The following is a 59,525-nucleotide window of genomic DNA, read 5'->3' as shown; positions in this document are numbered from 1 at the left end:
AGTAAGGTTCTTGTCAAAGGCACCAAAAATCAGCCCGTTGGAATATCAGACATTTGTTTAAGTCGTGGTGGCTGCCAGAAGATAACAGCCTTCTGTGGAAAATTACAAATCATTCTGCGTAATGCCGTGCTGATTACTGTGAAAGCAATGGCAGTGTTTGGATTTTCCTCCTTTTTTGCCTGTCTGTGTTGCTCGGCTGAAGAACGCAACGCGGCCGTCGTGCTAAGGCAGCTTTTTGCATTCTCATCTGTGCAACTGGCCCCGCATTGCTTTCAAATGGCTCTTCTACCCCTTGATGGAAATGTTGAGTAGGTGTCTGCCCATCATCCTCATGGAAAGCCGTTGTGGGCTCCTCCGTGGTTCCCCTCAGTCAGCAGTGTCGCGTGGCTGTGCTGGGATGTGGCAAGCGATTTTTACCTTCCAGTTGAGCCTGAAGGAGCAGAAGCATTAATGCATGAAGCCGTTTGCCCGAGCTCGCGGTGTGAGCAGCAAAACCAGCGTATGCACCTTGAGGTCTGCAGTCGCAGGGAAGGACTCACCCTGCTGCTTGCTCTGGTGCCCAAGTGGCGTTGGCAGTGCCCATCACTGTGGTAGGAGAGAGCACAGCCGAGATGTCCTCTCCCACACCCCGCGTATTTGCCCAGAGCTTCCTGGGCTGGCCTGTTTAAGGTGAGCTCAGATCAAACCCTGGCAGCAGCATCATGATATTATTGCACTAGGCAGGTCCTGGAAATAGCAACCAGAAGGATTAGTAATGAGGGAGGCCTGGGAAGGGACGATTTTATCATGAGCAATTACCCAAAGGGAATTCTCTGCTAACGGAGGAGAACGTTTTGTTGCCATAACGAAGCTGGCACTTAATTCTATCTGATGTGAAAAAAAAAGGTTCATCACCACCACTTTTCCGTGCTATAGGAAGAGAGGCTCCTCGAGGCACGGACCCTGCAATACGCCGCCCGTGTGGCCCCCCACGGCCCGGCAAAACACAAGTGCGGTGTGGCCAGCACGTCCTTTTCTGGTGATTCACCAGCCCGAAAAGGATCCTGGACACTTCAGCGGAGGCATGCACGAAGTCCTCCGTCGCTGTGAGTCATTGCTCTGCCAAACTCCAATTTTGCACGAGAAGCATGTTTTACTCGTATTTTGTGAGCACTTATTTTTCTCGGTTCCCTCATTTGAGGACACACCCTGCCTGGGAGGTGCTGAGCACCCAGAAATCGTGTGAAACTTGTGGCTTCTTCTGTGGTATGTGGGACCAGATCTTACTTGGGTGTAAATTAGTACAGACCTCCTGATTTTAGAGGAGCAACTTAGTCACGTTTGTGACTGGTCCAGTGGGCTACGTAGAACATTCACATAAGATCAGGAAAGTGAAACTTCACTTAGGTCACTGCAAAGAGAGGGGATTTTTTTTAAGGGTTCATTGCAAACAGATCTTTCTTTCCTTCTTTGGTCTCCTTGCAACCATCTATTAATGCACCCAAAAGGTCTTCTTCCCCAGTGGCAGCGAAAAGTCTGGTAGTTTTTATGGAATTTTCCTCTTTGGTGAGCTGTACTTGATATAGATCTTTAGTTGGTATTGCTCTCCCTTTCTCTTCCTTAACGTTATAAAGCTAAACCATGTAATTATTAGCTGACATAGTTAATACATGTAAGTGATCGTGAGCTGAGGAAATGTAGTGGTTGGTGCTGTTGCAGGCTTCCTTTCTCCTTGCATATAAAACTTGATAGGTGCCGTTGGATTCGGGCACGCTGTCCCATTTAAATGATTAATGCTCTAGCAAAGATTGCACACATACTTCGCACGGCTTCCCCAGCAATCTTGAGTAGGCCTCTGGATGCTTTGGACACGAGACAAACCCTCAGGATTTCTTGGTGATCACAACACATATCCGCTGCTCCACTTTTACTACAAAATGCAGCGAAACTGAGACAGTCCTGTCTGTTTGTGCTGTTTGGGCAGACAAACAGATACTCAGCATCCAGCACTACCTTTAATCAAGTATTTCCCTGCTCTTCTCCAAAGGGTTGGTATCATAACCATAATCTTCACCGAGTATCAGCCCCAAGGGAATCTGCTGATCCAACAGGCCCAGGGCTGTGTTATAGCAGCATGGTATTAGCTGGGTCTTCCTCTGTGTGGTCTCGCCTGTGAGTAATATTTTGATAGGGGAAACAATTTGTACCCTGCCATCTCCTGAGCTAGCCGAACGTCCACGCGCCTGTTGTTAATGCGCTTCGTCTAATGAAAGCATCAATTCCTAGCAGTGATAGTTGTCATTAAATCAATAGGACGTGTAGCGCATTATTCTGGTGCTTAACGGGAACACTTGAGCAGCTTGCTAACAAGCCCTGCTAACACTGGCATCCTGCAGCCTGAAAGTTTCCCACCCTGCATCTGCAGAGCATAATGGTATTTGGCTTGCCCCAAAAGGTGGAAAGAGCCCCAAATGCACCCTGACCAACCCAGCCCCAAGTAGCCCTGATTCCTTTGCATTCGGGCTCCTTCCTTTGTTCTTGTCTGCAGAAAGCAAAGCGTATTAAGCAGTTAATTGAAGCAGCTTCATTCCTTCGCATTTGTCTCAGGGTGACATCATGCACTAAGACACAGCATCTTAAGTACAGACAGTTGAAAAACAGAAACCTTAAAAATAAGGTTTATAGTGACCCCACTTGCCACCATTCCTCAACATTTTGGCATGCTGCATTTTAATGTTTGCAAGCCATATCTGAAGCTGCCAAAAATGCTGAGCAGAAAGGAGCAGAGGACACCACTGAGGAAACACTGCTGAAAGAAGAACTTTCCCTTTCCGCTTGGTTCTTACAAATGCTTTAACCGTATTTTTCCCCCTGATTTTTCAGCACTCGAAACCTGTGGAACGCCTTTGCTCCAGTAGAGGCACTTCAGAATTGAATGAATCGCTGACAGCAAATGTCACGTACCGTTTGCTGCAGGTATTCAAGCCCTAGCACAGAGACAATCAGTTTTCAGTTTGCCCAGGAATTTATTTCCCCCCCAAGGAAGCACTAAACCAAATCCTTGTCTTCCCTAAGGGGTTCCTCAATTTCTCACTCACTAGCATCTAAACCTGATACTTTTTGGTCACTTAAAGCCATCTGCTTGAGCAGACCTGAGTCTTTCAGTTTTTCAGTGGGTTGGCATTAAAGGTAAACTTTCTGCCCTGGCTCTTCAGTCTGCTGGGAGGGACCCGAATTCCCGAAACAGCCTCTTCCTTTCTCCCAGGGCATTAATGTGTTCATTGACACAGTGGGATCGAGGCCTGCAGACTGCCTGCTGCAAAAATAAGGATAACAACAACGACCCGCTGACGAGGGGATCATAATTATTTTATGTTTGGAAAGCGCTGCAACTGCTGAACATTTTATGCATGTCTGTTTGTAGAGGTAAATGTGAAGGCAAGGAGGGGCAGAGATGTCAGAGTAGAGAAATAAAAGAGTAAAAGGAGCAAAGAACGCGGCAAAGAGGAAGACCGGAGGTGTTCAAGGACAGACACAAAGAGTCAAGCTGATTATGGAGAAGAAGAGACTGTGCTTCAAAACGCTACATAGGGGAACGGTGTGCAAGGAGCAGTAATGACAGGGAGATGGACAGAATGGGCAAACCACGGACTGACGGCAAAGGCGCAAAAGGGCAAGGACAGATACACGCAGCTCCACAATTAGCGGCTGTGATTTACATTTGCTCCCTTGTTGTTTCATCCTTCCCTGGCAGATGTCCTACAACCAGAGATAGCCAGGTATATATATGTGGGAAAGGGGGGGCGAAGTGGATTTTAAATAATTGGACTAACCCTGAGATACGGAAGAGACTTTTTAGTAGCCTATAAACCCTAGGCAGGGAATTTCTTTCAGAAATAGGTTTTAATTAAGTAATAACTGAGTCCTGCTGCCACTTGCATTCCCTCTCCTGCACTCCCAAACCTGCCTTTGACAGGCGGCAAGGTCACTCCTCCAGCGAGTCATTGCCCCCAGGGTCTGAAGGCAAGCCCTGAAGGCAGGTCCTGCACGCTGCAGTGCGACCAGGACACAAGTAAACCTGCAGCCAGCTAAATGTGAGATGGAGAGAAGCAACATGTGCATTTGTGAGCCTGTCAAAAAGACGAGGCCTGAATCAGCCAAACCCACCCTTTGCTATCTAGATAGCCTGCTTTCCAGAAATTAAGTGCATGAACGTAAGCTGACTTCTGTCATATAGCTTAGGGAGAGAGCTCCCCTCCTTCTTGTGTGATGAAAAGAGATTGACAAATACAGCTCTAAAAAGTATAATATCTTTCAGGAAACGCAAGCACTGGTAAGCAATGCATCTTATTTGAATGCAGCCTTTCACTTGGGCTCCCTGGGGCTTGTTCTCTTTCTTAGAGGTGGCAGCTTGCTTTTTTCCTGGCCTTTCTGCTCCCTGTTACTCTGAAGAATTAAATACTGAATGATGAAGCTTATCCCCTTGTTGTATTACTCCAGCCTGAGACATATTGGGCCAATAATTTAAAAATTTGGCCTTCTGTTCTTGTTATTGCAGTTTTACTGTCAGAGAATGGAGCCTCGGCAGAGGCTGAAGTCCAAGAAGTACCACTTCATTTTGGTTTTACTAGCCCAGAAATGCAGCATTATCTATTCCCTGCCTTCCTGTAGGTATAATACATCCTGTAATGTGAAATTGCCTGCCTCCCGCCACCAGCTGCGGCACCCAGCAGTTTGAGGATAGTGGAGCTTGTAAATGGTAGTGCTCCGAAACGGCAGCCGCTTTACAGGGGTAATGCTCCCAAACAGCAATTGGCCTGCCTTTCAGTGACCATTTTAAGAGACGCTTTCTACCCTTACCCCAGCATTCATGCTTCTCAGGCCAGATTTCTGTGCTCTCGGACAGACCCTCAAAGTTGTTTTGGATTTCAACTTGATTTTTGGTGAGGGGGTGGGAGGAAGAACGCGGGAGCATATGTTTTCTTCACTGGGGCAAATCTGCTTCAGCTCTGTCTTCTCCTAATCCCCTTCCTCTACACACACACACACATGCACACAGAGTTTCTACCCCAACCATTGCACCTAAGCTTGAACCCAAGTGCTTGGGGAGCCGGCAAGGCTGTGCGGCTAGTGGAGATGCTAGAAACCAGGGAGGCGCTTTAGCTCTATAACTTTGATGTGTTTTCGAGGAATTTTTACCACCTCTGCTAATGCAGTGACATTGCCTGAACCTGAGGGGCTTCGTGCCTGCAGCACCTCAAGGCTCGTGGCTGATGTCCGGAGGATCAATAAGAAAAGCTCCTAGGACTTGACAGCATTAATGGTAACGTGATAGACCCATATATAAACACAAGTACCTACATGCATTAACTTTGCGTCACCGATCAACAGCTCGAGGAGTGCTCGTGGCTGGAGTCAGCACACCCCAGGACATCACTCCTGAACAGCTGGTTTCTTGGCCTGGCAGAGCTCACACCGCGACAGCCTGGGAATTGCCCGGCAGGTCAGGATAAGTCTCCTCTCAATCGTAACTGAGGCTGCGAGAGCTGCCCTGCCTCTGGGGTTCCCTGTTCGCCTGAGCGCGGCTCGGGAGGCACCTCGCCTGGGGAGCCCCGGGCCAAGGCAGAGCAGCCACTGGTTGCGGTGCCTTAAATCCCCTCTGGCGTTAGGCGTAAGGGCCGCGACCCCCTGGTTTCCTAGCTGGTCGGGGGAAGCGCTCTGTACTAGCCCTGGGCATCTCTGTGTTTTTTTTTTCTAAGGGAGCGTGAAGGAGAAAAACAAGCCTGAGGTCAGCCAGGTAAAACGCAAAGGTCCCCATCTCCGCTGGAAGGCTTGGCAGGGGTCTGGATGGCACAAAAGGGATGAAAACAGCTGCGTGGGGAAGCCGGTGCCCCCTCGCACTCAGCGCGGGAGCCGGAGCCAGGCAAAGGCGGGCGGCAGCGTCCCAGCTTGCTCCTCACCGGCGGCGCTGATTCAGTGCTGCAGGGCTTGGGAATAGCTCTGGCTCCCAGCTGGCTCCTGCTTCCCCCTGGAGCCAGGAGCCTGCAGCAGGCTCGTGTTAAAGCCGCCTTGCTAAAGGTGGCTCTGTCAACAGAAGGAATCCTCTAATAGGCATGAATCCGTTTTTCTCCTGAAGAGAGAAAATCCCCCAAACCCACGGGGCAGCAAAGCCCCGAAACGCCCATCTGGGGAGCCGCGGGCAAGCCGGAGGCACCAGCAGGTCCCTGGGTAGCTGAAACTCCAAATGTTGCTGTTCCCAGGAGGAAAAGGTCTCCGCTGCTCTCCCAACCCGCCACGGGATGTTCCTACCTTCCTATCCCTGAGCTTTCATGCTGTGTTGGAGAGGCTGTTTCATCCCCCGGAGCCCAGCCTGGGAGCTCTTGCCCTGAAACCCCTCCAGCCTCTGGCATCGCAGTGGGACAGCTCCATGGAGCGCCCTACCTGAGCCCGGAGAGACTTGCGGCAGCTGCCATCCCCCTTTTACGAGATAGAAGAGGTGGGAAGGGAGGGAAATGAAAAAGTAAAGCCAGGTGGGAAGAACTTCCTTGCATAAAACATTCATTGCCCAGTCGCAGAAAGGGAAAAAATGCTTGGACGGACGCTTGTCACCAGTCCAGAAACACATCGAAGTGAAAGTGCGTAATGTGTTGGAAAAAACGGTATGCATTAAATAATATTTTCCTGCCAAAACTCGGGGGGGGGGGGGAAAGAAAAGAAGAAGACATCAATTAAAGGGAGAATGGAAAGTATTTTGATGGAAAAATGTCAACAAGCTCTCCTAAAAGCAACAACAAGCAGCAGTGATTATGCTTGTACAAAACAAGCCTTCTCCTCAGAGGAGAACACTTTTATTTTGCCAGCTTCAGATCCCTGATCACAGATCACCTACGTTTCCCACAAGAAAAACAAACAAAATCCACAGACATCCAACTCCCCCTTGAATTTTCCCCAGAGCTCTGGGTAGCACAGAGGAAAACAGAAATAAGCCAAAGAAATGAAATAAGATGGCAAGGTCCAGATCCTCAAAGACCTAAAAATAGCTCTGCAGACTGGGCTCTGGGTTGCCGATGACGTTTGCACGATTAGATCCAAGAGCAGCTGTCTGCGTTCCCGCACGGCAGGCAGAGTTGCGCCACCCGTCTCCCCGCTGCTGCGAGGAACCCCGGCCCCGGCCCCGGCCCCGCTCCGGCCTCAGCCAGCGGGTCAGTGCTGACTGCGGATCCTGGCTCCTAACTCAAACCCAGGCCCAGGAAGGGATTTTCTAGGTGTTTGGGTTGCTGTAGGTTTAGTGGCTTGCAGATGACTTCTAGGTTTTTTTATGCGCTAATCCTACATGAGTGTTAGAGGCTGACGGAGACATAATCCAGGCTCCTTGAGTGAATCTCATGGAGTTTTGTTCTTAGACAGAAAATGAACCAGGTTAAGCAGGGATTAGAGGGGACGCGCCACATGCTTGCTTTGCCCCATAGAATTGGAATTGTTTACATGTGCATGGAGAAAAAATAAATGGTTTGGGGAAAAAACAGTCGTAAAAATTAATGGGTTTTCCCAAGTGAACAAAAATAATAATAAAAAGGCACCTCAGAGGGTTGGGGAGACTTCAGCAGCCGCTTTCTCAAAATGACAGGCACACAACATCGGAAAGCCCTAGAGCCTGGAGGTCTAAGGGAAAATATATCCAGGATGGAGCCAGGTCCATGGAAAGGTGGAGGCTTTGATGGCAATGGGCAGATCTGACAAAAATCAAAGTTTTGTTGAGCAAAGAAGGAGATGATACTGCCTGATAGCGGGGAAAGCAATATCTTTAGACCGAAAATATTGCAAAAATTTGGGTTCTCTTTTGCTTGTCCCAAGGGATTCTGGGAATTACATTGTCCTGGGAAGGCCCCAGATAAAAACCGCAGTCTCTGGTTGGTGGTGGCGACAGCCCACGGGTTGTCCCCCGTATCCTCGGGGTTTTGCAAGCCCCAGGAGGCCAGGTCCTGCCTCCCCGAGGGCTTTTTGCCCGCAATGCTGGAGCCAGGTTTGCGAACGCCGAGCGAGCTGCGGATTTTCTGCATCTGCTATTTTAAGCTGCTTCCGTCAGAGGTGAGGAGTCGGAAGTTGCCATGCCGACGGAGAATTTCAGGCCCTAAAATAGTCAAAACTTGCTCCCGCCTTCTGCAAGTGCACGTTCGCTTCCTGGGAAGGGGGCGAGCAACAAACCGGTTGGACTCAGCTCCTCACTGGGGGGCTGTGAGGATCCCTCCTTTGCCGGGGAGAAAAATGTCCCCTGGACATCTGCATTTGGGTGAACAAAGTAGCCGCGGGCAACAGAAAGCAGCAGCAATTGCGGGATCCTGACAATCGCTCTAAGTCATTAAAAGACTCTTATGATTCTTGTTTTTACTGTTATCACCACTTCTATAGGTCCTAGCCTACGAACCCTGATCAGGAATCCAAGCCCCAGGGGACTGTGTGTGATACGCAGGAAGCAAAGAAATCAGGTAGTTGAGGAGGAAAAAGAAATGTGCATTTCGCAAGCAAGCCTGGCACTACGTTTGTGGAGCAATATTGGTCCATCACATTGTAAAAGATTTTCAGGTATATGCTGAGACACCGGAGGGCTGAACCAAGCGCCCAGATATGTCCCAGGGCCTTGACACTTCCAGCCATGCCTAAGCGGTTTTTTGCATTTTCCCTTGCTCAGTTTATTGGGGTATTTCACGGTCCGATTTTCCTCTTATCTGAGCCTCGTAACGCTATAATGAGCCCCTTTGAATATTGCAGGAGTACTAAGATTTTGATAAAGTGCCTGAAAGTAGGACCAAACTGTCTAAATGGAAAATGTGCTCATGTGCCAGGTGCTGCACAAATACCTGGGAGGAACGATCCCCACCTGAAAATCTTATACTCGAGCTAGGCAAGACCTAGCAGGGAAGCGAAAGCGCCAAGAGGGGAAGTGCTGGAGCCTGTGGGTTTCGGAGGCCCGAGCTGGAGGCTGCTCACAGGCTTTGCTTAGGAGCGCGTTGCAATGCCAGAGCTGCCAAGGGCTCCAAGCCGCTGTAGGGCAGCAAAATGCAGCTTTGCCTCCACAGCGGCGGAGCTCGGAGGTGCCCTGTGGTCGGTTCCCGAAGCCCTTGCTTGCGGTGGTTTCTGGAAACGGCTTGGTGCTCGCCTGGCTTGCTCTAAAGCAGGACGGGCAGGATTTCAGCCGTTCCTCACAGTGGTGTGTCTAACTGGGTTGGAGAGGTTTCTCCACCCATCCATCCTGGCGCTGCGCTCTCTTTCCCATAGAAAATCCCCTTCCTCCCCACAATTCCTAACCGAAATTGGTGAATTCGGCTTTTTTCTGGAGTGTGCCACCTTGCAGCAGCAACGGTGGCACAGGCCACAGGCTGGCCTGCCCTCCCTTGCCATTCCTTCTTGCTTTTCCCTCCGCCGGCAGCACTGGATCACTAGGAGCCCAGCGCCAGGACGGCTGGCCCTCAAGCACGCCGTGCCCTACCTCGGTTTCCTGCGGCAGTGATGCTCTGGTGAGCTTATTCTCCAGGCTCCCGGCAGCATGAATGCAAATGCCGTTTAGCCATCCCCGAGTGAGGAGAAAATCAATTAGTTTTACATGCCCGGAGCCGGCCGTGCTCCCTGCCCGAGGCAGCGCTGGAGCAGCCCCGCGGACGCTCGACACGAATCCCAGCAGAGCAGGAGGCTCTTGGCCTTCCCCTGCCTGCTGTGAAGGCCAAAGTGCAATTCAGCGGCGGGGAGCTACAGCTCACCTTTCCTTTCCTGCCTTCTGCCTTTTTGTCCCTCTCTCCTGTTGTTTTTCCCTCCTCGCCCCTGTAGCCGATGGTCTCCCTGCAGGCCGCACTCGCAAATGCAATTCTTGGGCTGTGTGAATATTTCACAAGCGTCGAGTCCCCGGGGTCAGCGCTTGCCGAGGAGGCAGGCTCCGCGGGGATGGAAATTGCAGCACAGGACAACCTTGACGAAAGCTCTGTGCGCCGAGGGCGTCTCTGCCCAAGCGGATGCCAGCCTGCAACAACCCGGGGAAGGCCTCTTAGCCTTTTCAGAAAAGACTTCTTGACTTGCCTTTGGTGGCCTGGGTAAATGTGGAGATAAATACAGCTTTGTGTCTCCCCAGGATAAACCATTTTATAGATCTGGAGATCTAAGGCTGGCTGGATCTCTTAGGATTCTCCGCTCTGAGCTCCTCATAAGACAGATGGAAATATCTTCCCTGCCATAGATATATAATGTCAGAGCCTGGAGCGTGGTACGACTCTTCCGGTGAATCTTTGTCCACCCGATGGCTGGACAGAGGACACTCACCACGTAATTCCCTCCATCCCAACGCACATAAGTAACCGATAATCAAGTGCGTACCAAAGCCAAACAGCAGATTAAGTGTCTTCATCGCAGAAGGGTGGGCTGGGCCCTTGCTTTCCGTCCCTATGCGTGTCCGTGACACCCAGGTCTCCATCTCCCACAGGCCCGTCTCCTCACCCTCTTTGGCACTTGCAGGCCACCACGATGGGCTGGCGTCTAAGCGCCTCAACACCCGTAACCATCCCAAGTTTTCTGCACGCTCGCTGAGGCCTCCTCCCTGCCTGATCTCTGCTTCGCTTTGGGTTTCCGTGCCGCCCCGGCACGCAGGCTCAGGCTATTGGGCTGCAGAAGTGTTTGCCTCTCTAGCAGGGCAGCACAGCTGCCTTATCACGGCTGCCCATAGTTTATCTTAGCTACCTGAAAAGCAACCACGGCCCTTTGGAGAAGGAAGCGCCAGCAGCGGCGGGTGCCATCTCTCTCGCCGACAGTGGGTGGCACTCTGCAATCAAAATAGCTTTGCTTCCCCTGCGTGCCGATTTACTCATTTTTCAGCAGGGTATTTTTGCTCCGTGTGGTTTTGGTGGGGCAGGGGAAACGGGTCTATCTCTGATCACATCTCAAACGCAAGGTCACTTAGAGGGGACTTCCTCTGGCAAACTCTGGGCTGTCTTGGTGATGCTACCCCAGGAAAATCAGAAATGGGAGAGTTACTGTAAAGGCTGGGCCTGCTTTGAGTTGTGCTCTTCAGAACTTCTTTTTGTTTCAAGAAACAAGAAGTGTCGATTAGAAAAAGCTGGCATGGCTCCCATTTTAACACCCTTTTTTGTCGTGAAGCAAAGAATAATTGCTGGCCCACTTCTTCAGAATGTGCTAATTTGTGACAGTCCGTCTCCTACAAATAAGTTGAAAATCCTGGTGGATACCTGGAACTCAGTGTTTTGACTCACTCTTGGTAATGAGAGATGTGGAACTTGATTTGCATCTGTCGCAATAATTTTCTTTTGCATTTCTCTTCTCTTGGAGTTGAAACGAAGATACCTGGGTCTGGGTTTCATTTGCTCTAGGACTTTCTTGCAGGCCAAATCTCCGTAAATTGGCTGTTACTGCAAATCTTCTGCTAAATGGAACAGATTGTAAGCGAATGATGAGGAGACGGTGGGTTTCAGGTGTGTGCTATTGCATTTTCATACATGTGCAATGGCAGAATTTAATTCATCGCTAGGAGAAAGGACACAGCAACATTTGCCTGGAATGATATGCTGGGTAGGGATGCAGACCCCTATGAAAACAATGTTCTCAGGGCTATTAACAAAGGTCCTGTGATATTAGCAAACATTTGGCAAATCTTATTTAAAAACTGAATGATATTTTCAACCTTAACCACACTCTGGAGAGGGAAACAGTGGGATGCTAAAGAAACAAAAAGAAAACAACTGCGTATTCATGATAAAAATCGAGATTCTTGTGATCTCTGAAGGTATTGCCATGTTTCAAGGTGGCCCATGCGCCAGAGCAAAACCAGCGTGTGTATAGGTTATACCCAAATCCGAGTTTCCTGAGTGATGGCTGGTGAGCCATTTGCCAGTGATATTATTATTATACCAGGAGGTGTCAGTCTGTCCTGCCTCTGCCCAGATGCGTGCACTTGCAGGAGGTGTAAGGTAGGGGTTGCTTAGTGTTCATAGCTGTGACTAGGCTTAGGTTTGCCCTGGTGCTAAGCTTGACCCATGAGTCGGACCATTGTCCCTGTTTTCAACAGAGCAACGCGACCAGGTTTCAGTGGCAGCAAATTACCCCGATCGCTGGAGTGAAGCGGGAACGCGCAGGAGGTGGGAAGGGGAACCACGGCTTCCTTGTGGGCCTGCAGTAGCGCTCGGCAGTTGTGCTTCACTCGGCCTGTCTAAATCATATAGTGCCCTGCCCCAGCCAGGGGGGTGGCAGGGTTATAAAACAGCAGCACCTCCGTCATCTCTCCCGAGGACGTTTGTCCAAGGTCCTCCATTCTCTGCCACATCTCCGCCACTTCAGCTTCCCCGGCGCAGATACAGACCCCAGTGAGGGAACTGGAACACAAACAAGCTCAGAGACAAAAATACTACTGTCACCCAGGCGCCCCCTATTAAATGATTTCTGCTGGCAGGGGGTTGGATGAGAAGCGTGCCGTTGGTGGCTGGACGTGCAGAAAATCCATATGCAATTCATACCGGACCCCTTTGCGGCTCTCCATGGGGCTGGGGCGCCTCCGGGCTTGCCCTGAAATGTTTCCCCAAATCCGGTAGCGTTTCCTACCAGCCTCTCTGCCTGCCTGGGAGCTGGGGCAGGAACATGTGTGCAAGGATCACCCCGCGGGGCCGGCCGCACAAGGCGACAGCCACCCCGGAGCAGTGAGGCTTCCCCAGCCTGTCGGTTTTCATTTTGGACCCTTGCTTCACACTTGGTGGGCTATAAGCTCCCAGAGAGTTATTTCTGAATAGGCACAAGAATAAAGGGGAATTTTTCTATTCCTGTTGGCTAAAAGGGAACACCAGGAGTAAGGTTACACAGCTGGTTGCAGCCGACGGTTTATCTGGAACCCGGATTGGACTGAATGCATTTAGAAATAAAAGCTGTATTTTCCAGCAAGGCTTCTGAAGTGCATCAGGGAGACTCTCCTAAGACACCTGCAGGCTTTCCACCTGGGGAATTGGTTTTTCTTGTGTTAATTAAAGTCTAAAGTCTAGACATATAGGAATTTCCCTGCTGCCAGTCGGAATCACTTTCCATGGAGTCCAGATCCCGGGGAACGGTTCAGGGTCCTGAACAGGTCGCTGTTGCAAAGCCTGGGTCGTGCTGCCGAAGTGCGGGCGCGCGGGTGCAGGTACCTGCACATTAACTGACGTGTGCCTGCTTGTTTATCCCCTTCAGCCTCTTGTGAAATACTTCTCCCACACGCGGTGTGTTTTCAGTCCAGCAACTGCTCTAAATGTAATTATCCAATTTTGCTGAAATTGTTTAAGTGTCATTAGCCAGTGTAATTATCTAACAATAGAGCCAGGCCAAAAATTAAAAGTAGAATGAAGAAAAAGAGGGGAAGGGAAAAGAAAACTGAGGCATTTGCAACAGATTTTTTTGGAGTATTTTTCCTATTTGCTTTTGACAGTATGGAGAAAAAAAAAACTTCAAAGCTAGGAAAAAAAATGGTTTCACGATGGAAAACAGCCCTTTCCCTTGTCATCAGAATTCAATCTTTGAAAACAATTTTCTGGCTAAAAGTGCTGACACAGGGAAGAGGATCCTTTGCTCTCTTCCCTGCATTCCCCTTTGATGGCCTGGTGGCACAGGAGAGGTGGTGTCTCCTTGCCCCACGTGAGTGGGGTCAGCCATGAGCAATGTCCCAGGAAGAAAAATGTGCCCCAGACCCACTGGAACTGGCCAGTGATGCTCTCTTGCAAAAGACGCTAAGCCTCTGTGCTCGGCCTCGTGTTCCCAAGATAATCATCTGAGGATGAAGCAGGAGCCTTCCCCCAGACCTGCGGTCAGACGCCATGCAATGCACAGCAGCATCTCAGAGGTCTGCATCCTTCTTTACCCAAAATTACCTTTACAAGAGCATGCAGTAGTCACTGCCTCTGTCTTCACTGCAAGACCCTGAGGTCACGGGCGATTTGGCAGCTCAGTTCCTTTCTTTGCACTCAGTTCTTCCCCACTTTCTGTACCACGGGAACAGACACATTAAACATTACAGACATCAGATCAGCACAGCCCTCTCAGCTCAGTAAAGGAGGTTAGATGCCAGCTCGACAAGCCTAGGCTTACTTCTATACATTTACTTTTCATTCTTCGTTTGACTAATTAAGCAAGAAAGCTAAGTCATAAAGGAATATGATTAAATCAAATGAAGCAGTGTAGAGTACACACTTAACTGTGCAGATCATAGGTCGTTGCATTTGTACTTGTTTGCTTAGCCCACTCTGGACAAAGTCCCAGCAGATTTTGAGCATTTAATTGTCAGCTCTTCATTTTTTACAGTTCATTGCTTGCAAGCCTTCAGACTGCATGTGCATCAAGAGGCAAAGGGCCAAATCCTGCCCCATCCCGCCCCACTGCGGATGAACCAAATCAACCGGTGCAGTGTGCACGCTGCTGCGGGTGACTCGCGGCCGTGCCTGGGTGCTCTGGATTGAGCACAAACAGGAGACAGCGGTGTTTGACTGCGGTGATGTTTCCCCGCATGGTGAGACCTGCAGGGCTCTATCCCCATCACTGTGTGCTTTGGGTTTTCCGCTCGGGCTGCAACCCAGGCAGGATTTGGGTGTTTTTACAGCAGGAGCGCCCGCTGCCCTGCTGCCCTTCAGGGATTTCCCAGGTGCCCTGTGGAGGAGAAACAAGTCCCCTCATTTTGGGGAGGAAAACCAGGGAGATGGGAGTGACCTGCAATCCCTTCCCTGTCCCAGTGGCACCTGGGTGCGGGCACCACAGGGCTGAGCTCCAAGCGGCTTCGTTAGCTGGCCCTGGCCCTCGGTCCCCTTTCCTGCCTCATTAGCAGCAGCTGGCTGCAGCGCCCGCACGGGTAAGCCAGGATTCAGGATGGATGATGGAAGGGCAAAAGCCAAAACACCAGCACTTCTAGTGCCCTGAGGGCATACAGGAGGCCATGCATCTACTGGCTTGAAGAAGATATTATTAGTGGAATTTGGGATTCCTTTTGGATTAAGCATCGTGCGGCACTCGCAAGGCTGTATTTAGCTGGCATGTCTGAGCTCTGCCTGAAAATCTGATTTCCCTTCCATTACTTATAAAGCTGTATTTGCCTCCCCTTCTTTCTTTTTAAACTTTTCATCCTGTCCAGTCATAACATGCATCTCCCTGTTATGTTCTTCAGATGTACTTCTCTGTTTTTACTTGAACTAAATATTTCTCTATGCTCTTTTCTCTCCCTTTCCCAGTGTTGGCCCTTTCCCCAAATTCCTGGCGCGAGCAGTTTGTTTTCTATGGTTTTGCTTCAGCTGAGCTTGGTTATTGAATGTTCTTTCTTCCTTCCTGAGAGACTCCTGGTCCAGCCCCCCGGCTGTTTTTCCAACACATTAAGTGTTTCCATGTCTTTCCTCTCCTCCACTTTGAGAAGATTGTTTTATCCTTCCAAAAAGTTGCAGTAACATTTTACATGTCTACTCCTGGCCTGTTTTCCTAAGGAAACAAGGTGCATTCACTAGTGCTGTGTGCGGGTATGTATGTGTCTTTCTATCTACCTGATGGTTCCCTCAGATCTTGAACCCATTGGTCAAATTAAATGAAGATGGGCATAGAGTTAGAGATCAAAGACTTCAAGTTCTTGAAAGTCTCAGGAATACTTGGGAGTGAGCAGACGAGGAAGATGCTCTGTGTTCTCTAATGAAAGGGCAGGCTAAGAGTGGCAACACATTTTTACTTACTATGGTTGTGTGGAAAAAAATGAAAATGTGACCCATGGGTTCCAGATCCAAAGGCAAATGAAGAACATGTGCTTATTTTTTTTTTAAACCCCGTGCTTTTTAAACCATAAAATCTTGTGATTTGGAGGGACCAGACCCATGACTTTTAAACTCTTGGGTATGAAAGCAATGATGTTGGAGTCTCCTCACAGCCAAGAGTAGTCAATAGACCATCACGACCCCACGAAGGTACTGTCTCTCCTCCTCTTTGTGCTGGTTCCCTGCCAAGCTGTTCCCAGAGGCAGGGAAGCAATGTTCCCGCTCCAAAGCTGTGCTCTTGCCTCCGAATACGTGGCACAGACCTGGGGAGTGGGCAGCATGGAGCAAAGCTCCCTTTTGGCATTGAAATTGCTCCTTGTTATGGCTGCTATTTGCAGGGGACCTTCTCCAGGGTGCACATTCGCTTTCCTCCCTGGCTGCATTTGGCCCTGATATGGGTGTTTCGCCTATGGTTCCCACACCAAGAAACACCCTTTGGTGCAACCCAGCTTCTCCCTGCATGCAGACAGCTTTTTACAGGATTTCAATGGGTCGGGCTGAAACAACTCCACATCCAGAAGTGCCACTGCCAAAGGAAGGAGACGGGGCCTTTGCAAAGGCCTTCATAATGTTCCTGTTGCTCTGGCTGGGCAGCTTTCGGCATGCATCCCACATTCTTCAGTAGCCCTTTCCTTAGCAATGAATGGGCTTTTAGTGTGCTCGCATAATGGTTTCTTTTCCTGTGGCACTCAGGGAAAGCTTTTAGCCTGCTCCAGTTGCAATCTCTGCTGCCTCTCCACATCCATCAGCAAGATGCAGTGGCTCTGCTCAGCGTATCTCCTGCTGCTAATAGAGCCACTCTTTCACCTTTGAAAGGAGGTGGCATGCGAGTTAGGGGTGGAGGATGCCTTTGCCTCTGTTTGTTTTTCTTAAAGCTCCTCTGCAAGCTTGGGGTTAGGAGGCTGAGCGAGGACCTCCTCACCCCACCGCAAGGAGAACAGCCTGTGCCCTGCAGGTCGGCAGCCCAGATGGTGGGTCGGGGTCTTCAGTTTGGGGCTGACGCCCTGCTCTGTGGCTGCACCGTGCCAGAGAACAGAGGGCTGAACTTGCTCTCCCCGGTGCCAGAGGTCTTGGCTCTGATTTAAGGCAGGTGGAAAGTGCATGCCCCTTCAGCCTTGTTTTCCTCTGCCTAGTTCCCAGTAGGGCCATAAATTTGAAACCTTCAGTGACAGACTCTAACAGCCACTGTAATGTGTAATCTGCTCTGCAATGGTCTGTGGGTTGTTTTTTTTTTTCTTCTGGATTTGATAATGATGCTACTTAATCAGGCAGCCAAATCTGCTTTAGTTCATTTGGACAGGTTAAGAAAAGGGCCTTTGGAGACTCCCAGGAGCTATCTCAGACATCGGCAGGTACCCTAAATAGCTTTGATAGATCATGTAAGCCTAGATTCCCAAAGACTTTGCAATCAAGGAGAATTAGGAACCCAGATAACCAACACTAACCTAACCAATATTCAGTACCTATGTACTTTTCTAGACCTGGCTTAGAAACGTTTTTGAAACTGTGACTTCAGTAGCAACAGGCCAAGCCTCTGCTGTTATGATGTGTATTGACAGTATTCACCAGTGTGACAGCTGAGAAAGCTCATTTCCTGTGATACAAACTTCATAGGAGGACAGGGAGAGAGCGGCACGGGAGTGCACTGCTGTGACGTCTCAGGTGTTGGAGGTTATTCTGACACTAACCTACAGCCACAGTACAGGGGTTTCTGCTGCTGTTTCTCATTTCTCTTAACTTTGGCTTTTTATTCTGTTGCCTAAGACAAGCAGGATGTGACTTCCATTTCCCTATGTATGTGAATAGATGAAATCATTTCTCTGCCTTTTCTCCCTATTTCTATGTATTTTTTTAGGATAAAAGAGAAAACCTCCATCTCCCCCTTCTCCGATATGAGGACAACTTATCTGTGATTCACAAGGAGACTTGGGACAACAGTTGACCCAAGACAAGTTGATCCTGCTTCCTCAGAAGTGAGGCTTGAGCAGTCCCACTTTGTGCGTGCGCTGGGGGATGTGTCTCTATGCGGCTCCGTCCATCTGTCCCTCACCACAGCTTTTGAGCCCGGCATGCAATTTCAACCAAATCTCAGAGAGGGGTGCGTGAAGGGGTTTGTCAGCCGTACCCAGAGACTCTAATGGGAAGGCAAAAGTTTCATTTTGTTGCAGCAGATTTCTGCTAAAATAGGGCCCGCAAGCCCCTCAGCCTGGCGACAGGGGGTGTAGGAAGTGGCGGTATCGCACTTGGTGCAGGCAGCAGCTCTGCCAGGAGCACGATTGCTCCGTGGTGATACTGGCAGCAGGGACGGATGCATGCAGGGCAACCTCACAGCCTCGTTGGATGTGCTGGTCTTGTGCATCTCCTGGGCCCAAATGCCGAATCCTCACTGCTACAGAGGAAGTACTATGGGACTGAAAGACAGCCTCAGAGGACAGATTCTACAATACTTTCCTAAAAATATATGTATGTTTCACAGATATAGCAAACGGTAGGTTTTTAGTGGCTTGATGGGTGGTTACATGGGTGGTTAATTTTGGGTGATTCACCCAAGAATCTTGGGATTCATTTGGTGAATCAGCCAAGCTGGAGCATGTTGCTGGCCAGATGCCGTCCTCTGCAGGAGGGAAGGAGCAGTCTGCAGAGCTACTTGTCTCTCTTTCTCCTTTAGAAAAGAGATTTATACTTGCATCTTGGCATAAATGGCCAATCACTTTTTTTCTTCAACAGTCTTCTCTTTTTATACTAATCAGGTGTAAATTTGATTTTTTGGGGTGGGGTGGGGTGGGATTCTACACAAATCACTGGCATAAATATTATTTTGGATACCCATGATGAAGAACTATAGTGTCCATAGCAACCCTGCACCCGACAATCTCAGGCAAAGTAGTGCTGTGCTGAAACAGTGATCTGAAAAAATGGAAACACCCGCTTTCTCCTAAGCACTTCTACTCCTGTTACAACATTACAGCAATACGCACTTGCACACACACACACAGCAATTGCTATTTGCTCTGTCTGGTTACTTTTCTGTTTAATTGGCTGAACCAGCGGCCACAGGCCTTGGCAGCACTGTGTTTGTATGCAGCGACGTTGCTGCAGAAGTGCAGCTGTGAGTAGTGAAACAACATTTGTGGCCACAGTGGGCTGCCTTCACTAGCCCCAGCCTGCTGACTGTGCTGGCCTTGGCTACAGCTCGCAGGGGAGAGAGGAGTTTCTGCCTGTCCTTTAAATCCCTGATGTGCCTCCATCCTGGATGTGATGCACAGCACTCGTGCCCTGCTCTCCAGGAGTGTGGTGGGCCAGGAAAGGTTCGGAAGGCAGCAGAGGCAGGTGCTAAGCTCTGCGCAGGAATGACTGCCCGGACCCCGACTCCTTTAGTCTGCAAAATTGATGACTGAGGGGTCAAAAAACAACTGGACAAGTTCACAGCAGAAAAATACATGGAAGGCTTTTAAATACTAAGGAGTCCATCTCCATCACAGGAAACGCCTGAGTGGCAGATTGTTGGATACTTGAACAATTTCCCGAAAATATCACATATCCTTGTCCTGTCCTTATATTCTTTCTCTCCAGTATGACCTTTCTTACGATATTTTGCTGTTCTTTTTGCATAGCCCAAGGGATCTCTGAAGTTGCGATCTCTGGCCTCTTAAGGTGCCAAGATACCTGTTCAATCCCCACCCTCACTCCCACAGCCCCTTGGCATGGTGGCAGCAAGCTGCGTGCATGAAAAGCATCAGGGTTAAAATGTGTAAGGACAGATATTTCCCGTGCTGCTTCTCCTCAATGAATCACAACCAGAGTTCAAAAATTGCTTTTGCTTTTTTCTCTCCATAGTGTAGCTTTTTATAGCATATGCCACACAGCTGATGTAAATCGAGGCATGCTCTGTTGCATATTAATCTTGCATGCCAAGCAAATCCTCAGCTGTCCAATGTACCAGCCTCCTAGCCCCGGCGAGGTACTTTATCAGCCCACAACCACAGGAGAAATCAGCAGGCACTTTTACTTTGGGTGCTCGTAAGTTCTTCATTCAAACACAAATGTTTCCCATAGCTGAAACAACGCCTTGGCTCATTTCCCTTCCCTCTTCGGTAGCACGGCTTCATCGTGCGCAGAGATCACCCAGCTTGTTTTCAGATCAGATCGGTTTGTTTTGAGAAGCCTGACCCTGCATTTCCCCGCGAGCTCAGGACAGTGTCCCTGCTACGACAGAATTGTCACACGTCCAAGCCCTTGCCTGTCTGAGCTTGCTCTTACTCTTGCTTCCTGCTCTTCTCCCCTTTTACCTGCAAAACACAGTCTTAACAGAGACCCTACAAAGGAGGAAGTAGCATTCTGCTTCTTTTTCAGCCCATACTGATTTGTTCTTATACATGTTGTACACTGTTGCATTATGTTTAGGGCTTTACACTATGCTGGTTATGAAAAGGGGGGCAATACACTCGGTTTTATAATTACTCCTAACTCAATTCCACTTGGTTTTCAGAGCCATTCAGAGGAGCCTTATGGTAAATGAGGCTGTGGGGATTATTATTCTATATTTTTCATCTTCTTGTCAGTAAAACTGCATGTGCCTTTGGAGAATGAAGTTAAATATTTACCCCAGATCAACCATCCCTGTCTGCAGAGTTTATATTTTGTTGGAGTTTGGGCAGTCAAGTGACATTTGCAAAAGTCCTTGCCTACCTCTGCTATTAGAAAATGTGCTCACAAAAGCCTTTTTTTTCCCCCTCAGAATGTTTTCTACCAAGCATGAGAACCTCCCCAGCATGGAAAGAAGATGAATCTGCATGTGACACTGCGATAGGATGATGTCTGAGACGGGGCTGTGAGCCAGGAACCTTTATGCAGTGGGACTGGAGGAATATTGGTGGGATCCCACGTTGCTGTGGGTCAGGGAGGGTTGTTTCTGTGATTTCAGATGTCTTGAAATTCAGTGTATTCAAGCAGTCCAGGTCACTGTGCATGGGTGGCTGGTGGCCGCTGTCAGATCGCCCCAGGGTGAGCATGACAGCAGTAAGGGAAGAGCTGAGGAGGGGATCCCTCCCAGCACACGTCGTGCTCCTGCCAGGGACACCCGCAGCACAGACGGTGTCTTTGATGTGGCTGGAGCCCATCCAAATCACTTGGCATCTCAGGCCCAACAAAGCCGTCTTGCCAAGCTGAAGTCTGCACAGCAAAGAAGCGCTCGAGGCTCGCCTGCCTCGGCCGCTGTGCTGCGGCTCCCCCCAGGACTTTGCTTTGCCTTGTGGAAAACAAGTTCTCTCCTCCCCGTGCTTTTCATGTATTCTCCTCCGAAAAAGGCCAGTCTGTAGTGGGGCCCCTTGGGACACTGTGGTCTTCCCAGAACATCTCAGCTGGGATGTTTTGGGGCAGCTTTATTGAAGCTTTTCTTGAAAAAGGAAAACACAAAACCAACCCCTTCCTGTCCTTTAATCTCACTCCCTCCTCCCCATACACATGCACATGAAGTGATTTGTAGGAGTCAGTCTTCAAACTGCTTCAGATTAAAGCAGTCATGGGAGCCAGGCTGATGATACATTTCTAATCCTCTGGAGCCAGGTTGTCTGTGAGATCCCAGAGGAATAAAGAGGCTCAGCAGCACCCTGAACTACACAGCTGAAAATGTCCGCTGCCAAAGGAAGCACCTGAGGGCTGCAAACAACCCTGCTGGTCTTACAAAAAGGGAGATACTGGCACCAAGCGAGAAGGAAGTGGGGGTGGCAGGATTAGCCTTTGCTGCACCTACTGTATGCAGCTGGCATGTGGTTGCATGAGGAACATGGCCCGAAGGCTGCTCTCAGCTGTGCCAACAGGGCACGTGTCTGGTGTGAGACTCAAGATGCTGCAAACAGCTCTTCAAAAGCCCTCCTCTCCCTCCGTTTCATTCTTCCCCTAGCAAAGAAACTCAAGTCTGATTTCTTTCAGACTTTGTATTAACTTTCCTCACGTGTGGAAAAGTTTCTCCTGCAGAAAAACCTTCTGCTCTGCCTCTTATGGGCTTCTCCACCCTCTGAAAGCAATGTTGCTGGAGCACTTTTGTGCCAATGACTTAATAAAACACATTCATGTGATCCTATGAGTGATGAAAAAGGTGCCTGCCAGATCTGCTTTTTATCATTGTGGAATATCAAATCCTAAGGGTGGCGCAATCACTGCTTTGTTTCATATGCTTTGTTTTTTCAAGAACATATGTTACACATGGTGTATTGCATGTGTGCTGTGTGATAGTATACAATAATACCTAAAATAAGCAGTAAAACAGATAGATATAATAAAGCCCTGGAAATGCAGCCTGAATTCCATTTTTTTCCTTCCACAGAAACAAAATCACAGAGTAGATCCTGGCTTTAAGACCTTCCCTTCTGGCTGAGATGAGCAGCCCTGTGAAGTTTGCATTCAAATCCGGCCTTCTCCAGAGGTCACAGCTCTTGCTATCCAGAGGTTTGGTTTTATACAGAGGCAACCATGAAGTCTGGAGCTAGCTCCAGATATGGATGTCCTCAGAGTACATTTATATTGTAGAGGTCAGTGACAGAAAAAAGCAGGATGCTCAAATGCCAGGTTAAATCTGTTCTGAGGAAAAAGAAAATCATCTTGAGCTTGGAAGGTGAGTATGAGATATACAGAAGTCACCAAGGGAGGAAAATAATGATTGCCTACAGTACTGTTGTACAGTCTTTTTTTTGGTGAGATCTGCACTGTAAGTGGGGAGGGGAGATTCATGTGGCCCAAATTTACCTGTCTAAAAGTTGGGTGTCCTAAGCCAACTGTCTGGGTCTTTTCCGTACTCAGTGGAGAGGTAGGTACCCCCATGGACGATTCACGTCTTAAGACACTTCTTTTAGGAGCGGATGACCTTCCATCTGTCTTTACTGACTATGGAGAAAGCAAGGTTAGCTGAGACTAAACATTGAAGTTTTAGGTGACAAAAGATAGATTACATGAATCCCATCCCAAGTGTCCATCCCACTGATTTTCAGCAAGATCCTGGTAAATATTAACAATGGGAACGGATGAGCAGTAGGAAAGAGGAATTGGAAACCCTTCCTCAGAGTTCTCGATATCAAGTTCCCTAGACAAAATAGGATTTTAGGGGGAGGGAAATGGCTGAAAATAAGTCCTGATCTCTGTTTGCTTGGTGCTAAAACATAAAGGGAGATTCCATCACGGCTGTCAAGATCTTTCTCATTGCCTTCACTGAAGCTGGAATTTCAAATACACACCATCAAAAAATCACATCAAGCAGAATTTGACTGAAAATCATCAGGACCTCTTCATTCCTAGGCCAGTGGTGAAAACTACATTTGAGTGGCTGCCTTGCTCTCTCCTCACCCAAAGCAGAAGGAAATTTGTTTTGTTTAAAAGGAACCTTTTTTCTGTTTTTCTGTTTTTGTTTGTTTGTTTGTTTGTTTGTTTTTGCCTGCTTATGATCCCTCTGCAGTTTTCTGGAGGAAGTACTCTAGCCCTGTGTAGGTGAAAGCTTTCTAAGACAAAAAAAATCTTCAAGGGACTCTAGAGAAAGTCAAACCCCCTGATTTAGAAGAGCCAGCTGGATGGACATTCAAAACATGCAAACTCATTCACTGGAAAGCTACCAAGATCTACAAGCATCGAAATGAAAATAATGACACAACAGATCAGTCAACGCTTACTACCAAATAAGTCAGCAGGCTTCAGTGTTAATCTCTGCAGCCATCCATGAGCTCTCACAGAGCACAGAAAAACAGTTAGCTTTGCCTTGCATTTTTGGGGGATGATGTTCATTCCGTCAGGAAGCAGCAAGGGCTGGCTGCTCCCTAGGGGATGGGGAGTCGAGGGGGAAGCCAGCCAGGGCCCGGACCAACGCCCCCAAGTAGGTGAGCAGGGCAGACCCTGCCAGAGACTGTGGCCAGGTTGAACCAGGAGTTGAGATCACCAGGCAAGTTCATGGTGATGAGGCAGGTCTGAGGTCAAGGGGGGAAGTCAATCTGCAGGTCAGGATCGGGTCCAGTGATTGCTGAGCAGGTCCATGGTGAAAAGGCAGGTCTGAGGTCAAGCTGGTAAGTCAGTCCACAGGTTGAGGTCTGGATCAATGGGGTCCATGGCCAGACGACTATAGCTTTGGCTGAGCTGGAGACTGGCACTCCTCCATGGTAGCTCAGGCAGGGACTGAGGTCCCTGGGCTGAGCTGAGATGGGGCTCCTGGGCCCATGGGCAGGGGTGGGTGGAGGTCCCAGCTGAGGCTGGTCAGGACCCTTAAGGCTTCTTAGTGCTCCCAGGGCCAGGACACATTCATATAGTGGGATGTTTGCACGTTGAATCATTTTCCATATGGCAAAAGTCTTTGCATTCTGTCATCTGAAGAAATGCTAAGAGAAGAAGTATAGCTGTTTGGATCAGTGTTTAAATTGGAAAATAAAGACAGAAAAAAAGGAAGATGAAATTAGGAGTCAGAACGCTCATAATGTCATGAACAGGAAGCATATAAATACAGAGGCATCCCTATGTCAAGGTGTTGTTCCTCCCAAGGACTGGCTTGCTACAATGAACCAGCCTTAGCAGGAGTTAAAAATCATGCAATGGGATCTCTGGTTTTGGTGACTGTGTGCTCCTGCGAGTCCCCTGGCTGTGCTCCTGGGAGTGCTCTGGGCAAACTCAACCCCACAAGAACATGGGAAAATCTAGGAGGGGAGGATCCTACTGCTTATTCCTAAGGTGGAAACGGCTCTATCTTAACTCTTGCACTAGTCTCGTATGCTGTGCTACTACGGATGACTTTTCTGATTTCACGTGTTCACGTGTTCTTGTTTACACTTCCCTGAATATCTCCCCTTGCTTTTCAGTTGGCATATTGGAACACCAATGCAGATGAATAATGTTATCAAAACCAACAGGATTTTTTTGCTACATCCAAAGGCCAAAGGTGAGTAACATTTTGGTTTTTTTCCACTGGATTTTAGAAGACAGCAGGGAGTAGGCTCTTTAGGACCATCTTCAGCGGTCCTTGTGGGTAGAGCAAGTCCTAATGGACTTAAACTTCAGTGAGAGAAATTAGTCAGTCATCAAGAAGTACTTTGTAACAATAAGGATGGGGGGTCCTGCAATGGACAGTCTAGCAAAGCTGTGGCGTCTCCATCACTGAAGTCCAAAACCAGGTGAGACTGGCACTTGTTGTGATGTGTGTAAGTAGAATTGATTTTCTCTTGGGGTAGGAAGCAACTGCATGACTTCCCAATGTTCCTGAGAAACTTATTTATCTCTTTCTATAATAACAAATAATGCAATCTTTGCAAAAAGATAGGTTAAACCTCACTTCAGAGACCAAAGTGTGTATCTGATCTCTCTGTGAGAGTAGGTCAAAATCACATCTCCAATCTGTATTGCCCAACAAATAGCTTTTATCCATATTACAATTTTTGTTCACTATGTTTTTAGAAGCTTTTCTCAACTGAAACAGAGAATAAAGACTTCTATACATTTATACTCATTTTATAATTTCCTTCTGTCCTTTCTTTTCCCCTTTTCTCTTCCCCTTTTCAATGGTAAATGGAAAGAAAGAAGGGTGGGACTGGGAGAGAATGGCAGAGGAAAATACAAGGGGAAAAGGAAGCATGACATTTTCATGAGGGATTCTTTCAAAATAGTAGTTAAAAATCCATTTTAGAAATGTTTCTCATGGAGGGAAAAAAATTATTCTGGAGGGTTAGTTATTTACTATTCATGAACCTATTCATGAAAAAATTCAAAAATGATTTTAAAACTTTTTGTAAGTTTTGCATTTTTTGCAAGTTTTGCAAGTTTGCAAGTAACTTTTTGTTTGTTTTTAAAGTCGGTGGATTTGAATGTATTTGAAAGTGTTGACAGATATTTACTTTTCTGTTTAGTTCTGGTCTCTGTTTTCTCTGTATTTATCCTAATTCTATGTAACGTTCACTATCAGAGTTTCAGAAATCATGTGCTCCTTGAAAAAAGAAATTATCAGGAAAAAAAATCTATGGAAATATGCTTGGTATTTTGAGTCAAATTTCTGTGTGTGAACAGCTACAAGTTAAGACTTTGCATTGAGTTCTGAGGTGGCTTCGGACATAATTAGTTGTTGTTGTTGTTATTACTTATTTACATTGTGATAATTCCCAGGGATTCCAGTCATGGGATAGGGATCTTCGGGTCTATCCATGAGCCTGGAAAACAGAAAAGAGTTTTATTAAATTGGGATTATTGCCCAGTCACACCCATCAGTCTGTCTGTTTAATTAGTCCAGTCTACTTGAAAAACCAATGTGTGGTTGGTTATTTGTGGTGGATCTTGGGAAACTGCATAGACAAGATATTTGCATGAGAAGCGGTAGACTAGGCGTAGCGGAAGATCACGCGGTGTGACGCGCAGCCTAGGGGTGGAAACGAAGTGCACCTGTATGTAAGCTTGCACGCAGCCCACAATAAACGCCATTTTAGCATCTCTCACATTGAGGTCTGTGCTTTGTGACCCTGCAGTAGAGGAGGCTGCAGTGCTCCCCTGGTGGCACCATGGGTCCGGGCGAGAGCACGGCAACAAATGGTGACCCCGACGTGATCCGGCAGGACCGACACGTCTCGCCGTGAGACCCAGGGGGTGCGGGCCGTCTCCAGAGGGAGAGCGGCGGCTGCGACGGCGAGCAGCGGGCGATAGCTGAGAGTCCGGACGATATGGAGGCGTTGATAAAGGTAGTTGTGTTCCTAGCTAAGACATGGGGAGCTTCTGTGAAGCCAAAAGATATTACACTATGTGTAGAGCGGCTCCAGAAAGAAGGAGTCATAAATAAGCCGGGGGACTGCTTGCAGCCAGAATTCTGGCCGCGATGCACTACGGTGCTGGCGGAGCGAGCTATGTCCACAAACAAGGCTAAAGATCTCAAGACGTGGGGAGTTATACTCCGTCTTTTGAAGCAGTCGCGGGAGGAATTACAGACTTGGAAAGCCGCCCGCGACGCGTTGCTTCATCAGGAGAAGGCTGAGACGGAAACGGAGGAGAAGCCTAGTGATGGGGGCGGGGAGGCCCCGGTGAAAGAACAGGAGAGCGGGGGCGGGGAGGCCCCGGTGAAAGAACAGGAGAGTGGGGGCGGGGAGGCCTCGGCGAAAGAACGGGAGAGTGGGGGCGAGGAGGTTCCAGTGATCCTACCAGTGGAATCCCAGGAGCCGCCTCCGGTGTATCCCTGGCAAGATCTCGCACAAGACAGAGAGGGATGGGGGGTCGACGGGACCGAACCCGAGGATTGCGTGCCTGGCGCAGTTTTGAGGAAGACGCTTAGTGAGGAAGATAGGACCCTGCTGCCGTGGGCCCCGGCAGAGGAGGGTGCTGTAGGTGGGGAGAGTCAGGCAGTGCAGCGAGGGAGGAAGGGTAACGGCCCATCAGAGCGGAGAGACCAGAGTTCGACCTTGAAAGGAGGGAGGAAGGTTCGGGTGAGATTGCCGGTTGAGGAGGAGAGCGGAGAAGATAGCAGCGACGAGGAAGGCGGGGGCTTGCGAGAAGTTACGCGCAGGCTGCGGGGGTGTGCAATAGGAGAGACACAGCCGAAAGGGAAGCCGAAGGGCGGAGAAGAAGTAACAACATCCCTGGTCGACACCCTATTGCGTGCATTAGAGGAAATAAGGCGGGAGGTCATGGCCACAACAGAGGCTTCGCGGGCCGTGTATGAAGAACTCGGGAAGCTAGTAAAGGTAGAGCCACCCTGGACAAAGATAAAACAGACACACGCAGAGAGCTTCACTGAATTCTGTGACAGGCTCCAGCGGGCCATTGCAGAGTCAGACTTGCCCCCTGAGGCCCAGGGTCCGGTCATGATGGAGTGCCTCTGGCAGCAGAGTGACACCATGACGCAGGACATCCTGAAAACGATCCCTAAAGGAACACCACTTTCGGTTGTCATCCGCACGGTACTGCAAAAACAGAATCAGGGAACAGCAGCAGCGCAGGCTCTTGTCACGGCGGTGGACCAGATGAGAAAGGGACCACAGCGTTGCTTCTCTTGTGGATATCACAGGGAAGAGGGTATGCTGCGGTAAAACGGGAGGAGCAGATAAGATGGGTTCCAATGAAATGCATAAAACCTGACCTAAATGCACGTACGGGAGGGTCTGGGGTGTAACTAATCATTCTTGGTGAGATTCCATCCTGAACAGGGCGACGCCAGACGGGATGCTGCTGCATGGCTGCATTGATGCTTATCGCCGGCTTCATGATTCCGGGGACCGCAGAGTCATACCGGAGGAGATGACCACAGGCGCACGGAGCAGCTCACTACTGCATCCCGTTCAACCCCGAGGCGGGGCCGACAGAGACTTTCCTGATGGGGAACAAGTCAACACAGGGGCGTGGATCTTGTCATGGTTTAATTAGAAATGGCTTATAACACTAGGCTTGATAGCACTCACAGTAGTAATAGCGATATGCTGCGGCTTGCTAATCCTGAATTATTGCTTACGGCATGTATGGCTTAACTGCTTGATGGACATGAGCATAGAGTATATCAATTAATAATACAGGAAAAAGAGGTTCTAGAAAAGGGGGGAGATGTGGTGGATCTTGGGAAACTGCATAGACAAGATATTTGCATGAGAAGCGGTAGACTAGGCGTAGCGGAAGATCACGCGGTGTGACGCGCAGCCTAGGGGTGGAAACGAAGTGCACCTGTATGTAAGCTTGCACGCAGCCCACAATAAACGCCATTTTAGCATCTCTCACATTGAGGTCTGTGCTTTGTGACCCTGCAGTAGAGGAGGCTGCAGTGCTCCCCTGGTGGCACCATGGGTCCGGGCGAGAGCACGGCAACAGTTATTTTTACATTGCATTTTCTGCTAGGCTGTGTTTTGCTGATGTCAAAGAAATTAACTGAAATGTAGCCCCTTTTCAAATCTAAACGTTTGCTGAAACTCTTGCAATTGCCTCTGTAAACTAACATGACAGTACTTTAACTCCAAAGTCCTTATGGATTTAAAAGCACCAAATAATCTTTATCAGCATCTCATATCATCAAAGACTTTGACTGGTTCTCAGAAGATTTGTATATGTGATCAAAAGTACGTTTGTGCCTGATTTCCTAAGGAAACGAAGCCTGTGTGATCACATTTGGGGCGTACGTGTCTGCCACCCCATAACCCACGCGCCAGCAAACCCAGCGACCAGTTCCCGCCACACAGGGCGGCGGGCGGGAGGCTCCTGGGCAGGTCACGCTTCGCCGGCTGCCGATGAAAAGGCCCCGGATCGGTAAAAGCTCGGGATATTCCCAGTTAGGCACATGGCGACGCTCAGCACAACTCGCACTGAAGCCGCCTGTCCGCTCCCCCGGGGAAGGAAACGCCAGTTTATGCAGCTCCCGCTTTCATAATGTCCGGATCTCCCAGGCGATCGTTATTAGCTTAATCTCACGTCAGCGCTGGGAATGGGGGGACGGGGGGGGACACCGAGGGACGGCTTTGGGGACATGCAGGGGGGAGCCGTGGGCAGGGGGTGCCGAGGGGACAGGGATGCGGTGTGGGGACACTACGGGTGACACTGAAGGGATGTGGTGTGGGGATGCTAGGGGTGACACTGAGGGGACAGGCATGTGGTGAGGGGATGTTGATGGTGGACACTGAGGGGGCAGGGATGTGGTGAGGGGACACTGAAGGTGGACACTGAAGGGATGGGCATGTGGTGTGGGGACATTGAAGGTGGACACTGAAGGGATGGGCATGTGGTGTGGGGACATTGAAGGTGGACACTGAGGGGATGGGGTTGTGGTGTGGGGACATTGAAGGTGGACACTGAAGGGATGGGCATGTGGTGTGGGGACATTGAAGGTGGACACTGAAGGGATGGGGTTGTGGTGTGGGGACATTGAAGGTGGACACTGAAGGGATGGGCATGTGGTGAGGGGACATTGAAGGTGGACACTGAGGGGATGGGGTTGCGGTGTGGGGACACTGAGCGTGGACACCGAGGGGACATGGGGGGGCCACTTAGAGCCATGGGGACACCGAGGGGACAGCGTGAGCCTTGCGTGAGGATGGTGCTGAGGGGGTCCCGAGGGGATGGAGGTGTGGGGTGAGTGGGGACAGCAGGGGACACTGAGGGTACAAGTGAGCTGTGGGGCCACCGAGGCGCCGCGTGCGAGCTGAAGGGGCGCTGAGGGGGCGGCGGGGGGGGGGGGCGCTGCGGGGACGCGCGCGCGGCGGGAACGGCGAGTGCGGCGCGCGCGGCTGCCAGCGGCTGCCAACGGCTGCGGGGGCCGGCGCGCGGGGGCGGGGCGGGGCGGGGCCGGCGCGCGGGGGCGGGGCGGGGCGGGGCGGGGCCGGCGCCGGGGCTGTCGGCGGGCGGCGGGCGGCGGCGGGCAGAGCGTGCGCGGGTGGCGGCGCGGCGCGGCGCGGCCGGGGGACGGGGCCGGTGGCGGTGGCGGTGCGGCGGGCGCCCGGCAGCATGGAGAAGGCGGGCGATGGGCGCAACGGTCACGCGGAGGGCTCGGCGGCGGCGGCGGCGGGCGGGGAGGGCGCGGAGGGCGCGGGCGGCGGGCGCGGCGGGCGCGTGCGGCGCTTCCTGCGGCGCAACGGGCTGGTGGTGCTGACGGTGTCGGGGGTGCTGGCCGGCGTGGCGCTGGGCGCGGCGGTGCGCGGCGCGGCGCTGGGCCCGGCGCGGGCGGCCTACCTGGCCTTCCCGGGCGAGCTGCTGCTGCGCATGCTGCGCATGGTGATCCTGCCGCTGGTGGTGTGCAGCCTGGTGTCGGGGGCGGCCAGCCTGGACACGCGCTCGCTCGGCCGCCTCGGCGGCATCGCCCTCGCCTACTTCCTGGGCACCACGCTGCTCGCCGCCGGCCTGGCCGTGGCCCTCGGCTTCATCGTGCGCCCGGGCGCCGGCGCCGGCGCCCTCAACGCGCCCGGGCTCGGGCTGCCGGGCGCCGTGCCCACCAGCAAGGAGACGGTGGACTCCTTCCTCGACCTCGTCAGGTAGGGCCCCCCGAAAAACCCGCCCCAACCCCTCCCCCCCCCCCCCCGAACCGCCGCCGCCGGAGGATGATGACAGACCCGGCGGTGTTGCGTGCGGCGCCCCCTTCCTCCCCCGTCCGCCGCCTCCTCCTCCTCCTCCTCCTCCGCCGCCCGGGCGCGGAAGCGAGCCGCGCTGCTCGGGCCCGGGGGGGTCGCGGGCGTCCTCCCCCTCACCCCTGCTTATTTCTGTTCCGATTCTTTCCCACCCCTTAGCCAGTCTCCTCACGCAAATCCCAAACCGCCCCCACCCCTGGAGGGCCCCTCCAGAGCATCTTCCCTTCAGGGATGTGCCCTGCTCCTCGTCCGGCACGAGGGTGCCCGGTGCACACAGGGGCTTCCCAAAGCATCTTCCCTTCAGGGACGTGCCCCACGCCTCGTCCGGCACGAGGGTGCCCGATGCACGCAGGGGCTTCCCAAAGCATCTTCCCTTCAGGGACGTGCCCTGCGCCTCGTCCGGCATGAGGGTGCCCGATGCACGCAGGGGCTTCCCAAAGCATCTTCCCTTCAGGGACGTGCCCTGCGCCTCGTCCGGCACGAGGGTGCCTGGTGCACACAGGGGCTTCCCAAAGCATCTTCCCTTCAGGAACGTGCCCCATGCCTCATCCAGCACGAGGGTGCCCGATGCACACAGGGGCTTCCCAAAGCATCTTCCCTTCAGGGATGTGCCCTGCGCCTCGTCCGGCATGAGGGTGCCTGGTGCATGCAGGGGCTTCGCAAAGCATCTTCCCTTCAGGGACATGCCCCACGCCTCATCCGGCACAAGGGTGCCTGGTGCACGCAGGAGCTTCCCAAAGCATTTTCCCTTCAGGGACATGCCCTGCGCCTCATCCGGCAGGAGGGTGCCCGATGCACGCAGGAGCTTCCCAACTCACTGCTCCTGCACCTTGCAGAGAAAAGGCTCTGCTGCAAAACTTGCCTTCCCCAAAATTACCTGTCAGAGCAAGGCTTCTGTTTCTCCCTTTTGGTCCTTTTGCTTTACTGCTGTCCCGTCTCGCAAAGTCGCAAAGTTGCAGACTTTAGCTCTTTTTTTTTTTTTCTCTCGGGGGCCATATCTTGCTGAGATCTGTCCAGCTTTCTAAGTACAAGAGCAACAAATTCTCTAAATGTCTTACCGAAGCAAACATCCAGCCAACTTGTTGAGTATCCGGTGTCCCGCTGTAGTCTTTTATGCTTCGGTGAATCTTGGTGCAGCACCCCAAACGTGGAAAGCTGCTGTGTGCTGTTACCCAGGGCCTGACTCTGCCCCTTTTTCCACACCTGAGTAGTGCTGGGCAGTTGCAGGAAAATATCACAGAGTCTGATAAAAGTGGTGGAATAAGGGAAAACTGAGGAAATGCAGCGTGGTGTCTCCTGAGCAGCATAGATGAGGGAGTAATGGCAAGTGATACAGTGTCAGTAATGAGTGTGGAAGTTTGCTGAAACTTTAGAAGATAAACGGATTTGGAGTGGCTGTTATCAAAATGCAAACAGGAGATTGAGATCTGCATCATAGCAGCTAAGTAGCTGAAGAGTTGTGCGTGGCAGGTGTCTTGGTAATTACAGAGCTGGATGGGGGATTTTTAATTTGCATGTTTGGTTTGCTTTTATGAGTTCAGTTTTTTTCTATTGAGAAATTTTTTTGTTGTCTCTGGATAAAAAAAGAGGATAAAAGTTTATTTTTAAAACAGTCTGTATTTACAAACCCACGTTAATGCCCTTTTCCCCCCCAGAGGGAAATATGTTCCATGGGACAGAATGTCCGGTGGCCTATTGGCAACCGTTTATATTTCATTCCCAGCCTACTTCTCTTAAGGACCAAATCTGACAATTTGTGCAATACCATATTAAAAAAATAATGATGATGGGGCCCTGGGAGTAGGTAGCCTGGCTGTGAGGATGACTTGGAGTTGGTATGAAGTGTCAGCAGGTGAAGGAAAATTACAAAAGAAAGAGTCAGCATAACCATGGGAGCTGGGAAGACCGCTGTAGCCATGGCTGCCCCAGGATGCATCCTAGCGTGGCTGCTGTAGCTGGTGTTTTATTACTGTGGCACCGTGGACCATGGAGTAGGATGTAACTGAGAAACTGGGGACAGGATGCTCCAGTGAGCTTGTGACTGTGGATAATTTCTGTGAACTCGGGAGCAGAAAGCTGCTTGCTCTGATTTGTAAATGCGGATGGAGAAGTAATCTTCAAAGGGGTTTTAATGGTGAGGGAATGAATCCTTAACTCTAAAATAATATTTGTAATGATGAGGCTTGGGTAAAGCATGCTGGTTGCAGAGTGTTACCATCCGGAGAGAAGCAGCAATGACTTCTTTTTTCAGCCTTCTCACTCACTGAAATGTAAATCCTCACTTAAAGGGGCTAAAAATCCTTGTTATCGACTGTCCTTGTCCTAATGCTTAACACCTATGTAGAAGCCTTACCTGACAGGCCAGAGAAGCTGCTCGTGTCAATGGAGCACGTCCGCAAATGTCCAGGAGAAAAGATGCTCCAGACAGTGAGCTGTGGTGGCAAAAGGGTCCAGACCCCTAATCCCAAAGGCAGAGGCCCCTTTTGGAGGATGCGGGCCAGTGGCTTTCCCCCGAGGCAAGTACTACAGTAGGCTCTGAATTGAGCTTCTTGGAGCCCCAGAGAAGGGCTGTTGTCACCACACTTTTGGGCAGTCCAGTTGTCACAGCCTTGACAGCGAAATCCAGCTGGGAAAAGATGGGTTCGGACACAGCGCCCTCACCCAGCCATCCATGTACTGTCCCCTCTAACACTCCCTGTCTTAACACAAATCCCTGACAGACGCAGGGGTGGAGGGAGTTATCTGGAAATAACACATCCCAGCACCTTCCCCTCTCTCTCCCTTTATTCATTTTATTTTAGTGTTCTCTCCTCTTTATTCATTTTATTTTAGTGTTCTTGAAATTGCGGGTGTTTTGGCTTGAGCGTTGCTACTAGTCCCTGCTGTGGTGGAAGATACCAGATGACAGGAAGCCTCTTCTTCTGTTAACAAGGCTTCAAGTATGTGGGACCTGGAGGGCTTAGACCATTGCTTTCAGCGTGAGGGGGTCTTGCCGAGTCCTTCACTTTTTTCTTTTTTTTTTTTTTTAAACATTGGTTGTGAAAACTTCGGTTAGATACAGGAAAACACAGGCTTTTATTTTCAGTTGGGTCACAAGACTGGCTGTGTCCTTCAAGCAGCTTCACTGCTCAGTTCATTCAGGTGAAAGGTAAAAATGAGGCCCAAACAGGTAAACTGAGGAGATTTAGCCTGCCATGTGAGGAAGGGCCTTTTTGAGGGGCATCAAGAAGTATAGTTATATACATTTATACGTGCGTTTATGCAGCACAAGGCGTAGAAAGTAACATTCCCAGATGGTCAGGTGTGTTAGAGGACACTGGCAGCCCCGATGACACCCAGGCTAGCAGTTTATGGGGAAGTTGCCTGCCTGGAGCCCAGCAAGTGAAACTGAGCTGCCTGCTTCACGGTGTGGCTTCGACTGGAGGGCTGGTCACGTAATCTAGGTATTCCTGCTAGACAGTAGGAAAGGAACATGGTTACAGATTCGTGGTTGAGAGTGGCACTGCAAATAAGCATTTTTGAGTCCGCCTACAGCAGTGAAAACTGATTTAAAACGTGCCCTGAGGAGGAAACGGTGAACGGGGGAGAGGGCATCCCACGCGTGAGTCAGTATTTACCATGACTTCTGTAGGGATGATACAGGGTATCCTTTCCCAGGATGCAGACCCTTTCTGCTGCTGGGAAGTTTATACTTCTAGGTCATGACCGAAGATGTTGCTTGTCATCGTCCCAGCGATGCCTGGAGGTCAGCTTAATTCTTGGTCTCGATTCTCCATTTCCCAGTGTAGAGCTTACACGCAATCATACATCTATGCCAGCAGACATGGCCTCTGGAAAAGGGATTTAACTCGGTCTTCAGCAGCAAATGAATGATGACTCACTGGTGAACCAAGAGGCTGCATCCGTTTTGTTTTGTCCTGTGACAGTAGCCTCTAGGCCTAATTTGCCTGCCTGCCTCCGTCTCGACCTGTCAGAGCACCCTTGTGGCTTTCCTTTCCTGCGAGCGCAGGAGGCAAACCTCGAACGTGCCTGAGACTGAGGCGTGTTCTCCCCTGCCTTGGCCCGTGGGGTAGAAACAGCCGAGCTGGCCTGAAGGTGCCTCTGTGCCTGGCAGTGGGGAGGCTTGTGGTGCATCTCATCTCGGGTCTGTCATGTGAGCAGCTCTTTGGAGGTCACGTAAGATGAGCAAAGGCAGGAAGCAGGGAGGCTGCAGTTCAGTGATCACAGGAGGGACCCAGCAAGAGTTTAGAGGTGCCTTCGCAAGGCTAGTTTTTTTAAGAAAAGTGGGATGTGCTATGATGTGCTCTGAACCCTTTCTGGGTTTTCCCGGCGAGGGCAGGGTGGCATGCAAAATGCCGATTGCAGTCTTGTGTTTTTTCTCATCCCTGTTTTGAGCTTTTGACAAAGAGAGGGCCTTGGATTTTACTTATCTGTTTTATATGTAAAAAAAGAAAAATATATCAAATCGGGGGCTGTGCGGGTGAGTCTCTGGGACCTGTCCTCACTCCTTCTCTTGGAGAAGCAGGGGAATGGGCCGAACATGCAAGGTAGTGCGGGACACCAGCTACAGGGGCAGTGCTGCCTGGGGGTTTGCACCGTCTAGCCAGGCAGAGGTATGGCAGGAGCAGACAGACCTGGTTTCCTTAGCTCTGCCTCTTGTCAGTGAAGAAAGGCCAACTCCTCCAGAGCACCTGGGTTAGGGTCTTGCATCGAGCCACGCTCTGGAGGAGTCTCTCTTACTCCACTGATCTCCAGGGCTGAGGCATCTGATTGAGGCTGGGCCTTGCAAATGTCTCCAGAGTATCCAGCACAGAGAGAAGCTCTGTCGGGTCAGGTGTTGGCAGAAGATGATGAGCCTGTGGAGGGAAATTTTAGCATTTCTGTTTTCATCCCTTATTTGTCTGTGTAGTGGAGAAAGCAAAAAAAACGTGGAGGATACAGAACGCTCGTCAGCTCAGCTGTGAAACAGGTAGCGAGGATGATGGAGGAAGAGGCTAGCTGTCATATGGTGGGCTGTGGTGCTCAGCACCGCAGGGAACTGGCTTGGATCTCTGCCCCTGCAGTCTACTTATCCCCAAGTGCCGGTGGTCTGACTAGGCAGAAGCAGGTGAAGAGGAGAGAGGCGGGGAGAAGGAGGCAACTCCAGCCAGCAGCTAACACATCCCATCTGCAGCTTGTAGGAAAGCGCTTGAATCAACAAGATCAGAATGTTTTGCAAGAATCTATTGATTTGTCAACACTTCTCGCTGGCAATTATCAAGACTGCCTGTTTCAATAAGGTCAGAGTTTTGTCTTGTCTCTTGATTTATATTTGCTGATGCAACAGAATTAAACAGTTTCACAGCAACCTGTTGACTCTGTTGAAACAAATTTCCAACAGCAGATGATCCTGACATTTCATTTCAGTGAGGTCAATGTTTTGCCGTAATTTAATATAAAAGACCTAGTAGGAAACCTCATTCACCAAAAAGGAACATTTCAACAAAATATTTTGTTATTTTTTAGTGAAAAATGTCTGAGACGTTGGCTTTCCTTGCCCTATTTTGGGATGAGAACATGTTTTGAAGCCGTGGAATTGGCTGCGTGAAGGGAATTCTGTTTTTTGTCCAGGTCTAGCTATAACAGTCCTGAGAGGGAGCGAGGAAGCATCATCCGCTTCTTATGGGAGGGGTACGGCGAGGTCCAGGTGTCCGCCCAAGCACACAGCAGGGACCTGCTCCGCCGTAAGGTCACGGTTTCCCAGGCTGACAGATGAGTCCGTGGCAATTTAAAGTTTATTGCTCCCTGCTCTCCGTTCTGTCCCACTGCCAGAGGTTGCCAGCTGCACTGCTAAAGGCAGTACCCACGGCTCTGGCAGCAAACCCGTGTGTTAACTTTGAACAGCAGCAGAGGAGCTGGTGTTTCTTCAATCCTGGTCTTCCCGTGTTTCACCCTAAGCAGCAGCAATGAAGGCTGTCTCCGACTCTCTGAAATCCTGATTTGGAAGGAAGGAGAGAGAGAGCATAACTTTCTGCATTTAGGAAGGGATGGGGAGATACCACCTTTGCAGCAATAATTAGGTAGAAGAAGAAGTGGCTGGGAGCAGCCGCAGGAATACAGAGGGTTCCCAAGAAATACTGACCACCTTGTTTCGTAGCTGGCTGACAGTTGGCATCCCTTTGGGAAACCTCATAACTCTTGGGCACCCTCAGAAAAAAAGGAAATGCTACTTTTTACTGTCCACCTTTGCTTACTGTTGTGTCTCTTTTGCGAGCTTGGATGTTCACTTGGAGTATAGGGATTGCTGACTGACTTTTGTGGTAACCTCTTGGCATTTTTGCTGGTGTGCCTGCACTGCCTGTTTTTTAGGAAGCCTCTCAGAATACTTTCTGCTCCTTTATTCTTTAAGCTAACTGCCTTTTACTACTGACTCCCCCCAATTATACTTTGTTTCTCAAGCAAGAAAAATGCTGACTGGACTGTTAAGACAAAAAAGTATCAAATACCTGCTATAAATAAATACACGTTTAAGTTCTCTGAGTTAAAGCAGTTGCGCACACTTGCAATGCGTCTGTATGTCCAGGATATGTATTATGTATGCACAGACATATGAAAAAGTAGATTCCTGAGCTGGGCTTTTCTTGAAGAATAATGTATGATACTAAATGAAAATACCTGGAATAAAATGAAAAATAGAGCTACTAGAGCAATCCAAACTGGGATCTATTTAGGCAGATTTTAACAAATGGCAGTAAAGTTGCTTTCAGTGGACTCCTACCATTGAAAAGACTTCATTAACAAAAGAGGAGATAACACAACACAGAATATTATTTCTAGTATTCACTCACTTGGTCCAGGCTTCCCAAGAAAAGTGTGTTTTCCAACAGAAAGATGTTTGGCCTTAAAAGTGGAATGTTTTAGTAAGAAGCAACAGAAGAGGAATGCATAGTATATGAGGGTTTTCTTCTGCTTGCCTGGATTTCCCTTCACACTTTTGCTGCCAGCGCAGCCTTGCTTGCGGAGCTCTAGCAGAAGAATCACTTGCAAATGGTTATTAGTAACAGTCCATTCTGCACGCAGTGAAGGAGTTTCTGTGCCGTCCTCTTCCCCCAGGTGTAAAGATGTAGGGTAAGGAAGAGGGGAATTTGGCCACAATCACCACATTGAGAAGGATGAGAGCCCTAGTCTCCAGACCACAGATGTGAAGCTGCCGTTGCGTGTTTGAGAGATACTGTACACAGAGATCCTGCGCCTCAGAGAAGCCCCCATCCCCCTGTAAGAACTCTGGCATGGCAAAATGTGTCTTTCTGTAGCCTCCATGCTCAGATTAAACACATGCATGTGTAAATGGCAATAGTTCCCTTCTCTTTCCCAGGCTGCTGTTTTCTCCTCGTTCTTTCCACTGTTCCAATCCCGTTTTTGCTCGCATTACAGCCCCAGGTTTCCTTAGTCGTCTTTGCTTCCTAGCAGCTAAGCCAAGGCTTTATTGCAGCAAAATATGATGAGAACTTCTTCCTGTTTTTGATTAGGAAACTAATAGTCTCTTCCTTCCTGGTGGGAAAAACTCTTCACTGGGGAGAGCAGAAAGCTGCATTTATCAGGCTGCGCATGGGGAAATGGTGTAACGAGCGCAGTGTTCAAACAGAAAGCATTCAACCCCTGAAACCCCTGCCACTGCTGCTGCCACTTTATCTGGTTCCTATTTTAAGAGAATTTGAGATCAGTGCTTTCTCGCATGGGATGTTGTGCGGGTACCTGGAGGTTTCCTCGCTCAGCCCAGCTGCCGCTCCGGCCCCGAGCCGCAGCTGTCGTTCTTGACACCTGCCGGCTGGATTTGTGCTTTTTTTGCAGCCTGCGCCGCTTGTGACAAGCGGAGACCTCCCTGCCCGGTGCTTGGAGAGGGGAGCAAGGTCTCTCCGTATCCCCTGCTTTGCGCCGGCTCTCGTGCCACCAAGGCTGTGGGGGCTCGTGTGGGTCACGATCCTCTCCGTGGGGCACGATCCCAAAGCGCCTGGGGTGCAGCACATCTGCTAGCCAGGCGCAGCGTCACGCACCGCTGGCGGCGTAACTCTTTCCTCCCGCAACGACAGGCAGTTTCACCTCTTTGCATCATGGGCCAAGACTGCCTGATCGCAGGCCTCCATGCCGGGCTCCTTATCTCGAGGACTCGGGGTGTGCTCTTGTGATAATCCACATCTGCTTTGAAAAGCTGACCACCGTCTTTAGTTTGGGGCACAGGGGTGGCAGGGACAGGGACCACGGGAAACATACTGCCCTCGTCAGCGAGCCCGTGATATAACTGCATTTTTGACAGGGGCTGCCAATTTCCTTAAACTCCTTGTTTGCATCCGGTGTGGGCATTCAGGGCTAACCATCTTCTCAAGGTTTGGCCCGCACAAGACGGCTGGCTGGCAGGCATCCACATTTAATTTGCATGCCCAGTTACAGCCCATCAGCCGTCCTTTCGCAGGCACACCCGGCCGGGAGGGATGTTGGCGCTTGCCTGTGAGACTCCCCCGGTTCGGGTTGGGGACACAGCGAACGCTGACTCGCGGGGGCCGAGTTGGGTCGGGCTGTGTGTGGCTGCTGAGCACGGCTTTGCCGTGTGTGATGAGCGGAGCCCGCAGGTACGAGCATGTGATCAGCCCAGGCAGATCGCCAGCCTGCTTTGTGAATTGTCAAAATTGCGCTTTGCTGTCCTCAGAATCAAGTCCAGTGACTGGTGCTCCAAGGGTAAAGACGAGTGACTACAATATGCTCATATTTAAATAGGTTTACTGCACTACTTCAGATTTGAGGCAAAACCCTGCCCTTTGCCTTGCTGTAGCGGGGCTGCTGACATCACTCAACTATGTGCTTAAGTATATGCTTGTAGTTAAGTTAGTGTTTAATTACTAGGGCCCATGCCTGACATGGTGTGTAAATTGTGGAGGTTTTGGCTTCTTGGCCAGGTTTGAACCCTGCAGAAGCAAGTTGTGCAGGCTTTAGGGTTGCTTCTTTTGGTTTTGTTTTGACAGGATAGAAAAGCTGATTTAAAAAAAAAAAAGTAATTTCATTTCTGGTCATTTTTCAATATCTTGTTTTCCTCTTTGTTTCTTCAAAATCCAGTCAACTCGTTAAAAAGAGGTAATCATCCTGAAATGAAAAGTTGAAATGAAATGTTCTGATTTTCCCAACAGCATATTTTATTTTCCTTTTTTGATTAAACCCCTGCACTGAGCTCTGCCCATTCATAAATGTGACGTTTTACTTTTGACAGAAATAAGTTTGCTTTTGCTCTACTTGAGCTTTTTATCTACCAGAGAGTTCCAGTTGTGAAAGAACTGATGTGTGTTAGCTGTTCCATTCAAATTTTTGGACTAATTCTTAAGCATCTTTGCAGAGTTTAAGCTATTTCTCCTCTTTTTAGATAGACAGCTATATTATCGACTTCTAAGGGGAAAATGTTGCCTTTTTTCATGCTCAGTGGAACATGGGCCTCTGGAAGTGACATTATGCTTAGAGCAATTTGGCTTGCACAGCTACCTCCTAATACACTTGTAATGCAGCAGAGAGGCTGAGGGAGTTCACACCAGCCGCTTGCTTCTTGAAGGGCTGTATGCTTTACAGTATTGTCAAGGCTGTGGGAAAATACTCATTGTGTGGCAGGATAACAGAGCTGTGCGATGTAAAAGACCAAAGGCTTTATCACTGGCATATCTTAACCTTTAATGAGCTCCTCTCCCTTTTGCTTTCAAAGATTTGACTCTGCTGCTCCTTTTCTTGATGTGGTTTGGATTTGCTGCTTTCCACATCTTTCCTGGAATGATCGCAACCAAAAGCCTGATTTAAAATCACATATGCCAGGGTAACTAAGGCAAAACAGGGGTGGATTTACAGGACAAAGATAAAAGGGAACTGTAGCTTGCTTTGGGCCCCTTTTAGTGCAGTGCAAGGAGCAAAAGATGGGGAGCAGCTACACAAGCGCTTTTTGCCACAATAACTGGCTCTGTGTAAGGTCTTTTGCTTCCTTTTCATAAGAATTCACATTCCTCCCAGATGCTGTCAGCTGGCAGTATTTTCACTTCATGCCCTGAACCTTCCTGCCCTCTGCAGCCAGGAGAGGGTGTCGTGCCCCCCAAGATGAGCTCCTTCCATCCCTATTTTGCTTTCTGACGCAGCAAAATTGCTGCCGTTTTGGTGGGGAAACACATGCTCTTTACTCACTCTAAGGAGAGAGGGGAAGCGCAGCAGTAAAAACAACTGAACTCTGAAGTATAACAAGAAGCAACTTTTGTCTTACATGCTTAAGTTGGTTGATTTTCCTGTGTGTGTTTCTTTAGACACACATGCACATTTACAGAGTGCCCAGTGTAAATGTAGGTCACTTTGCATTTTATCCTTTCTCCCTAACCCTGGTGCTCAATTTGCATTTCTGTATGAAGGCACTACTGAATTCAGATGTTGCAGCTTTCCATCTGAGTTTTCCCTGCTTTCATCCGTGCTGTTTAACCACTTCAGCGCTGCAGGGCTCAGGGAAGTCAACCTTGTGATGAAGGGTTAAGCCATTCTCTTAAGTGGATTTTGCTGATTGGATTGTCCTTCATGTTCTTGCTATGAGCAAAATGTAATCACATGAGTAATGTTAAAAATCTGCCTGACCCTGGAGGCCATAAGCTGTTGCTGCAGCTGGCGTGGCAGTTTCTGTAGCCATTGGCTGTGTAACTAGCATCACGTTTAATTGCTTCTGATGTCCAACCCAAATGGTTAGGTGTGGGGGTGTTCACACCTCTGGCAACTTAGCAAGGCATCTGCTCCATGGTGCCAGAGCATCTTCTATAATACATACCTCACTGATGCCAGTATGTTTGCCTTTGCAGAAGGAATTCAGTTTCTGAGAGTAAAACACCTTGGTGCATTCATTTCAGAAGTTCAACAAGAAATATTTCATTTTCTTGCTTGTTTTTTTCACAGAAACCTGTTTCCTGCGAATCTCGTTGCTGCAGCTTTCCGAACGGTAAGATCTGTGTGGATTTTGGACATGAGCTACATTGCGCAGACAGACTGAGTGACTGCTGGCTTTTCAGAAAAGAACTAGCAAGGTGGTGTGGAAAATATCAAAAGCCATAGTGGGTGGGGTTTTCCAAAACACCTGAGGTAACTAGACGTACAGCTGCTGTGGCATAAGATACCCTCAGACAAAAGCATATTCAGAGCCTGTGTTTTGTACCTCCACTAAAAAGGTCCTTCATGCTTTTCTTCCTTGGGTACCACTTTGGGCAGCAATGGCAGCCGTCTGCTTTGTGCCAGCCCGCGTATCACTTTGCAGGGGCTAGCTGGGAAACCCTTGCTTGGCCACGCAGTTTGGAGCTGGGCTCCGATAAGACAAGACTGAAGGCCTAAAAGCTCACAGGTGTGTGGGTTTTACTTGCTTGATGGAAGAGCTTGGTGCTCTTCCCCAGTATTTTCCATTGTACCACTTGCTGGATTCATTGCTCAGCCTGGCTTCTCTTCTAACACAGGACTAAGGGTGGTAAGATGATAACTGCACTAGAAGATACTGTGATTTAAACTGATGGACAGGAGCTCGGAAGCTCAGAGAAGGTTTTGATTTAGTTCTTATTGCTAATTTTAGGTGCCAGGGATAGACATTGTTGAAGATGCTGCTATGGGACAGAACGATTCTTTTTGATACAGGAGCAGAAAAATCATTTTTGGCTTCATGATGTTTTGTGGGTTTACTTTTCTATCAAAAACAAGGTCATGTTCTAAAATCAAGTTCCATTTTGAGTATATATAATGCAGGACAAGTCAATATACCATAGATAGCAAAAATAATAGAAGCAGTACAAAAGTACCCTGAAGGGTATTCTGTGATACCTTGAGTATCAGGGTTCTGTGTGTGTAGGGATGAACTAAAGAAGTCCTCCTTTCCTCTGTGCTGCAGTTGTCACAGGTAATTAGCAAGTACATAAGCTATTATTTTCCTTACTTAATATCAGTAAGAAAAAAAAAAAGCATCCAGCTTTTGTCAGGTTTTTGGCTTATTTATCAAAGTAAACTGCTGGCCTTGATTTTAGGTATTTTATTGACTTTCAGTGTCTGTCTCACCATTTCTAACAGGGAAATGGTGCAAGCACCACTTGCCTTCAGCAGGGGCCGTCTCAATGGCATGGTGCATGAGCAGCAGCAGTGTGGAGGAAAGAGGGATTCCTCGGCTGCTGCCTGAACCTAGGGCCTTGAGGGGTCACAGAGTGCCATTTTCTAAGGAACACGGTGCTACAGCTCCCACCTCTGTTCCCTTTGATGCACTGGCTTGTGCTTGGGCTCTGCCTTGGAGAGAATATCAATCCACTTGAGCTTTTCTTTGCTCATTAACCTGAATTAGTTGAATTATACATTATACTTCCTGTGGACAGTTATAATCCTTCTGAAGCCTGTACTCTCCACTAGAACATGTTAACTTAATAGAGTTCATGTTCATGCCCTGGGTTGTGAACTGGGGCAGCTGAGGGGCAGGCACACAGCTCTGGAAGCGGTTACTGGATCACAGTGGATAGCTGGTTACCTCCATAGGCACTAGTGCCAAATCTGAAAGGGCTTGTAACTCAGAGCCCTTACAGGAACAGTGTCATTTAAAAAGGTCAAGGATAGCACTGGACTTCTCTGTTACCCCATGGTGAAGGAGCTGCGTATGCTTTCACTCCCTTTTCTTGCACAGGACAAGTTCAGCAGCCTCCACAGTATGGTCTCCAATCCCTGTATAATGTTTCTCCCTTCATGTTTTATCAATAGTGTGTTAAGCTTCACATTCAGCTCAGATTGGTAATGTCCTTTTCATTGGCTCAAATACTTTCAAGGTGGGATCTTACTTATTCTTGACTGATGCAAGATGTGTCCATTACCAGTAGGGTTTTTCTGATTTATGCAGCATGCATGTAATCTCTTTCTTCCAGTGCAGCCTCAGCTGCAGAAAGAAACTGTAGAAACTGTAGCTGTAGAAATGCTTTCTGATCCTGTTCAATCAAAAGAAAAAAGTCTTCTTGACAGTCCTTGTGAAATGCTAAATGATACGGTCATACTGACAATCTGGTCAACAAACGCTGTGTTGTTTTTTTCTTACCTGCAGTATGCAACAGACTATAAGGTACTGGAGAGAAACACTACCTCTGGAAATGTCACACTGGAAAAGGTAAGGACACTTATTCTCTTGTTTTTATACAGTCCTTCATTAACCATAATATTTGACTGCCTCAGTCTTTAATCTCTACCAACACTCACTGGAAGGAAACAAGTACTGTTCTCCTCCTACAACTAAGACACACACAAGTCAGATGAGTTATCTATAGTCATACAAGAAAGCTATGGTGGAAAGGGAGTTGAACTCAACTGAGCTGACCCTTGATACCTTATTCTTAGGCCTTGCTTTCTTAGGCCTGGTATCATTTGACCTAAATTTTGATTAGTCCCTCTGCCGAATATTTCCAAAAAACTTTCTGTAGACTTGGAATTAAGTGACAGTCAGGCTGGCTGAATGTGTCCCTTAGACCTTATTCTCCATTGCAGTTAGGAGAGAATGACTTTTGTTCCCTGCCTGTATTCTTTAAAGAAAAAGAGGTTAGTTGAGATTTTTTCTAGTTATCTTGCTGCTAAAATTTAGTTTTATTTGAAGTAGTAACAAGTGGTCTGAAGGGGTGAAAGTTGCAAACAGAATGTTACAGATCAGCTCCTATTGCAATGTGGTCAAAACAAAACTTAATTTGCAGATATTGCTGAGGTAGAAAGCACTGTTTTCCATATGTAGCTCACAGGAATTCCAGAGGCGCTCTGTACCTCTGAATCTCTCCTGCTGTTTGGGGCTGTCAAACATCTTTATTATTGGCCAAAGGCAACATACCATGGGTCTAGCAAGAATCACAGTTGCCTTACAGGCAGCATGCTGTGAACTTGAGAGACTCATCTGCAGTGTGTCACCTTATTCCAAATGAATTAGCCCATGTGCTTTTGTGGGATTTTGGGGAGGCAGGTCTGACACTGGAAATGGCTTTCAGAGTTATTTTATATTTCTCAGGCTCATTCTGACTTCCTGAGACGAGTACCAGAAGTCGGGTTATTATATTTTAGTATGATTTATTTATCCCTAGGGCAAGAGACTTGAAATGTTTGTGTTTGTCATAGAAGGGCTCAGCCAGGGCTGGCCTGGCAGTTGCACCAGTCTGTGTAAAACGATCAAGTTAAAGGCAGTTCGTGTGCATCCAGAAGGACTCTGAAGCAGATCCCTGAGTGCAGGAAGTACTGGCCTCATTATCTTCTCTTCTCCACGCCTGGTGTGCGAACAGGTGGTGCAGAACAGTGCATTTCCAAACTCCGCTTTTGGCTGATGGACTGAACTTTCACCAGCCCAGGAGGGTGAAAGGTGGCTTTGATGGAACAAGAGCTGAGCAGGGGAAAAGTCAGTCCTTGCCTGAAGTCTGCTAGCACACCGTGAACAGTTTCACTGGGGAAGAAGGTGGCCTCATCTGCCCAGGATCTGCCCATGCTTGTAAGATCGAATTAGCCCAGATCTGCACTCACCGCATGGTGAGCTTGGGCATGACTGCAGAAAAATCACATGAACCCAAAAGAGCCCTTTCTCCTCTAATGCCATTAGATCTCCTCAGGCAGTGCATGCCTGTGCAGCCTTGTGCTGCTAAAAACAAGTCAACATGAATGTGTGCTCCCTTACAGAAGTGTGGAATTAGTCTTCATTTAAGCAAGGGTAAGTGAGAGGCAAATAAGGCCCTTCTTACTCATGTTCAGTGTCAAATTTGATAGGAGCTCCTTGCAAGCAGGTACAGATTAGGGCTAACCATATCCATTGGATGCAGGCTCAGCTATGGAGCGCTTTTTCAAATGCTCTTTCAAAGCCATCAATCTTTCTCAAGAGGTAAGGATAGATTTTTTGGCAATTTAAAATGTGAGGTTTTTTTCTGTTTTCTTTCTCTTTCTCACTTATCAGACTTCAGTTTGATGAAATATCACAAAAAAACATTCTGAATTTGTCACTGGTGTCTGTTTTTGCCAGTGACTACAAAGTAAAGACTGTTTCTCCAATTACTTTTCCCAAACTTCCTTCAGTTGTTGGAACCAAACCAGAGCTGACCTTCTTTAATGACAGAAGACGCCCTACTGTCTCTAGGAAAGAGCGGACCAAACAAAAAGGAAGCATCATTTCAGTTTTGTTAGCTCAGTTTCAGTGCTGACCTGACCATATTATTTATGGATAGACGAGGATTAAGTTTGGAAAGGAAGAGTATGATTTTTGGATAATATATAGTATAAATACCATAGTGATAGAAATCTATCTCATGTTTTCTTTCATCAGCAGAATATTTAATTGAAGAGGAGAAATGTTTTACTTCTGCTTTTGGTGTGAGCAGTGTAGAACAAAGATTTCCACTGATGTTTTTCCACTGGTTAATAGGCTCCGTCTTCTCTTGCTGAAGATATGAGTAGTGGGGCACGTAGGTGTCTGCTCAGCCATGTTCTTTTTATTGTTTCATATGCTCACTCCTGTTTACCCAGCTTTTATAGCTATATCCTCTCCGAGTCTTTGGCAGCATGCTTCCTGGGATAGGGGCTATCTTAGTTCCTCATCTGCTGCAAAGTGAGGTTGTAAGGGATTCCTAGTTCCTCCTGGACAGCAGTAATAATACACAAACCAGTGATTACAGTTCTTCCTCGCATCACATGGCTGCATTTTCTTTTCAACCACCTGCTACTAGGGTAGCTCAATGTCAGCAGTTGTTTCCTGGATAAGCATTTTGCTTCAAGAGCTAAAAAACAATAGGATCTTCAGAGAGATTCAAGAACCAGAAGAGACCCATGAATCTTCCTCCCAGGACACACAATTTCAAGCAAAATAATAATGTGTCCTGTCATTTACCCAGGAAAAAAGCTCTCATCAAAGCTGTTTTTGTTTGGTGTCCACAATGCTGCTTGGTTTGGCAGTTCCTTTGGGGTGATGCACTCTTCTGTTAGAGTACAAAAAGGCTGTTCAGCATCTGCCAGTTTTAGAGGCTGGGATTGAGAGGATCTTCCGCTGAGGATTTAATGCTGGACTCTTTCCATATTTTGCTGCAAGGAGGTAAAATTCTGTGAACATTGCAGGTTGCTCCCTGCAAATCAATGGGCCAATTTCCTGGAGTAAGTTGCCACTCCATCACCTCCCATCACCGCTGAAATCGGTGGTGATGGGAGGCGATGAGGAATGTTCTGCATTTTAAAGAAAATGGCTCAATGGGAAGAAAGGGAGAGCAAAACTTGAATTGGGGGGGACTGAGGACAAAATGAGAAGAGGGAAACAGCTAAGAAGTTTTTAGGGGTTCTGCATAGAGCCTTCCTTCCAGTCATCCAGAATTCAGAGGGGCCCAAATCGCAAGAGCTGGGCTGAAGGGGCCAGTGAAGTACGAACACTTGGAGAAAAGCTGCAGCAGCAGCAGTGATTGCTGTGCTGGGAGCAAGGTGGAGAGAAACATGTGTGAGGGTGAAAGAGGACTAAACTAAACATATTGTTATTCTTGAGAGGGACAGGGGTTTTTAGAAGAATTGGCCAGTTTATGCGAAGTAGGCCACCATCAATGCTAGGACGAAAGGGGACAAGCCACATGTGCTGGCTGTAGCTAACAGGAGCATGCTGCTGTCTCTTGCCCTCCACTAGCTTCCCAAGAGCAAAATTTGGCAAGTCCTTAGCATCAGTGGCTCTGAAGAAGGCGGAGGAGCTTGTGGGGCTTGAATGAGCTAGAAGAGAGCTGGATTTCTCCAGTCTTGGAAACGACCTTTTGAATCAGACATGAGGAGCTCTGGCCACAGGTCGCCCTTGTCTCCGCCAGCTCAGTGCTCTGTGTGACCCTGTATGCACTATGCAGCTGGTGGGAAGATCACCGTCCTCTTTGAGGATCAGTACACTTCTGTCTCACGCTTGATACTAGATCTTAGCAAAGCCCAAACAGGCAGCTGGTTGCTAGGCTTCAGGCTCACGTTGCTGCATTTAATGAGCTGAGAAGCAAATCTCCAGCAGAATGGGTTTAAAAGGCAGAGATGCTTTGAAAAACATGAGTATAAAGTCATATCATGAAGTTCTCCCAGTAACATCGAGGTCAGAATGCTGGGCACTTTCAGCAGCTTGAAGCACTGCATTTCTGTTCCACAGGAAATTTTGATACCATTTATTTTTTTCTGAATCAGTACCAAACCAAAAAGAGCATTCAAGATTTTTTTGTAAAAACATTCTTGGGGATGGGGAAGATTTGGGCCAGTTATGTTAAAATTTTTTTCCAAGCTGGGTTTTTCATATTAACTTTGTATCAAATGAACCCAATACAAAATGTTATATTGTAAAATAATGGGTTAAAAAATCAACATAAAAAGTTGTTTCAAAATGGAAAAAGCATTCTATTTGCTCCATATGAATTTAAGAAGTGCTTGTTTTCTCATGTAAAAATGTTTACATTTTGCCCAAGTTGACATTTCTTGAAGAAAGTTTTGATTTTGGTGAAGTGACATGGCCTATCAGAAAAAGTTCAAACGGCATTATTTTACTAGACATTTTCTTGCTTCCTGCTAATAAATTCATCATAAAGCTTGAGAATCTACCTAGGTTCTTTCTGATATGTATATCATTACTGGTAAATTCTCAGTGAAACTTCACATCTTTTTTAACTTTTGGGGTAAGGCTAACTTGAATTCATTTCCTATCCTGGAGATGTTTTACTAACAGAAGTGAAAAGTAGAAAAATATGCATGTACCATGTTCACTGACAGTTTGTTGAATTAGGAGGTTAGGTTTTTGCCTAACCTTTCTGAGTATGAGAAGAGTTTAAGGTTTTCAGCCACAAAAATAGAATATAGACAAAACCATTCAGACAGAAAATTGTTACTGTGTGTGAAGAAAGCAGCCTATTTCTTCAGACATCTTTGGAGATAAACTGAGCCCCATTGTTAATATCCTGTCCGTGTTTCCAGCTCTTTCAATGTGAAATCCAATAAATACTGAGAAGAATTTAGCCCAGAACAAACAACTGCCATGAAAAATTAGAATTTTTGTATCTAATTACTTTGTAGCTAGCAATTAAAAAAACCGGAAGCTTCATTGCTTTTGTCCTTGTGAACACTTTTGTTAACAGCATTTTAGCCTTCACAGTGTTTTTTTTTTCTCTGTATAATTTATGTTTTATCCTCTTCTGTGCAGTTCTTTGTTTCCACCTGTCATTAGGAAGAGACAATTCAGTTCAGCAGTATACTTTCAGATAAAAGTATTATCTCAAAAACACTGCAGTAAGATCGGTGTCCTGAGATCTTTAGTCAATATTCATTTTAAGCTTTTAGCTCAGAATGTATTTTTACTTGCTAGTGGTGAGCTAGTGTCTGCTCAAACTAGCTAAAAGGCCAAAACTTGTCCACAAACCTGATCTGTTTGAGAAGCCCTTCCAAAGAAAACAAAAATTTGGCATACTGAGCTTGTGCTGCCAAGTTGGGGGAAAAAAAAGGTTCGTCAAAACAATTGTATTTTTATGAAGCAACAAGAACGCTCACTCGGTTCCTATGATGTTACTTTGCCAAACAAACTCCAGCTCTTCTTGAGAAATGAACTGTGAAGGAGCAGGAGAGCAGGCTTGTCAGCACAATAGCTATATCCTGGTTTTATCCTCTTACTCGTACCATTTAGCCACACGATTTCTAAGACGGGCAACAGGTATTTCATCTTTTCTCCCTGTATCTCCCATGGCTGACATGGAGAGATGAATTAGTAACTTTTCACAGTTTGCTACCTTTTTTTGCCCTTTCTGCCCTCTTTCCGCTTCATAACATTGTTTTCGCCTGGTTTTCACCATGGTATAAATATTCCATTAAAGCAAAGGGGCTGGCAGTTTCTGAAAGCAGATTCCTTTTAGAGATGTCAGGAAATAACTGTGTTTGGGGCCAGACCACTGAAAGCAGCTTGCATGTATGGTTTGTTTTAGGAGGTAGAAGATAATAGTGCACACAAATAACAACACTCATTGGAATCAACAGAGCTGGCGAGTCAGTACGACCAATACCTGCTATTTGTACCAGCAGTCTCTTCCAGATCATCTTTCCTCGCAGGGAAACAGTGAGGAAACTTGCAGTCTTTTAACCATCGTCCCAGTTTTGTCCTGCTCGTGATTTCTCTCCATACTGTTTTACATCTGCAATGAAGCTCACCCTGGCTCAACTGTGAGGGTTTTTCTATTCATGTTGCTAAAAGCACATGTACCGTATTGAAGGGTATGAAAGGGGAGGTAGTGACAGGCCCTTTCCTTTTCCAGTACATCCATGCCAGCTCATAGCTAGGGAAGTCTATATCTGGACTAAGTCCAGATCTTGTTTGTTTCCCCTGACCAGCATAACGCATTCCCTACAGTCTCCGCTGCTGAGCTGTCTTGCGTGAAGTGCCTTCCTTCCCAAAACAGGTTCTGCTTGCTGATTCCAGATCAATCAGAGAGTATCAAAAAGATGTGCCAGTCTCCCATCTAACAAGCCTGCTGCTTTTTTTGCCTCTACAGATCCCTGTTGGCACTGAGATTGAAGGGATGAATATCCTGGGACTGGTGCTGTTTGCTCTGGTTCTAGGAGTGGCACTGAAAAAGCTTGGCCGGGAAGGGGAAGATCTGATTCGCTTCTTTAATTCATTCAATGAGGCAACTATGGTCTTGGTTTCCTGGATTATGTGGTAAGTGTATGAGTGCAGACACACCTGTGGTAGAATAATAGTGTCCAGCTCAGGAATCTTGCCCTTTATCTGCTTGTGGATTTTCCATACCACATCCCTCATCATAGCAAAAGCAAATGTTATAATGTCACTCTATGGGGTCTTTTCTTCTTCCTTGTAACCTACAGTTAGAATGATACCTAAGGTGTCAGTCTGGAATGTATCAGATAAGTGCTTAGAAATACTCTCAAGGACTCCATTTTGATTAATTAAAGAAAAGAAGGCTTTCTATTTCAAAGCATCAGAAGCCCATGGCCAGGTGCCATCATATGCCTAATTTATTCTGTCTCAGTTACTGGGCTGGCATGAGTAAATGAGGTGTGAGCCAGTGAAGAATATGGTCATTTAAAAGCCCAGGATGTTTGTGCTTGGCATGCACCTGCAAATGTGGTGCATAACTAAAATCATACTTGTAGGTTCATGCCTTGATTTTTTTGTTGCCCAAAAAGTTACATGTACTTACCTGAAAGATACCCAAGGAGATCAGAAGATAGCCCACTTGCTGTTACTTGGCTTGAGGTATCCTGTTGAGTGCATGAATACAGAACCCATCTATCACTTGTGTCAAAGGATGACTGAAAACCTAAGTCCCTCTGCACAGAAGGAGGGGACAGTCATCCTACTGCAGGGATATGGTCTCCATCCTCCTGCAACAAAAGTGCTGCCTGTTGAGTGTTTTGCCACTGTTATCAGCAGAGCCTGAGTTTCACGGTGGATCTTTAAATCTCTGTTCCTATTCAAAAATCTCTTCCATTTTCTTCAGTGAAGCAGGAACCAGTGTTACCAGCACAGAGATTAGCTGTTTATCATAGTACCTGCTTTTCCAGAGAAACTTCTCTCTTCCATTTCCTTTCCATGAGGTTAGGAATTTTCTAAGATTCATTGTTTATTTTGCCTCCTGCATCTTCATGAGCAAATCCATCATTTCACTCCTGTCGCTGAAGTCCAGACATGTTTATGTGATGAATGTTGCCCTGGCTGATCTCACGAAGCCTTTGGCACTCAGCAAAATCATGGGGTGCACTGAACATTCTCACTAGGCAAGAGACCAGCATGGAGGAGACAGGCACCTCCAAAGAGCAGTTCTGGCCACCTAAGCTCTGGAGTGTGACCAGGCTGCTGACTAAGTTTTATTCACTTGATGGGATTGAGTCTAGGCCTCAAAGCAAAAGTGTGTCTGTTCTTGTTCAGCTGGAGTGGTCTAGGTTCCTGCTTTGAGACCAATAACACTAATATCTTACATGCAAAAATAAAAACAGTCTTAAGGACAGTCTCTGTCTCTTTTCAAAGCTATGTGCTTGCCTTAACAAAAGTATGTTTTCTTCCCTCATTTTGCATTTTTTATTCTTGCTATTTTCCCCTCCCTGTAAGAAGCATAAAGATTTTAACAAAACACCTGATTTTACCAGGCAAGTCTGTGTTAGTTACTGTCATAAGGGATTGAAAAATTCAAAGTCTAAAAGCGGCTTAAGTCTTTTACTCTTGAGTGTAATTCCTGAGACACCGAATACTGATAAGCGGCAGTTCTTGTATTCAGCTGATTACGGTGCTAACACTTCGAGCCAATTGGTTGATGTATAATCCTTTTTTTGTGGATTATCAGGACCACAGCTGACTCTGACACCGTGGTGCACCATAGTCCTTAGTTCTTCTCTTTCTTTCCTTAAAACTCTTGTGTCATCCTGATACTTATCCAAAACTTGCCAAGCCACCTGTACATCCCAAAGGATAGTTTGGAGTAGGTCCAATTGAGACAGCTCGAGCTTTATCTAGCTCTGCTCAGCAGCCTCTCTTGTATTCAGAAGCACTTAGGCCTTAATTTCCAGCTTCTTCCACTCCAGCCTCCCCCTTCAAAGGGAGGGATCCAGTCTCAGCTCTGAGTCCAGGGTTCACATTTGCAGAGCTTGTACAGGACTGGGGCTCCCATAGACCTTGCTAATTGGGATGCTCAGAAACGTAGGTCAAAGGCAGCATGTCGGAGAACTGGCAGAAGTTGTGTGAGGAAGGTTCAGCAAGCCCCCACCCTCCACCCAGAGATATGGCCAAGGGGGGCAAGAGAAGGGATGCTCATGTTGAGCTGAGATGTGGAGAGCGAAGGAGCCACAGAACTGCTGGGGGAAAAGCAGGCTAGGAAGAGGTGGGTGATACTTAAGGAAATCTTAAGTCTTGCACACGTTTCCAAACCTTTGCATGCTTAACCAAACCTTCTGAAGTTTGTTCTGACTCCACAAATCAGCCTCACCGAACACAGGCACAATGGGCTGGAGGGGAGAGTGAGATAAAAGCATTATGCCTGAGATGTGCAGGCAAATCTTTGCAGCCACAGATCTGCAGCCACACATGTGGCTGAAGCAGGGTTTTGGAGAGCTGGGTGACCTTTTGGTATTTCCTAATCTTTGAAGTAGCCATGAATAAGAGCATGGACAGCGTCAGCTTCAGACGCAGACTTCCCAAGTGCAGCTTTGGAGGAACTGGATCGAGGCCTGAAGTGATTCCTAAAGTTGGTTTAGTGGCTGTTATGCTGCAGGTGCAAGGGCAATTCTGTCTCTTCAGGGTGTGAAGAGAAGTCTCTTCAGAGTGTGAAGAACACACTCAGGTGTGCTAGTGTGGCTGGACGTGGGTTTGGGGCTCATGTGTGGCATTTCCCCCTTGAGCAGCTCCAAATGTTCCTGACAAGGGGAACTCCAAACAAACGCTGACGTCTTGAGACATGTGTTTCTAGATAGGAGACGTGGGAATGTATGTGGCTGTTGGTTTGAGGGAGGCTCTGGAAGCTCAGTCACTCAACTTAATCTTTTGCAGGCAAATAGCAGAGTTATTTGCTTGCTTTGGCATGTGCATTAGCAGCCTTTAGTGGAGCTCTTTGCCACTGATACGGTTATAGCTTTTTCTTTCCTACACAGAATGTGTTGGCATCAAGTATGTCTGCCATTTTAGTGACCTAACTTCATACTTCTGCTGGTGCTCCCAAATTCTGTAATGCCCCATTCTTCAATACCTTTCTCAGCTCCGCTGGCATGATATTGCTCCTTTTTCTTTCCTATGATCAGCCTTCCCTTCAGCAGTGACCTACTTAGCATTGGGTCTTCGCCCACCCTCCTCCCTGACAGACTAAAACTCTGTGCAAATGTCTTCTCCTGATAGCTTCTGCCAACGTTTCAACTCCCAGTTTGGCATCCTTCCTGCGATTTCCTAGAGGTCTCTTTGAGAGCATAGGTCAGTGGGAGGTTTTTCAGTTTGACAACTTGCCTTCCACCAAGTAAGAGTTGTGTAAGAGGGGCCTTGCAAATTTGTTTAACCTGAGTGTGTGGTGAATAAAGTGCTAGCCCTTCAGTAGGAGTGGCATATTCTTTAGAAGAACGTAATCTGTAGCAAAAAAAGCAGCATGTTTTTCATGGCTTGTTTTTTGTACTTAATGACAGACCGTAATTCTTTACACAGGTACGTACCTATTGGCATTATGTTCCTTGTTGGGAGCAAGATTGTGGAAATGGAAGATATTGTACTTTTGGTGACCAGTCTGGGAAAATACATCTTCGCCTCTATTCTGGGCCACTTCATCCATGGAGGAATCATTCTGCCACTTATTTATTTTGCATCCACACGCCAAAATCCTTATCGCTTTCTCTTAGGACTTATCACACCACTTGCCACTGCTTTTGCCACTTGCTCCAGGTGAGCTTCTGTGCTTCTTTTGGGAATATAGTCTGGTTGTATTCATGATTGTAAACTGTTTGCATCCTAACACCACACTGTGATGAGTTTTAGGTCCAAATATTTCTGAGATTGTAAAGAGAGACTTCTGAGCATACAGAGTCTCACTGCTATCAGCAGCCTGCTACACCAGAAATACTGATATTTAGCTATTGAAAATGATCCTCAAAATATGGGGGCTATAGCATGATGCTGAGTTGGAAGTTTTTCATGGGAAGAGTGAAAGTGTTTTCCTTAAAAAGATCCTGCTGGTTGTCCTTTCAATTTTAAGTAACAAATGAAGGTCAGTAGCAAGGGATTTTGTCTTGAGAAGTTTATTTCTCCAAGTTCAAGGGGATCTGGAACAAGTTTAGACTGATTTTGCAGGAGCAAAGCAAATTTATTAGCTAGCGTAACATGACAGTGTGTTACTGATTTCAAGGATCTGGTCTGATTGGCTCTTATTTCTCATAACCAAGGATTGCCAAGCTATCAGGCATGTCATTTACACTTTTCCTAAGCGGCAAGCTTCTTATTAGTGATCACAACAGTATAAAATCCTTCCAGATCATCTCCAAAAAGTGTAGATGTGTGACTGTCACAGGAGCTGAATTAAACATGTAGTAGTAGAGAATTTATGAATAAATCCATATAATTTATAACGCAAGAAATAAATCCAACAGTGAATTTTGATTTGTCTATTGTTTTGAAAAGGTAATAGTACATCAGTAAGAAGAGATTGTTGTACTTGCTGTGTTTATATTTGCATCTATTGTAGTACATTTATGTTTTGAAGCTCCATCATTCCAAAGCCCTGTTACACTGCATACTGAGCTAAGTCATGAGTTCTTGCCCCTGGGAGATTAGAGTCCTTATCAGCTATTTCTGGGTGTAAGCAGATTATTAAATACTGCTGCTCAAGGGGCAATACCAACAAGGGGGGACACTGCCATTGTGACAGGAAGGAACTGCAGAATGGCATCATCTTCATGATAGTCTTGTCTGGGATTGCATGCTGCAGTGTGTTAGAAACATGACAGCCATGAGACAATGACTTTCCATTCAGCACAGTCTAATGCTTTGTGACTGGTTTTCCCTCTTCTCTGTTTCTAGCTCGGCCACTCTCCCATCAATGATCAAATGTATTGAGGAAAACAATGGAGTCGACAAGAGGATCAGCAGGTTTATCCTTCCTATTGGGGCAACTGTGAACATGGATGGAGCTGCTATTTTTCAGTGCATGGCAGCTGTGTTTATTGCTCAGCTGAACAATGTCGACCTCAACGCTGGGCAGATCTTCACTATTCTGTAAGTTGCTTGCTATTGCAGCCACATCCTTCTGGCCCCCAGGCACATTAAAGCCTGTGGTCTCTCTGCTAATAGCTAGCAGTTTGCATTCCACATCTCTGACCTAAAGCTTGCAAGCTGCTATGAAACATAATTATAGGGTGATTAAGGCATGGAGTCTTTCAAGCTTTATAAGATTTGCCAGAATCTCAATTTAATAAAAGGTGGAACCTGGGAGGGGTAACTGAATTATGAACAGGCTTTGAGTTGTTTAAAGCTTTTCCTCACACGAAATTCCTCTCCCTCCTTAAGGACCTCTCTCCCCTCCTCTTGCCACTGAGCTGGGTAATTGTGGCATGCTGCTCTACCCATAAAGCTGACCTGACTTCCCCTCTGGATGACTTAGAAAATACTTTTGCTAACTCCCCAGCTCCTTATGTATCAATTTCATACTCATGACATTGCCCCTGCTTACCTCTGCCTCTCCTGTCTTCGTATCACCAATTTCCCATTATCACCCCCCTCCTAATTGTTATGCTTTGCCTCATTATCCCCTCCACCATCCTGCATTGGCAGGCAGGAAAGAATTTGCTTGGGAAGCAAATGATCTGTGTGTCCCTCACTGTAGAGTTTGTTGAGGATTCCTGTGGTGGGGAAATGTGTGCTGTAACTGTAGAAAAGAAGCACTACAGAACTCATGCTAACTGGGTTCGCAAATTCACTTGCAGTGTGACAGCCACTGCATCCAGCGTGGGTGCAGCAGGTGTCCCGGCTGGAGGAGTCCTCACCATCGCTATCATCCTGGAGGCTATTGGACTTCCGACCAACGATCTCTCCTTGATATTAGCGGTGGACTGGATTGTGTAAGTACCTTAGGCCATACATATCTGCTGTTGGATGACATATTTAATGTTCAGGTAGAAACCTGGTGCAGCGTAGTCAAAGTAGCATAGCATAAAATAAAAACCTACAAGGTGTGGCTGTCTACAGGACAGGAAATTCATGGCAGGTGATAGAAAGCAATGGAGAGGGAGGTCCCTTTTCAATCAAAGAAGTTTGTATGCTAAAATTCCTCTTTGGCTTTTTTACCCAACCTTTATAGAAACAGATTTCTCCCTGGTTTTGGTTCACTTCAGAAGAATAGTTAAAAGTTTGTGCAAGAAGGTATTGATGTTGCTGAAAATTAGATGGACACTAGGGGGAAGGGAAGGAAAAGTAAACTGAGTCTGAATAGATGGAGAAAGCTTTCTGGGAGTCAGATGTGTGAAGCAGTCTCCACCAGAAGCTGTTGGCAGCTATTTTCTGAACAACAAAAGCAAGGATGGTCAGAGCACCGAAGCACCAGGGTGAACTGCCCTCCATTGCGAGAGCAGGGGCACAGAGGTCATTCAGCAATCATCACAGCTGTGGGCAGTGTCACAGCCAGAAAGGTGCTTCTGGGAACCACAAGTTAGGTACACATATTACCACATTCCCTTTTCCTGTTCTGGGAAAGAGCTAAGAGGTCAGACCTTTGCTCAGTTCCTTCTCTCCTTTCACCAAGAACCATTTCCATTCTTGAAACATGAGAGATTATCCCTTGCCCAATTCTGTTTGGAAGAATTTATCCCACCACTCAGCCTGGTTATGTCCTTGTTTAATCCTAAATTTGCCTTCTGTACCACCACCTAAATGAAATTAGGGAAGGGTTAGAAAATTTGTTTTGCATTAAGTATTGGGGACCCAAGTGTATGGAAAGTGTAAATGCTACATGCAGATGATTTCTTATTGCTTGAATGAGCTCTGTGGAAGTGGGTCTCTCAGCTTTTCCTCTCAAACAAACCTGTTTGTGTCTGCTCTTCTTTAAATACTAGAATATCAAACTGGAAGGACTTATCTGAGCAGTCGTGAATTACAGCACAGCTGAATGTTTAGCCTCTTTCTGCCCTCAAATCTTAATGCCTAATTTCAGTGGTCCAGAAAGCCTAACTTTAATGCTTACACTTTAAAAGCTAGTGAAATAAACATGATCAGATAGCTTAAACACAGTATCTGCTTTCAAGACACCTGGTTGGAGGTGAGTGGTGGGCTGGAACCACTGGTTAGTGAGGGTCAAATGACCTGAATCCCACTGTTAGCCCTACGCCTGTTTTTTCCAGCTGGCAGGTTTCTGGGTAGTTCCTGGTTTAGATTTTACATAATCCCTCTGAATTGCTCTTTGGAAGCAACAGACTTGCTGTACGGATGGGCTAGTCACACAGAAGACATGGAAATTAGGATGTCTGAGGGCAGTCTTGAATTCCCAAGGCTGGGGAAGACAGCAACTGTGTTACCTCCTCCCTCCCCACACACGCATCTGTGGAGCATGAACACATTTGTACAGCTTTATTAGGACCACTGAGCTCTTCTTTGCTGCCACCGCCTGGGGGGAACCAGCCACCTCCAAAGGATAAGAGAGACAGGCAAAGAAGTGGCTAGCCCTTTCATGTCCCACCTTCCTGAGGGATTACAGTAGTAGCTGTGCTTTCCACAAGCTATGTTTGGAGGTGCCTGGAGGCATGAGTGAAAAGCTTGTTGCTCCTTTCGCTCTGGCCTACGCTCAGTCTGTGTCGTGCAGGCTGCCTTCATTTCAAAATATGTAGTACCACACTTGGGGGTCAACGCTGTTGTTCTAGTTGAGGAACAAGTGGCTCTGGTTGAGCCTTGTGGTAATAAGAAGGGGGAAAAGGGAGGAAACAGTCCTGTGTCTTGTTTTAATGCCAGCCATTTAATTACCAAACAGAAACACAGTTACAAGGTAAGCATGTGTTGAAACTAGGCTGTGGAATTACTGAGGGAAGTCTCAAAATGCAGGTGAAGAAATTGTTCGTCTTTATGAGGAACCTCCTTCATTAAGTCCTGGGCCGCACTATTCTTGTGTTGCATGACCAAAGAATAGGACAGGTGCTACAAGCAAGAAACAGTCATTCTGCCTAATTTTGGACACCTTAAATAGATGTTTGAGTTAAGAGACAAGTCTTTCTAAGCTCCCTAAATAGTTAAAAAGGAGAGATTGTTTCTCTGAGTCACCTTCTGGATAAGCCCAAATTAAGTTCCTACTGTGAACTCATATTTGAAACGTGCTGGCCTGGGAAAAGGGAGAGAGGTGGACTGGGAAAAGAAGGATGTCTGAGAGCATAGTACCATTGCAGTGAACTTCTGAGAGACCAGAACCAGTTGACAGTAATGGTTGAACCCACCTTAAACCAACTTCAGTGCGTATTTGTGATGATACTGGTATGGAAAATAGTTATGATAATATGTCCCTTCTCTAACTCTACTGATGTTAGTGAACAAACAGTGGGGATGGATTTCGCTCCACATACTGTGTTTTAACTCTCTTAAATTAAAAGGCCACTGTTCTGCTCTTTTTTTTTAATCTTAACCAGGGACCGAACCACCACAGTTGTGAATGTGGAAGGGGATGCCCTAGGAGCAGGTATCCTTCATTATCTGAATGAAAAAGCAAAGAAAGAAAAAGAACAGGAATTAAAGGAAGTCAACGTAGAAGCAGTTCCCAACAGCAAGTCTGAAGGGGAAACGTCACCTTTGGTAACTCACAAAAATCAAGTCTCCAACACAACCAGCACAGCAGACCCCGAATCCAAGGAATCAGTATTGTGAACTAGAGGGAGTTCGTCAGCATGCATCCTAGAGGTGGACCGGCGACTTGTTAACACACCTAGACGTTTGCAGTGCTAACAAGGGCTGGATGGCTCTTAAAAGATTTCTGTTCCAGTCTGTTTTGAAACACACTGATCTGGGGAGGGGGAGGGAGGTGGGTTGCAGGGGGGGAAAGGGCAGTGAGAAAAAACACTTGCTTTATAATAATATTTTGATAGTTCATATGTATACATGTATATATGTGTTGCATGTACACACACACATATACATGTATGTGAAAACAATGCCATTGAGACTTCTGGTTTAACAAGAGATCTGTTACTAAAGGCCCATATGGGTAGGAAATGGGGAAGCAGACTAACCCAG

At 47.7% G+C, this 59,525-nt stretch overlaps 1 protein-coding gene across 1 annotated transcript; it reads left to right on the top strand.

Moving 5' to 3' along the window:
* The first annotated feature begins 30,191 nt into the window (after nucleotides 1-30,191).
* SLC1A4 (solute carrier family 1 member 4) lies at nucleotides 30,192-59,295 on the top strand. The gene is made up of 8 exons (XM_067292783.1): nucleotides 30,192-30,715; nucleotides 41,741-41,783; nucleotides 43,896-43,958; nucleotides 50,332-50,498; nucleotides 53,979-54,212; nucleotides 55,344-55,538; nucleotides 56,246-56,380; nucleotides 58,925-59,295. The coding sequence occupies exons 1-8, from the start codon at nucleotides 30,192-30,194 to the stop codon at nucleotides 59,157-59,159; spliced, it is 1,596 nt and encodes a 531-aa protein (XP_067148884.1). The 3' UTR covers nucleotides 59,160-59,295.
* The last annotated feature ends 230 nt before the right edge of the window (nucleotides 59,296-59,525 follow it).

This window comes from Apteryx mantelli, chromosome 3 (assembly GCF_036417845.1).
Source record: "Apteryx mantelli isolate bAptMan1 chromosome 3, bAptMan1.hap1, whole genome shotgun sequence".
Taxonomy (NCBI): Eukaryota; Metazoa; Chordata; class Aves; order Apterygiformes; family Apterygidae; genus Apteryx; species Apteryx mantelli.
The sequence above is the reverse complement of the archived record's forward strand: the minus strand, read 5'-3'. Positions and strand labels throughout refer to the sequence as shown.

Coding starts and splice junctions, on each gene's coding strand:
- SLC1A4 (XM_067292783.1), top strand. CDS start 30,192: ATGGAGAAGGCGGGCGATGGGCGCAACGGTCACGCGGAGGGCTCGGCG. Junction 41,784..43,895: donor TTGCTGCAGCTTTCCGAACG/GTAAGATCTGTG, acceptor TCTTACCTGCAG/TATGCAACAGACTATAAGGT. Junction 55,539..56,245: donor GGGCAGATCTTCACTATTCT/GTAAGTTGCTTG, acceptor ATTCACTTGCAG/TGTGACAGCCACTGCATCCA.